Here is a 71,746-nt window from a genome sequence, read left to right as displayed (position 1 = left end):
AGGATATAATAGAGTTGATAGACTACAAAACCAATATATTGTAGTTTGCCATTAGTATAATGGAAGGTGAAGTGTTTTCAAAACCATACTGGGAACGGGGCAAAGTAGTTGGAGATGATGCTCCATCAATAAGAGAAAAGGGTTAAAAGATTAAATATGTTTGATAAAAACATTTAAATGGAACATATAAAGATCTAAAGTTGGGAAAAAAGGTTATTTAAGTGTTATTAAAATATTAAAACCCAACAAGTGATAAGGGATATGGATATAATATGCTAAACTTATAAGAAAATGGTGGTAAGTTGTTATAACAGGTAGAACTGATATTAGACATATGTTTAAAAGGGGAACATACAGGAAAATACCAAGATATTTAAGTTGGAAATGGTTATTGATAAAACAAGTATATGAAATATATCACATGTGTCACCTGATGTGTGTATAATGTTATATATAATGGGTAAGTATAATTGATAACTGGGAGTTCCTTGGACCATAGAACCGTTTGGTTCTGTGTCTCAATGAACCTATTAAAGGGGGGAGGCGTGTGACGGACTGACTTACAAACCAGCCAATCAGAGGCCAGAGACTCTAAGCCAATCAGGTGCTGGCTGAGGAGTTTGAAGCTTCCGATTGGCAGTTGGGTGGAGTCAGTTAGGGTTTGCAATCCTGAGGGATGAAGCGGGAGTTCAGTGGGAGATAGTGATAGAGAGGATGGGAACGGCAGAGTCCAAGAGAGGACTGGGTTCCCATAGTTCCTGAGGGATGGTTACTTAAGGAACTGCTTTGTCCAGAGAGGAACAGGATTAGTTCTGGAGAGTCTAGAGGAGAGAGACTCAGTGGAACCAGACTCAGGAGAGGGCTTTGGCTTACATCATTTCTTGAGTGATAGTATAGCCTGCGTGGCGGAGTTATCATTATTATTATTATTACTATAGAGTTAAAACCAGACCTGTATATAAATAACAAAAGAAGACAGAGTAACAACTCCATCTCAAAGATACCTTTGCCTATTCTGTTTTAAAATAAACTTACATTCTTGTTTAACCAGCCGCTCGGTCTGTGTTTTAAAATCCATCCACACGACTGTCCTTCAAACACCCAAAGAGGTGTCAGGTCAAAATAGAAGAGAGGATTGTGAATCGTTACATCATCTATTAGAGATTTAAATCTGGTTCTAGGTCTTTTCCTGTCCAGATGAACTTTTACAGGTCCTTCTGCCGTTCTAAAAATGGTTTGTCATTAAGAAGGATAGTATAGTCTGAAATGAAAATAGTAATTTAGGCGGTACGTTCATTTTAACTGCCCTGATCCTACTCAAGAGGGATAGGTTGAGTTTAGCCCATCTATTGGGATCTTCGTTGATATCACCCCATATTTTCTTGTAGTTGCTTTTAAAGAGGTCTCGGTTTTTAGAGGTGAACTCAACACCTAGATATTTGACCTTTTTTCTACTTTAAAGCCAGTCACTTCTTGTAGATTTTCCTGATCGTTCTTTTGTTAAATTCATTGGTAAAATTTTTGTCTTATCCCTGTTAATCCGGAAACCCGAATGCTGTCCATATTCCTTTAATTTATGAAGTTGGGGATGAACACTTTCTATTGGGTCAGATAAGTATATCACCACGTCGTCTGCATATAGTTTAAGTTTCAACTCTTCCTGTTTTATTTTCAGGCCTTTGGTCTTCTTATCTTCTTTAATGCTAGGACTCAGAGTATCTAAAGTGGCTATAAATAACAAAGGTGAGAGGGGTATCTCTCTTATTATCCCCATGAATAATAAGTCTCAATGTTTGTTTTCTATAGATTGCATCTATCCAGCTTATAAAGTTATCTCCTAGAACCATGTTTCTTAAGGTTTCCAGCATGAAGTTCCAATTAACTTCATCAAACGCCTTTTCGGCCTCAAGAAAAATCATAGCTGCTTTTTAGTCTGTTTTCTTCTCATAGAAGTCTATAATATCCAGTAAATTCCTCGTGTTGTTTCTAAGGTGCCTTTTTGGGAGGAAGCCCGTTTGGTCTCCGTTTATGATATTTTGTAGGGTTTTTAAAAATCTTTCTAAGACCATTGCACAGATTTTATCATCGTTGTTAAGGAGAGAAATCGGTCTGAAATTTTTGACCGCCAGCACTTCTTTACTTTCTTTAGGAATCAAAGGGGGGTTACATACCGCCATTTGGGACGTCCCCAGGACATCCCAGTTTAAAAAGGGGGCATCTCTTCTAGATGCCCCTACTCCTGTTACGGACTCTGTCTGTAACAAATGGCAGCGGCCGTTCCACACGGCCGCCGCCATCTTGACGTAGCGGACGCTGTGTGTCTGCACGTCACGCAGCGCTTATGACGTTTTTGGACATTTTGGAGCTTCTTTTTTGCTCCGCAAGGGAGTCGCACAGTTTGGCTGCTGCGGCTCCCTCGCGGAGCAAACAACAGCGCCGGCAGACCGCCGCAAAGCGGCGGTCTGTAAAGCACCAAAGTCTCATTTAGTCTTCATATCAGTTCCTTAGGTTTATTCTTCAAAGACAATAAAATTGGATTGTGATCCAATAGGATTTTTGGTAAGGTTTCTACTGCTTCCACCATTGTGCTAATAGTTGGGGAAGTCAAGAACATATCTATTCTCCACCAGGATTGATGGGTGTTTGAAAAGAACGTGAATCCCTTAGACAGACCCTACTTCATTCTCCAGTATCTTCTAACATGAAGGCTTCTTTTAATTCAAAGAAAGATTCCGGCAATTTCCCTTTCTTATATAAGTATATTTTGTTGTCTGCTTTTTTATCTATCTGCGGGCATATCACCCCACCCCAATCTCACATCATTAAGGTCCTATAGCAAATATGGTCTGGCATTTGTTTTTTCCGTTTTCCAAAAAACAGGCCTTTATTTCCTAAGGGTCCATAAACTCCCATCATTAGGATCCTTTGGTCTTGTAAAGTAACTTCTACACCAACCAAGTATCCATTGGGGTCTGAGAATACCTCTTTAGATTCTCATTTATCCTTTACATATATCACTACATCTTTTTTCCTCTTTTTTGAGGCTGCTATGTATTCTTTCCCCAATTTGTCATTTTCCAACAATCTTATATCCTCTTCCTTTATATGGGTTTCCTGAAGGCAAATGACATCAACTCTCTGCTCCCCTCAATAATTAAAAAGTTTACCTTGTTTTTTGGGCTGTTAATTCCTTTAACATTTGATGATAGGATGTCCGTCTTTTCCCGTTTCATCATCATATTCTCCATTTATATTGTCCTCTCTTGTGTTTGGATCTGGTTTCCTAAGCAATTCTCCTTCTTCTGTTTCTTCTTCTAAGCTCTCTTCCTCCTTATCCTCTTCTCCTTTTCTGGGGTTGTTTCTTTCTTCTTTCTGACTGTCCCCTTTATTAAGTTCTTTTTCATTCTCATGTAGAAAATGTCTTTCTTTTTGTACCGAGTTGATTTGGTATCTTTTTTGCTTGAATTTAAAAGATAGGCCCTGAGTTAGTTCCCATTTGTAGTAATAATAATAATAATAATAATAATAATAATAATAATTTATTTATAGCCCGCCCAATCACAAGGAATCCAGGCGGGTTACAACAGTAAAAATAAAGATAATAAAATAAAATACAATAAATAAATAAAATACAATAAAATTACAGAGAGCGAAGTGAGCACAGTTAGGCCTGATGGAAGTTGGGCCTGTCTTTTTCACTCCCTCCCAGGTCTGATGGTGATGTCATGGAGGGAGGGCTCTTCTTCTTGAGGCAAGGATTTTATTTTAATTAATTTTAATTTAATTCTTCTCATTAAATTTAAGAGAAGAATTGGTGGACAGAGTGACATAAGTCACAGTAAATGGGGAGTAGAACTAGGTAGGGAAGGCTTGCTGGAAGAGATCCGTCTTAAGAGCCTTCTTAAAGGCTGTAAGAGTAGAAACGTCATGGATCTCCTTCGGCAGGTCCTTCCATAGCTTCGGAGCTGCGATGGAAAAGGCCCTCTGGGTGACTGAAGTTAGCCTAGATTTTATTGGCTGAAGTAGATTCTTCCCCCAGGACGTTAGAGTGTGGGACGGACAGTATGGAAGTAGGCGGTCTCTTAAGTATTCTGGACCCAAGCCATGTAGGGCTTTGAAGGTAATCACCAACACCTTGTACCTTGCCCGGAAACTAATTGGCAGCCAGTGAAGGGATTTCAAAACCGGTGTTATGTGATCGGTACGACGAGTACCTGTAATTAACCTGGCTGCCATATTTTGTACAAGTTGAAGTTTCTGAACTTGGCACAAGGGTAGCCCCATGTAGAGCGCATTAGAGAAGTCCAATCGAGAGGTGACCAGCGCATGTACAACTGTTTCAAGGTCTCCCTGCTCCAGGAAGGGGCGCAGCTGGCGTATCAGCCGAAGCTGATAACAATTGCTCCTGACTGTCGCATCTACCTGAGCTGTCAGGTGAAGCGACGAGTCAAGGAGCACCCCTAAGCTGCGGACAGAGTCTTTCAGGGGAAGTGTGACCCCATCCAGAACTGGCTGACATAATTCCATACCTGGGCTTGGGTTTCCTATAAGTACCTCTGTCTTACCTGGATTCAGCTTGAGTCAGTTTTCCCTCATCCAGTCCATTACCGCCCCAAGACAGGCATTCAGAGGAGAGATGCCATCCTTAGTCACTGCATCAGTCTGAGACATAGAGAAATATATTTGGGTGTCATCAGCGTACTGATAACATCCTGCCCCATGTCTCCAGATGATTTTTCCCAGTGGCTTCATGTAAATGTTAAACAGCATAGGAGACAATATGGCGCCCTGGGTACACCAAATTTTATCTCTCTTTTAGAAGAGCAACTGTCTCCCAGCGCCACCATCTGGAATCTGCCTGAGAGGTAGGACCAGAACCACTGTAGAACAGTGCCTCCGATACCTAACTCTCTCAGGCGTTCCAGAAGGATACCATGGTCGATGGTATCGAAGGCTGCTGAGAGGTCTAAGAGCACCAGCAGGGTCACACTTCCCCTGTCGATGCCTAGACGGAGATCATCAACTAAGGCGACCAAGGCCGTCTCAACTCCGTATCCTGCCCTGAATCCAGTTTGAAATGGGTCCAGATAATCAGCTTCATCCAAGACTGCCTGTAGTTGATTGGCGACCGCCCTCTCGATCACCTTGCTCAAGAATGGCAACAACGAGACTGGCCTATAGTTATTTCTATCCAGAGGGTCCAGGGAGGGCTTTTTTAAGAGTGGGCTGACCACTGCCTCCTTAAGACAAGAAGGCAGGGTACCCTCCCTGAAGGATGCATTGATTATATTTTTCAGCATCAGCTTGACTATATCACCCCCCTGGACAGCCAGCCTGGATGGACAAGGGTCAAGAGGGCCTCTCTCATTGCTTCTGACTTAAAGTTGGCATCCAAATCAGCTCTTATCCGAGAGATTTTATCTGTGAAATAATCATTAAAAGCATTACAGTAAGCTATGGTTGACTCTAATAGAGGGTTCTGGGTGGGAGGCAGTTGTGTTAAACTCCTTACCACCCTGAACAGCTCAGCTGGACGAGATTTCACAGATGCGATAGATGCAGAGTAGAAAGATTTTTTGGCTGCATCTATCGCCATTTGATAGGACCTAAGAAAAGTCCTATGAAGTATCTTATCAGATATGAGTTGAGATTTCAGCCAAAGCTTCTCTAGTCGTTGTCCAACCCGCTTCATTTGTTTAAGCTCTTCAGTGTACCAAGGGTTACGGTTTTTACTGGGTTGGAAGGGACGCTTGGGAGCGATCATGTCTATAGCTCTGGTGATGTTGTTATTCCATAAATTAACCAGAACTTCAACAGATTGCATAGTAGATTGCATTGCTGCGCAAAATCTTAGTCAGTGGGCCATATTCCTTCCTCTTCCTTAACACTTTCCCAGAGATATCTTTAAACAACAAAATTTCATTTTCTTCAGTGTTGAATCTTGTATGAAAGTGTTGTTGTAGAATTGCTTCTTTCATTTGAGTCCTAACAAAATAAATCACGATATCTCTGGGCAGTCTCTTCTGTTTTGCGACCCAGGAGCTTACTCTAAACATCTTGTCCACCTCAAGGAGAAAAGGTTCATTATCTAGGTCCATAAATTCAGCCAAGGCTGGTATTATCCTTTTATATAGATCTTCATCCTTCTGTTTGGGAAGACCTCTTATTCTAAGACATCCCTCCCTAAATCTTTGCTCTAATTTAATTCTTTCTGCTGTATCTTCAGTATGTTCTTTTGTTAATCTCTCTATCTCTTTTCCCATTTTTTTATATTCTTCCTCCAGGAATGTCACTCTTTCCCTGGTTTGTGTTAATTCTGATGTTATCTTTTCCAGAGAGTATTTATGTTAAGCAACGAGGTGGACATTAAACCAACAGAATCCCAAGACTTTCCCTAGTCTTTAAGCTGAGGCAAATACATTCGATGTGGTCCATCTTATGGATAGGTATCCTGGCCAAAGCAAGATTGTCTTTATGGACCAAAGCGACGTCCCTTTACCTGCTCAAAGACTGAGAACCCGGCTGGTAAGGCCTGAGCCCAGGAGGCTGAGCTATCATCACCCAGCCAGGTCTCCATGAAACAAGGCAGGTCAGCCTCTTCGTCCAGAAGGAGATCATGACTATGTGCATTTTATTTTGGACTGACCTGGCATTACACAAGAGCAGGGAAAGGTTCTGTGGTTGGTTTGGTATGCTCTCCAGCCCTTTTGGGATAGCAGGGAGAATGGAAGGGGAGAGAGATATTTGTCAGGGTCCTAATTGCAGCCCCTCTTGCAACACAAAAGGCAGTACTTTGAAAAAGGAACAGCTTTTATTGAAAAAGAAGATACATGCAATAGAAGTGACTTTTTTGTCAGGAATGAAAGAAAGTATGTATATACATTTCACTTTTATAACCATATCAATTAACCCCATCCTATAACCAATAAAGCTAATTAATTAGATAGCCCTTCATCCGGGATTCTGGCAGTGTTTCTAAAAACAATTAAGCTCTCATGTGCCTTATCTCAACCACTGCACCTGTGGCCTTGTACCACAGAACTCAGCGACACAATAGTTTTAATTAACATTATGGCTTAACAATATATATATGAAACCCCATCAATCCCAATCTAATATGATACCATATGAAAATATAATAAGCATAAACCCATGACAACATATTACAATATAAAAATACCAATAACCCTCTATGTTCCCCCTCCTTTTACAGAGACCAGTCTTTTAAACTCCAGCCTCTGTTAGAAGGGTGATTCCCACACATTCCAATCCTAGCAAACAATCACATTCTTTAGCCATGATCTCTCTACCTCTTTCTAGTATCTTCTATTAAAGCACATATTCAAACATATTATTTCAACCCACCATAAATCCCATTTATCTTAACTCTAATTTAATCCTAAACCCTTATGGCATGAATCCCTAAATTAATAAATGCATGAATAAAGGGATTCGTGACATATAGCAACCTCAGGCTGGTGCTCCTTGCCTGCAGCAATGAGATGGGACCATTGTGAATTTAGGCTAATGCTACTTACCTGAACGTTTGAGACTTGGCCATTGCAACCTGAGGCTGATGCTTCTTGCCTGAAGGATTGAAACTGGCCCATTGTGATCTCAGGCTGATTCTCGTTGCCTGAGAGACTGAGTCTGGCCTATTGTGACTTCAGTCTGATGCTCCTTGGATGAAGGATTGAGACGGTACTATTGTGACTTCAGTCTGAGCAGGTGCCTTCTTCAGAGGAACTAGGGCCAAGCCCAAGACTGGGAAAACCCCTGAAGCTCACAGCACCCAGGCCACCACTGGAGGATTTGGGTTTCCAGCCCCAAACTGGGGAAAGGAAGGCTGTCAGGGGGGTAAAGTGACAGCCTGGGACCTGGCAGTGGGGGAGTCGCTTGATAGCCGCCCCAGCAAAGAAGAACCCCAGGTAGAAGTTTATTGAATGGAGGGATACAGAAAGGAATTAAAGGACCGTATGAAGTGGATGGTGTCCAAGTTAAAGATGTAAGAGAAATGTGTGAGTTCTGACTTAAACCCAGAGCTGAAGAACCAAAGAACCAAGGAATGGTGTTTTAAAACAAGCTAAAGAACTAAACAAGATGGTTCTGCGCAGAGCATTGATGTGAAGGAGGGATTTGGCAACTGAGATGAGTAAAGGCTGAGGAATTTGGAAGCTGAAGCCGGGTGCTGTTCAGGTGTGTTGAACTATGACCGGGTGCCTTTTCTCCTGAGTCACAATAAAGAGGAACTGACAGGACAATGGACTAATTTGAACAGAACGACCTGCCTTTGAACAGCTGTCTCCTCCCAAAAAGAAGAAGTTGAGTAATGGGCGGCAATATTGCAAGACTTCAGCAACCAAAAGCCAGAGAGAAGAAAAGTATAAGGAGCCTTGGCTTTCACCCTAATTTTGTTGGCACCAAATGCGCAGCAATGATGTCATCCCCAGCCTTCGAGGACAACTGATCAATGTCCGGCGGAAGGAAAGTGTGTGAGAGTATTGTATGAATCTGTGAGTGAATGAAAGACCTCTTGATAATCAATGTTTGTATTATGTTTGTGATTTAATAAATGTTACATGTATTATGTTTAAACTCAAATTTTGGTGTCTCACTATCTGTGTTATCCCTTCTCTGAATCAGTCCACAGAAAGAGACATTTTCATTACACGCTCTCAGGTTAAACAGGTTGCCCTTACAAACCTGGGCATAACAAAGATGTCGAGGAGGAAGACGTCAGAGGCAAACTGAGGGCAGCTGATGCTCCTTGCCTGAAGCATTGAGACTGTCCCATTGTGACTTCAGTCTGATGCTCCTTGCCTGAAGCATTGAGACTGTCCCATTGTGACTTCAGTCTGATGCTCCTTGCCTGAAGCATTGAGACTGTCCCATTGTGACTTCAGTCTGATGCTCCTTGCCTGAAGCATTGAGACTGTCCCATTGTGACTTCAGTCTGATGCTCCTTGCCTGAAGCATTGAGACTGTCCCATTGTGACTTCAGTCTGATGCTCCTTGCCTGAAGCATTGAGACTGTCCCATTGTGACTTCAGTCTGATGCTCCTTGCCTGAAGCATTGAGACTGTCCCATTGTGACTTCAGTCTGATGCTCCTTGCCTGAAGCATTGAGACTGTCCCATTGTGACTTCAGTCTGATGCTCCTTGCCTGAAGCATTGAGACTGTCCCATTGTGACTTCAGTCTGATGCTCCTTGCCTGAAGCATTGAGACTGTCCCATTGTGACTTCAGTCTGATGCTCCTTGCCTGAAGCATTGAGACAGTCCCATTGTGACTTCAGTCTGATGCTCCTTGCCTGAAGCATTGAGACTGTCCCATTGTGACCTCAGTCTGATGCTCTTTGCCTGAAGCATTGAGACTGTCCCATTGTGACTTCAGTCTGATGCTCCTTGCCTGAAGCATTGAGACTGTCCCATTGTGACTTCAGTCTGATGCTCCTTGCCTGAAGCATTGAGACTGTCCCATTGTGACCTCAGTCTGATGCTCTTTGCCTGAAGCATTGAGACTGTCCCATTGTGACCTCAGTCTGATGCTCCTTGCCTGAAGCATTGAGACCGTCCCATTGTGACTTCAGTCTGATGCTCCTTGCCTGAAGCATTGAGACCGTCCCATTGTGACTTCTGTCTGATGCTTCTTGCCTGAAGCATTGAGACCGTCCCATTGTGACTTCAGTCTGATGCTCCTTGCCTGAAGCATTGAGACTGTCCCATTGTGACTTCAGTCTGATGCTCCTTGCTTGAAGCATTGAGACCGTCCCATTGTGACTTCAGTCTGATGCTCCTTGCCTGAAGCATTGAGACTGTCCCATTGTGACTTCAGTCTGATGCTCCTTGCCTGAAGCATTGAGACTGTCCCATTGTGACTTCAGTCTGATGCTCCTTGCCTGAAGCTTTGAGACTGTCCCATTGTGGTTTCCAAATCCTTCACCATTTTAGTCGCCCTCCTTTGGAGGTGCTCCAGTTTCTCAACATCCTTTTTGAATTGGGACACCCAAACTGGACACAATATTCCAGGTAAGGCCTGACCAGAGCAGAATAGAGTGTCACTATTACTTCCCTTGATCTAGACACCATACTTCTATTGATACAGCCTTAAATCGCATTGGCCTTTTTAGCTGCTGCATTGCACTGTTGACTCATGTTCAACTTGTGCCTACTTGATTCTTAGATCCCTTTCACACGTAGTTTCATTCAGCCAGGTGTCCCACATCCTATATCTGTGCATTTCATTTTTCTTCCCTTAATGCAGTACCTCACATTTCTCGGTGTTGAATTTCATTTTGTTAGGTTTGGACCAGCTTCTTAGTCTATTCAGGTCATTTTGAATTTTGATCCTGTCCTCTGGGGTATTAGCTACTCCTCTTAATTTGGTGTCATCTGCAAATTTGATAAGCATGTCCCCAATTCTGTCCTCCAAGTCATTGATAAAGATGTTGAATAGCATATAAAACAAAAACATGAAACAAGTTAGACAAGGCAACTGTTACATGGATTTGTAACTGATTGACCGGCCGAACCCAAAGGGTGCTCAAGAATGACTCCTTTTCATCCTGGAGAGAAGTGACCAGTGGGGTTCTGTCCGGGGCCCAGTGCTTGTTTAATGTGGTTAACTGCTATTAGTGAATTGCCAAGAGTGGCCACCAGGTGGCGCTCCAGAATAGAAGTTGGTGAGAAGCCCAAAGAGGCTGCAGTGCCCTGAGTATCCACCAGAGGGCAGCGTTGTATTAGGAATGTTCTTTATTGATTAAAACATTAGTCTATGGGGACTAATGTCATTTTCCATTGGCTCCCCATTCCTGAGGGGGTGTGGCCTCCTTCCCATTACCTGGACTTTCCTCCACTCCCATTGGCTGCCTATTCCCCACGAAAGGTTTCAGCCTTATCCCAGCAACAATGGAGCGAACAACGCACCCCCCTGGTTGCCCTTAAAGTGAAAGGAGCACCGGAAGGAAATGGGGGGAATTGCAGCGCTGCATCATGGGAAATTTGCAACCGGGGGGTTTGCGGTGGTGAAACAGAGCAGAAGCGAAGCTGCATTCCACACCAGACCAATTCGGAGTGGAATCGGAGTGAGCTTGGAAGCGATTTCTGTGCATTCGCTTGTTACCGATTTCAGCAAAATGAGGGGTCACTTTGGAATCACTTCGGAAGCCCCACGGAAGGAGCCCCATAGAAAGGAATCGCGTGTGATAACACAAAACGTTGTCGCCTGAATTCGCATCATTGGACCCGCAGTGGCTTCGGATCTGAGCTGCATAGAGCTGCAAAAACCTCCGTGTGATAAACACAGTCTTTGAGATTTCACAAGGCTCTGTGGTTTTGGGAACAAGACACTAATTATCATAATTGTTGTTGATAATAATAATAATAATAATAATAATAATAATAATAATAATAATAATCTCATTCTCCCTCATAAAGGGACACAACTGGAATTACAAGTTTAAGACAATAAACCCTCTTTTCCTGGAGTTTGCACCCATTGCTCCGTCTCCCGGTCTCCTCCGCTGGGAGGAGGGAGAGCGTGGAATTCTGGGAAAGGCTGGCGGTTGGCTTGGAGCCTGAATAGGGTTCTAGAAGGCTGGTGGCTTTGACCGTTGGCTGCTTAGGAAGAAGAAGAGCTCCTTCTGGGATTCCTTGGCAGGGAAGGAAAGGTGGGAGCCTCGAGAGGGTGATGGGGGACCCCCAAATTTGGGTCTTCTGTGAGAAGGATGGCTAAAGGGAAGAGCCCCCATTTTGGAGCCAAGGATGGGGTCTGGAGGGTCTTCTGTAGGGAGGCAGCCTTTGGGGGCTGGAAGCAAGGAAGCCCCCCTCCTCTTCCCCTCTTCTCCAGCTGCCAGGCCTCCTCTCCTCTCTTGGGAGTCTCTGTGGGGCCCTGAGAATTTGGAGAGGGATCCAAGAGAATCAAAGGGAGGCTGGGACCAAACAACCTCAGAATATGATCAAGACTGCAAGGTCTTTTCTGAAGAAGGAGAGGCAAACTAGGAGAGGCTGCAGCTGTTTGCCTTTGCCTGAGCCGCTGGGAAGGGCCCCTCTTCTCCTTTCTCCTTCACTGTCTTCATGGAGGGCAAACTCCTTTTGCCCTTTGGACTCAGTTTGCAGCAATGGCAGTGAGCTGAAGAGAAGGGGAGAAATGGCAGCAGGAGGAGGAAACTGTGACCTTTGAAGAGCAGCTGAAAAGATGGGAGGGCAGAGGATGAACAAGGGGAGGGTCCCTGCCAAACTGGGAGAGATGGAGGGTATGCAGAAGGAGCTGGGCCTGGAAATGGAGGAGGAGAAGGGGGCTTGCAAAATGACCTCCATGGATGAGGAAGCTGCCCAAGTCCATGGCATACAATGGTCCAGTGAAATGATGTCCATGATATAGGAGCCAGTGTGGCCTAGTGGTTTGAGCATAGTGGAACTACAACTCTGGAGATCAGTGTTTGAATCCCATCTCCAACATAGATACTCTCTGGGTGACTGGGCAAGCCACACTCTCTCAGCCTTAGGGGAAGGCAATGGGAAACATTAAATATAGACATTTAAATATTGCAATTGCTATGGTTGTTGTTATTGCTGTCTATCTATACATTATGATTTTATGTAGATTATTGGAAGAAAAAATTTAAAAATAGACCCATTAAAATCAATCAGACCCATGAGTCCTACCCATTCCTCCTCCTCTTGACATCTTTGGGAGTGATAAAGGCTGGGGCCAACCCTAGGACTCCAATCCTAGCCCCATTTTCTGGAAATTAAGGGGATGTACAGGCCGCCCCTTTTAGCGCCAGATCAGGGCCACGACAAACACGCTACTTTTTGCAGCTCCTTTTTCCACTATGATAAAGCTACGCTGTGGCCCTGATGTGGCCTTTCCGTGGGGCAAAAAGGAGCTCCTTTCTGCGCCAGGGAAAAAGTGCCATATCCGCCAATGGTGTGGCTTTTCTCCACTCCTTTTCTGCATCATCAGGATGTAGTGCCAGAAGAACACCGTGATGTCACCTGTGATATGGTGCAATGTGCAGCATCACACATGCGGGAAGAGTCAGGGAGTGCGCTGTGCAGACTCCATCTTCGCCCTCATGCCAGCCAACGATGCTGGTCTCTACGCCCCGAAAGGCCCAGTGAACTGTCTTAGTCTTTCAGTATTCACAATATTCTCTTTCTGAGGGTTTGGAGGCAAGACTAATAATAGTAATAATAATAATAATAATATCAATAATTAATATCCTGCTTTCCAATGGATTTATTTTGAATTTTAGGGAAGGTTCAGGTTTGATTTGCCCTTAGTGCTGTTGAATTGTATTTTCTGTGGTCCATGAAAGATTGCATAAATGTGTGCACATAAAAACACTTTGTATTTTCTGCAGGTGTGGAAAGAACCAAGATGGCTTCCAAAGGAAGGAAGAGAAGAGAAACAACCCTCAATTCCTCCTTTGTGGAAGAAACTGGAGGAAAGAAGACCTCCGGACAGGTTAGTGCCCAGACCTCCTTTTTTGTGGTGGAGCCATTGGGAATTTGACTGACTAGGATGCAATGGGGGTGTTATTTACAATCCTTTGTCTTTCAGCGAAGGCTGCTTTCTATTGCAGATCACCTTTTGAGATGTGGCAGTGTTCTTCACAGAGGAGGAATGGCCACTCTTGGGTCCAAAGCAGAAATTTCTGTACAACGAGGTGATGATGGAAACCTATGAAAATGTGTCCTCTGTGGGTAAGGACACATCGCCCTTCCTATAGAATGGGGGCAAGTGCTCTAGGAAGTTACATTGCATGCAACACTGGTCCGAATTCAATTTTTATAGCAACATCCTGTGAAATCATGGAATTTGTAGTCTGTAGTTTCTAGAACTGCCCACATTACACCGGATCTTAAATCCCTCCATTGGCTGCCCATTAGTGTCTGGGCAAGATACAAGGTGTTGGTTGTAACCTTTAAAGCCCTACATGGCTTGGGTCCAGACTACTTGCAGGAGTGCCTTCTTCCACACAATCCTCCCTGCACTGGAAAAACTCTCCTAAAGTCTAAGAAGACTAGATTGGCTACAACAACCCAGAGGACCTTTTATTCTGCCACTCCTAGTCTTTGGAATGACCTGCCAGAAGAGATCCATCATATCTCCACCTTAGAAGCCTTTAAAAAGGCTGTTAAGACAGATCTCTTTCAGCAGGCCTTTCCAGATTAGGGCTTTTCACTGTCACTGACACTTTTATTGCTACCAATACCTTGGCTACCTTGCATAGATAGAGGTTCTCCCCTCAGCCTCTCCACCCTCATTTTAGCCCATTTTTCCTTTTTCTTATCTGTATTGTAATTTATCTTACTTAGAGCCGATATAGACAGGCCAAAATAAAGCTGCTTCTGGTCACTTTGGAGGTATGCTATTTAAATGATGCATGTGTCCTAAGAGGCCAGAAGCCATGACAAAGCCACACTACAATCCTAAGGACAGGAGCGCAGCTTTGGTGCAGCTTCTGGCCTCTTAAAATGCATGTGTCATCTGAACAGTAATAATAATAAGAAGAAGAAGAACAAAAATAAGAACAAGTGTGATGTATGTTTGAATTGTAATTTTATTGATTGTATGGTGGAATTTGAAGATTATTTACAGTTTGACCTCAGTATCTGCTGAGGTTTGGTTTCAGGACCCCATGAAGTAACCAAAATCCGTGGATGTTAAGTCCTATTACAAACAATGGGGTTGTAGTATGATGTGCCTTACATAAAATGGCAAAATCAGGGTTGGCTTTTGGGGGATATATTGAGATGCAGAATCTGTGGATCCTGAGAGATGACTGTGAAATGTTAAAAAGCAGTTGAAATCATCCTATTAAGAGAAATGTAACCCATGTCATTGGACTCATGGAGAAGTGGTCAGATGGAACCAAGGAGAATGTGTTTCTTTGGTTGGTTTCCCTGGAAAGAACTGAGAATCTTGTCCAAGGTGGGAGTTGAGTCAGTTGAGGCTGAGAGAAGGAGGAGAGACCTCAGGACAAGAGCATTTCTCTGGGTTAGTTTGCCTGTTTCCTATTTTATGTTAGTGTTTTGAGTACTGTCTTCCTTACAGTGGAACCTACTCCTGCTTTGTGAAGGCATCACAAGTTGGACTGGTTGATCTCACCTGAAAGCATCCTTCTGGAGGTCTTTAAGCAGAGGCTGGATGACCATCTGTCAGGGATGCTTTGATTTGGATTTCCTGCATCGTAGGGGGTTGGACTGGATGGCCCTAGTGGTCTCTTCCAACTCTACGATTCTATGATTCTATGATTCCTATTCATTCATTCCTATTGTACTTTCTTTTAACTGTATGGTTGTGTTATTTATTACATTTCATCCCATCTTTCTCCCATGGGTGGGTCTCAAGGTGGCTTAGAATACAAAATGTAGAATGAACAAAAGCATCTTTGGGTCTCCATTAGTCCAAAATGACTTGGAGACACACCAGCACCACCAGCAGCAGAACCACAACAAGGCAATGTCACACCTTCTTCCCCTCCTTTCTTTCAATGGTCAGATCCCTGATTTTGTCACATCCCTAATTTTGCTTTAGGACTAATCTGCCCAACTTTCTTCTTTCACTGGCCAAAGACAGTGAGGCCAAAGTTGGAGATAAAGGGAACCCACCACAGGGCCCTGTCTACGTTGCAGCTGGGAGTGAGGCCATAGCCATTGCGGAACAGGAGGAAGAAGAGGAGGAAGAGTATATAACCAGGAAACATTTGACATTGTACGTTTTCTGCCACTCATATCATGCTGAAAACATGCAGAAAAGAGTATCTATTGAACTCTTCTCCTGCATCACATTTTAGATTAGCTGATTTTCCTCTTTACTTAGCTGTCCAAAGCAATAGGCAAGTTAAAAAAATTCCTCCCACCTTCCCTCCCACCCTTCACTTTCACATGGCTCCTCTCTGTTTGTTCCCCTCTTCAGTGCGAAGAGAAGATGCAGCCAGTCAGGAAGGCCATACAAGATCTGGACAACCCAGGCAAGGGGCACTTGGTGGAAGAACTGGAGAATCTTATGCTCAGCTGTCTGTTGAGATAGGCGACCACATCGGCAAGTGCTTGAAAGCTTATTCCAACAAGCAGGAAACTATACTTTGGCGAAGGTAAGCCTCAGCTACTTTCCTGCCAGGCCTTTTACCATGGAATCCAATGACCCCGACGGAAAACCCAGGACAGGGCTATAGAAAGGGAGCTTGTTTGGCTCTCGGTGGCTCCCCTTGAGGTCCAATGGACACGGCAGATTGCAGTCTGGAACATAGTTGAATGCAGGAGCAATCATGGGTCTTGGCTTCCATGTCAACCTGTTCTCAGTTTTAATACCCTCTAAGATGCTGAGTTTGAGGGATATGGTTCAGCACCGTCAATAGTTGCCTTAAAATCTGAGACTGCGCATTCGCACATACATCCAAAGGCCCCTTTTGATCATGTGCAGGGATCACCAGGGCCTTACTGCTGCTGCTGTTTACTCCACTGGCAGCCTTTGAGGGAAGGGAAGGAGCGCGCCGGGGGTTCAGCAGCCTCCCCTTCCTTCCTTCCTTCCTTCCTTCCTTCCTTCCTTCCTTCCTTCCTTATTCCTCCCTCCTTTCCTTCTTTTGAGGAGATTTTGAAGAGGCCACAGTGGTGCCCAGGAAAGGCAGGAAAGGAAGACTCTGCTTTGGAAATAGCTTCTCTGTGTATACTGTATGTATATAGATATAGATATATATAGATGTATGTGTGTTTGCCTCTGCTGTTCTTATGGCTGGGAATGTTGCTGAGGACTGAGGGGAGAAGAAAGGGTCAGTTTTGTGCAAATTCACAACTTCTGTGCATCAAAGAGTCCAATGTGTTGAAATAACAAAGACCTTTATTGAAAACACAGCCAGAAATTCAGTGTTTAAGCCAGAACTGCCTCCCCAAGCCAAAGAATATACTGAAACTCCAAAACCTAAAACTCCACCTTCTATCAAACCTAGCCCCCACCTACAATTACCATCATCTATCCCCCACTATTAACCAGCCCCACTTTGCCATCCTTCTCACACGCACAATCTCTCCCTGCCCCAGACATTCGAAGAAACTAGCTCCCTTTCTGTTACTACCGGTCCCCAACTTTCTTCAGCCAACATCCCACAAATTCTGAATGCTATCATTGCTATTCTAGCTAGCTGCAATAAATCCCAGCCCCCCGTCTAACTAACCTAAACCACAGCCCATAATCCCCAGCCAAATTTATAACCCAAAGTGATTATCTATACTAGTAGCAATGAAAACCTAAACTTAACAAAATATAACATAAACAGACATATGGACATAAAAACCGTACAAATAAAATCATGAGGGCCTTTTCTTAGCACTGCTGGAATGAAAAAAGATTTTTGTATTCCTTCTTTACAAAAATAAAGTTCGTTCACTGCTTGGATTTGTGTGGCTTCTCTCCTGTATGGATTCTCTGGTGTGTCAGTAGGTTTGACTGCTGAGAAAAACAGTTCCCACAATGCTGGCATTTGTATGGCTTTTCTCCTGAGTGGATTCTCTGGTATGTCAGTAGGTGGGACTGCCGAGAAAAACAATTCCCACAATGCTGGCATTTGTATGGCTTCTCTCCTGAGTGGATTCTCTGGTGTGTCAGTAGGTGGGACTGCCGAGAAAAACAGTTCCCACAATGCTGGCATTTGTAAGGCTTCTCTCCTGTGTGGATTCTCTGGTGTGTCAGTAGGTGAGACTGCTGAGAAAAACAGTTCCCACAATGCTGGCATTTGTATGGCTTTTCTCCTGAGTGGATTCTCTGGTATGTCAGTAGGTGGGACTGCTGAGAAAAACAGTTCCCACAATGCTGGCATTTGTAAGGCTTCTCTCCTGAGTGGATTCTCTGGTGTGTCAGTAGGTGGGACTGCCGAGAAAAACAGTTCCCACAATGCTGGCATTTGTAAGGCTTCTCTCCTGTGTGGATTCTCTGGTGTGTCAGTAGGTGAGACTGCTGAGAAAAACAGTTCCCACAATGCTGGCATTTGTATGGCTTTTCTCCTGAGTGGATTCTCTGGTATGTCAGTAGGTGGGACTGCTGAGAAAAACAGTTCCCACAATGCTGGCATTTGTAAGGCTTCTCTCCTGAGTGGATTCTCTGGTGTGTCAGTAGGTGGGACTGCCGAGAAAAACAGTTCCCACAATGCTGGCATTTGTAAGGCTTCTCTCCTGTGTGGATTCTCTGGTGTGTCAGTAGGTGAGACTGCTGAGAAAAACAGTTCCCACAATGCTGGCATTTGTAAGGCTTCTCTCCTGAGTGGATTCTCTGGTGTGTCAGTAGGTGGGACTGCCGAGAAAAACAGTTCCCACAATGCTGGCATTTGTAAGGCTTCTCTCCTGAGTGGATTCTCTGGTGTGTCAGTAGGGTTGACTGCTGAGGAAAACAATTCCCACAATGCTGGCATTTGTATGGCTTCTCTCCAGTATGGACTCTTTGATGCATGACAAGGATAGACTTGTACGTAAAATGTTTCCCACAATTCTGGCAGTTGTATGGCTTCTCTGATGTGTGGACTCTCTCATGACTGACAAGTTCTTCTGTAAAGAAGAATAATGACAGATAATACTGAAATTCAGAGTTAAGAGAGGAAAGTGTTAGCCCAACATTTAGCCCTACGTTCACGCCTCCCTATTTGAGATTAAATTAATAGAGTTGGAGTGGGTGACCTGAGCATGATTCTGGTGCAGGTGCCCCAAATCCATGAAATGATTATATCCTTACTCAGAGGAGCTGGCAAAGAGGAGATTGTGGGGAACTACCTTGAGGTAATCAGTAGAAGCAGATAGTCATACAGACTGTTGAATAAATATTCATTTAAACATGTGTAAAAATATCTTGATTGAAAAGTGGCATCATATCCTGTGAGATGGCCAGAGAGTGCTGAGTCAGAGCACATGGCATGATGCAAGCTAACTGCAGAGGACGCTTCATAGTGTAGCATCAGGAAATGAATCACAACCAATACAGTATACAGGTCACATGTGGATTGCTGTGGATAGGATTGAATTGTAGTTGTTTATACAAGAGACAGTGAACATGATGGAAGTCAGAGAGGAGAGCTTGCAAATATTTTTTATTTTGCAACTCAAGATAAAAAACTTCCAAAGATTCAGATGAAATCAACTGTGTCTGTGACTTATTTTTAAGTGTGAAAAGTGGTCAGTGCATTACCAACACCTGTATCTGGAAATTTCTGCTATGTTATTGATCAGCTGCATCTGGGTGCATCGTGCTCACATTGTGTTGTACATTAGCTTGTGAACGGGACTGGAATTCAGAGCCAAGAAGGACCTGAGAACTGGGGTGCTAATCCCTTATGTCTTAGGTATTTGTACCAAGCACCCATTTTATTCCATTTGATTTTGGACCATATTTTCCCCAACCAGGAAACTTTCTGAAACGATTTAAACCTTATAGAAACTCAAGTTCTGCCCACTAGCAACAATTTCAGTACAAATATACCAACTGGCTGTTGGTATATTTATTAGCATCAGTCCAGTTGCAGACAGACACTCTGTTGGTTTACATTGCTAAACACCTCAGTACACTTGCCAGCTACACTTGCCATGGGAGTTACTGATTTCTCTCACCATTCTGGACTGTCAGCACTTGGAATCAAGTTCTGTCTAGGTTATGTATTACCATTAGCAAAGCCTAACATCACCAGTCCCACCTTTGTTACCTAGTTCTTGTTTTTGTGCGTGAACACCTATATATGTGTGCCTGAGTGTAGAGTGCACCTGCGTCATACGCGGGCATGCCTTACACGGATTTCAGCATACACTAAAAGTCACATTGGGAAAAGGGCCGGCATGCCTCATAAGGGTTAATGGCGCCTCATTCATTTAAATAGGGCTTGGGAATATACGGAATTCGTCTAATGCCGGGGGGGGGGGGGGGTCCGGAACTACTGAGGTCCCTGTTGCCCCAATCTCTCCTTTGAACTAAGTATGAAATTCCCCTAAAAGCATAGCACTTGGGGGTGTCCTCCCCAGACTCCAGCAATCAGGTAATAAAGGTCCTCTGGAATCAACCATGGAACTAAGCAAGCTCAGATTGGAAAAGAAACATTAGAGAAAAAGGGATTTTTGTGTTGCCCTTTCATCTCTTCATGGGCCAATAGTGTGATGCGGCAGCTACAAAGGCCCAAGTGATTCTAGGCTGCATCAATGCAAGAATAGTTTCTAGATCAAGGGAAGTAATAGTGCCACTCTATTCTGCTTTGGTCAGCCCTCACTTGGAATAATCCTGTGTCCAGTTCTGGGCCCCATAATTCAAAAAGGATGTTGACAAATTGGAGCATGCCCAAAGAAGGGCAACCAAAGTGGTGTAGAGTCTGGGAACTATCAAGTTCTGTGAGGAACACTTTTAAGAGCTGGTTATGTTTAGCCTGGAGAAAAGAAGATAAAGAGTGGATATTATATCCAAGTTTAAATATTTGAAAGGTTGTCATGTTGCACATGGAGCAAGCTTGCTTTTTGTTGCTACAGAGAAAAGGCGACACCACAATAGATGCAAGACACAGGGAAAGAGGTTCCACCTAAACATTAGGAGGAACTTTGTGACAGTAAGAGCTCTGACAGTGGAATATACTCCTTTAGAGTCTGGTGGAGTTCTCTCATTTGGATGTCTTTAAAGAGAGGCTGGATGGCCATCTCTTGGGGGTGATTTGAATGTGTATTCCTACATGGCAGAAGGGGGTTGAACAGGATGGCCCTTGTGGTCTATTCCAACTCTATGATTCTATTATTCTAGTGGAACCATAGAAACATAATAATATAGGATAAAAGGACCCTCAGTCTTTATAGAAAGAGCAATGGATTCAGCTTCCTTACCTACAGAAGCCACATTCTCATAATTGTCCATCATTACATAACTGTACAAATGTTTCTGTTTCTTTGTCAACAGATTCCATTCATCCTCGGAGAAATATACTGCCACATCTGCAAAGGTCACCTGAAATAGAAAATAGCCCTCATCCAGAGAGTGACTAAGCAAAAGGGGAGGAAAGCACATGGTGCATCCGAAATATTAGTATTTCATCACTTCAGAAATCAGTCCAGGAAATAAACATTAAATTTTGGCTGGGATATTGAGGATGGATTAGGATACTCACTATCCCAGCACATATAGTACATTTAGCCACCAAAGAATTGTGGTGCATTTAGATATTTCTTGCCAAATTTCAGAGGCAAACGTCATCTTAAATAAGGGCCACTGGGCCCAATCCCAATTTAGATCCAGAGACATTCTCCCATATCCCCCAACATTTCGCAGATTGGAAAAGCAAGACATATATGGACAAGCAATCCAGAAGGGGGTGAAGATGGCCAAAGTTGTTTATGAGGAAGATCACACAAGCTAGGAAGGGCACATCAGTTTGCTTTTGCTTCAGCCTCTTGGGAAGGGCATATCCTGCCTCCTTCTTTCCTCTCCTCTCCGCAATTTTGAGTTGATGGGCTGCAAACTGAATGGCACTCAGGAACTGAAGTGAGCTGAGAAGGGGGAAAGTGGGATGGGGTATTTTTAAAAGTCCCTGAAAAAGTGGGGTGAGAGAGGCTTAACCAGGACTGTCTCTGCTAAATTGGGAGAGTATATTCTCCACTTGCTTTCATGAACTGGCCCAGCACTGACACAGATGAAACTAATAGTCAAGAACCCAGACTCACCAAAGAGTTCTTGTACCTCTGCATCCTCTTTCTCTTGGAGCCCAACTCCCTCCGCTTGGCCTCTGTGTCAGCCATCAGGTGGGCAGGGGTCCTGGTGGTCTTGCACTTGGGTCACTTCCAGAAAGAGAGGCCCAAAGCCGTGTACGAAGAGGCCGAGATGAAGTTCCTGACAAAAGGGACCAGGGTTAGGGTAGGCTTGGTAAGAAACCCGGCAGCGCTCAAAGACACAGAGAACGGCATCCTACTGATGACATGCGCAGGTTATATATGCCTCCTTTGGGCCGATGCAGAGGTGGGTATCCCCTTCCTCCCTCTGCACCAAACAAAGCCCCCTGGACCTAGCATAGATTCACTGCAGTTCCCTTACACAACAGCTATTCCATGCCTTGTGAGAGTGGTGGGGAATCAGGGGATGGGGAATTGGAAAGGGCCTTGTCTATGTCCCTGTAGCTAGATGTGAAATGAGTGCATCATTTCCAGAAGTACCCAGTGGTCCTCAGAGGAAGATGTCTTCATTTTGCTTCTGGCTACAGAAACACAGCTGGATGCTTCTCTAATACCTCGCACCTGACACTCTCAGCAGGCATGGAATGGCCATGTGGGATGGCATCCACAACTCTATGGTAGGACCTGGGTCAGTGAATGGCCAGTTGTAGCCTCATTCCACCCAGAACAACACTGCAGCGTGGAGGGTTTTGCTGAGTCAGGCTGTGTGGTCTAGTGGGCCCCTCATTCTCCCAAACCAGTTGCCCTCCATCCCCCAGAGAGGCCCCTGGTCAGGCAGGGCAGGAAAGGAGCTCTCTCTTCTCTTCTTGCTCCCCTTGCATTGTATCATGCCCTCCTCCCAAGGTTGGGGGGCATCAGAGGATTGACCTGATGGGAAGAGAGCACCTGATTTCCGCATGCAGGACTAAATCCTAACCTGGAACCTATACTATGCTTTGTCCTGATCAGAGGAGAATCACTGAATCAGTTGGATTTACCTATAGGTTGACTCGCCAGTCACTTATGGGTTCAGTGGGTCTAATCTCTAGGGTTAACCGACAGGATTCATGCCACCTCAGGTTTTTTAAAATGATGAAATGCTGTTTCAAAGTCATGGATGAGAATTAGACTACTCTTTCATGTAGAGGAGGAGGAGGAGGACCTGTTTTATGTCCCACGAAGAGAAGATCTAGCTCCTGGACTGGATAAGATATGCACTACTTTACGGATCTGATCCACAGCCTCCCCTCATCATGCCCCCATCCCCATTTTGACACTGGTGAAAATAATCATTTCATTATTACAAATGAGAGTGTTTATCTAAGTTTAACTGCTGTGTTTCTGTCTGTCAGTCATAGCTAGGGCATGAGGTGTGCACCTCCTCTCTCTGCTTGCTGAGGCCATCCAGAAATCCTTATCTGTATCTTTGTGTGCAGTGTTTCTGAACAGACCCATTGTCAAAATCACATTCATTTTCTCTTCTTTTAGTATATTTTTAAAAGGTATGCACACCACTTGATACAATAAAATTCTATAAATGTATAGGTTTAAGATTAAAGACTGCATCCTGGATTATGCTTATTTTTGGGAAGAGAGGACATATGTAAATTCATTTTATAAACTCAGTAAAACAAATACCTCACAAAGCTCTAGTAAACAACAAACATATATTCCCCACACAAAGGACCATGTGTCTGGGGTCTGGAAATCTCACTTCCACCTTCTGGAAAGACAATGCTGCCAGAAACTGAATTTGGGGCTTTATGCCTGCAAAGCATGGGCTCAGTCTCTCAGCTGAAGCCCTTCCACACAATCCTGGACTGAAGTATTTAAACAAAGGTCCTCTTCCAGCTCCAGGAATAAAGGCCTACCTTCAGTACAAGGACACTGACTTCTGCAGCTTCAGAAAGGGCTCTTCTGTAATCCTTTATGGCTGATTCCTGCAGCCCCAGAAAGGCCGCTCCTGCAGTTCTTTACAGCTGGAGCTTCCCTGGGTCAGAGTCCGTCTCCTCAGCCGTAGAGAAGGGTTGCTCTGAGTGCGAAGGAGGAGGAGGTCCAAGGGCTGAGGGAGGGAAGGCAATGGGGAAAAGGTCAGTGCCAATGGCCATGGAGGGCAGAAGGTGACAATGCCTAGGAAACTCCTCTGAGTCCCAGCCATTCTAGGAATGAGTGGCAGGAGTGAGTCCAGGGGGCTGAGGGGATCTCCTTTCCCAAAGGGGGAGGCAAGGACGGAAGGACCCTCCCCAGCTAGGGCCCAAAGGGAGTGTCTCTTGCTCTACCTCTTTCTCCCAGCCCCCAAAGCCCAGCCTCCCCACTGGCCCAGTCTCTCCTTCCTTCCTTCCTTCCTTCCTTCCTTCCTTCCTTCCTTCCTTCCTTCTTCTCCCCAAAATGGAGAGTCAGAGGCACAAAGGGACACATTTCCTTCCTTTTGGCCCAAGAAGCCTGGCCTCCTTGACTCTGGAGCCTCAGGAGAGAAAGAGATACCTCTGTTCAACTGAGGCCTCAGAGAAAGCTCTGGAACAAGCAGCACAAAATGGCTGCCAGAATACAAAATGGCCAGGGATGGAGGGAGGGACTGGGATCCCAGCCAATCAGGGCCAGGGATGGTGGGAGGGAAGGGGATTCCAGCCAATCAGGGCCAGGGATGGTGGGAGGGAAGGGGATTCCAGCCAATCAGGGCCAGGGATGGTGGGAGGGACAGGGATTCCAGCCAATGGCAGCCCTCAGAGTGTCCTCAGGAGGAAATCACGTGTAAAATACATATCATAAAAACATCACAAAGTATAAAAATTCCAATTACAATAATCACAGGGCAGTTATGCTGTTATGAGCGGAAGTAAACGTATATGCAATTATAATTATATATACATGCTGATGTTCAACAGAACATGGCCGATGTATACATGTTCAGGTGCATACATGTGCATGCATATGTACCCCCATATTTCTCCATTCGTTTGCTTATGTTTAACTTGTACTCAAGTAGAAGAGTATATATAAATGTGTTTGTATATATGTGTGTGTGTGTGACCCAACATATATGTGTACCTGTGCTTGCATCTCTCTCTCTCTCTCTCTCTCTATATATATATATATATATATATACACACACACATGTGCGTACACATGCACACGTTCAGATAGATATCTATGGGTATGTATAGATGTATCTATGGGTGTTGTATGCAAGATCTATAGAACTGAAACATTCCATATATATATATATATATATATATGTAGGCACATAAAGGTATGAGTCTGATGTAAAGTACCTTTAAGACAAAGCCCTTAGTGATATCAACTGCAGTATATATATAGTATTAAGAGGGTTGGAGAGGGAATGATGGTTCTCTCTTCTTCATCTCACTCTCCTGGAACTGGCGGTGCTCAGTAGCTCATGGATGAATAAACTTACTGCTCTTATTTGAAGACTGGACGCTGTGTGGATTCTTATAAGATTGGCTTCCAACAGTAGACAGCACAGTGAGTGCACTTAGATAGAGATGCCTCCACATATATACATATATGTATACGCACAAACACACACGCACACATACATCTGTTGTTGGCCATCGAAGGCTGCTGAGCGATCCAAAAGCACCAGCAGGGTCACACTTCCCCTATCGATACTCAAGCTGAGATCATCTACAAAGGTGACCATAGCAGTCTCGACTCTGTATACCATCCTGAAGCCAGTTTGAAATAGGTCCAGATAATCTGTCTCATCCAAGCCCACTGGGAGATGAAGAGCAACTGTCTTCTCAATCACGTTGTTTAGAAATGGGAGATGGGAGAACAGTCTGTAATTGTTCATCTCCAAGGGATCTAGGGAGGACTTTTTCGGAAGAGGCCGTAACACCGCTTCTTTTAAGCAAGATGGATAATAGCCCTCCCTAAGAGATGCATTTATGATATATCTCAGGTGATATAAAAAGGGCAAGGGCCGAGAGGACAACTTCTCCTCTTCAGACTTCCAAGGAGCTTGTCCACATCCTCAGTACTCAGATTCAAATTGATCCAGTATGATCTTATTCATGGACACCTCACTTATAGCCTCCGCAATAATGCTGACGTCCAATTTGGCTCTTATCTGAGAGATATTATCTGTGAAATAGTCATTTAAAGCATCATAGTGAGCTGTGGAAGGCTCTAATAATGGGTTCGGGGGGGGGGGGGGAAGGTGCCTGAGTCAAGTCCCAGATCCCCCCTCAGCAGTCCCTTTATGCTTCTCTTCCCTTGGTACTTTCACTCCTTTATTCCTTCCTTCTCCTCTTTTAACGGACATCCCTTCAAGGGGGAACAAGGTCCTTTCAGCATGTTCCCAGAAACGGGAGGCATTCTTTCTGGGGCCGTGGGTCTATCTGCTGGTCCTCCTCTTTAGAGTTGTTGAGAAGGAAAAGATATGTATATGGGGAGGGGGTGCCTAATCCGGATCCTGTGGGCCTTTAAGCTTATTTCCCAGATTGCCAGGGGGGTGTGAGTCTCCCCAGAAGGGGCTTTGGAGTCCCTCCATCTCCCTCCTGTTGACTCTGTCCTAAATTTGGGCTCTTCTCTACCCCCCAGACAGAGCTCCCTCCCCCCATGACCTCAGAGAAAACTCCCCCCGCCGAATAATGTTGCTTCCAATGCTATAGAAGCCTATGTTGTGTAATGTTCTTTATGTGGCACAAAACTCTTCCGCAAATGAGGCATCAGAAGGGAGGATCTCTCCTCTGCCCCACTACGCTTCCAGGAGGGAGGGGGCTCCTCAAAGCCCTTTTTACCTTTGGATCCCCCTCCCCTCCATGGCCATGCCTCTCTCCAAGGGTCCCCCCTGCCCTCTTTTCTCATAATAATCCCCCAAACACCTGGGCCCCAAGGAATCCCCCGAAGAGGGGGCGGGGAAGGAAAGAGGGACAGGACATCTGGGTTTCCTTCCTTCTTACAACAACCCCCCCCAAGAAGACCCCCCCAAACATTCCCCCAAATGAACAAGGGTTCTCCCCACTTCCCTCCATCAGAGCAGGCTGTGAGGGCAGCAGCTTCAGGGGCTGAGTGTGCATGCGCAGATGCTCCAAAGTCCCTTCCTGAGCATGTGCAGGGATCGCAAGGCTCTTGCTGCTGCTGCTGCTTATTCCACTGTCGGCCTTTGGAAGAAGGGAAGGACTACGGCCTTTTTTCCTTCATTCCGGAATGGAGCCCAAGCTGCGGAGCTGGACTCAGGAGGGAAAGACTGGGAAGGCTCTGCTTTGTACATATAGCTCTGTCTCTCTGAGTGTGTATGTGTGTGTGTGTGTTTGCCTCTGTTTTTATGGCTGGGAATGGAGCTGAGGACTGAGGAGAGAAGAAAGGGTCAGTTTGGGTAAATTCAGATTCAGAACTTCTGTGCATCAAAGAGTCCAGTTTGTTGAAACAGCAAAGAACTTTATTGAGAACACATATAAATTCAGCGTTTAAGCCAGAACTGCCCACTCCAATCCAAACAATACATTAAAACCCCAAAACCTAAAATATCACCCTCTTCCATACCTACCCCCACCTCCAATTCCCACAGTCTGTGCCCCACTAACAAGGCCTCCTTTGCCCTTCCCAGAAACTAACGCTTTCTGTTAATACCTGACCCCAACTTTCTTCAGCCAACATCTCACACATTGCAAAAGCTATCATTCCCAAAACTGTTCTAACCAGCTGCAACCAATCCCACCCCTCCATCTTGCTAATCTATTCCACCACCCATAATCCCCATTCAGATTTATAAACTAAAGTAATAATCTATACTAATAGCAATTAGAAAGCATCACACAGGATAGGCTTCAATAGCATAGGAAACAGCATTTTTTTTTGGGGGGGAGGTTTTCTCTGAAGTCCTGGGGGGAGGGGACTCTGTTTGAAAGGGGAGAAGAGCCAAAATCTAGGCCAAAGCCAAGAGGAGGGAGACGGAGGGACCTCAAAACTCTGGCAATCCCCTGGCAACCTGGGAGCTAGATTTAGAGGTCCTCCCTTCATTCCAAATGCCACTTCCCTGGTCTTGAAGCTGAATAAGGAAATCAGATTACATCGTACTGTTTACAGACTAGAGTCTGTCATTTTAACATCCTATACACGTTGTTAACCGCCCTTAAACTGGTCCCAAGGCCCCCGACTCATGCTGACCCTGTGGATGAGACATCTCCAAGACCCCTGTCCTCCATTTCTCTGCTTAGGTCCTGCAGATTCAGGTCCGATTATTGACTCTACCCATTGGGCATGCGGTTTCCTCTACCTTCTATTTTTCCTAGCATCATTGTCCTTCCTAATGAGTCATGCCTTTTTGTGATGTGTCCAAAGTACGACAGGCTCAATTTAGTCATCTTGGCTTCCAGAGAGAGTTCTGTCTTGATCTGCTTTAGAACCCCTTTGTTTGGCTTTTGGGCTGTCCATGGGATCCTTAGCACTTTTCCCCACCATCGCATCTCGAATGAGTTGATTTTCTTCCTCTTGGCTGCCTTAACTGCCCAGTTCTCACATGTGTATAAAGTGATGAGGAATCCCATGACTTGGACGGTTCTAGTTTTAGTGCTCAGTTGTTTATCTTTAGGATCTCCTCTAGTTCTTTCATTGCTGCCCTCCCCATTACTAGTCTTCCTCTGATTTCTTGACTGCAGTCTCCATTCTGATCAATGCTTGATCCAAGGTACAAGAACTCTTTAACTATTGTGATTTCCTCACAGTCTAAGTTGAATTTATGCAGTTTCTCCATAGTCGCTATTTTTGTTTTCTTTATGTTCAGCAGTAATCCTGCCTTTACACTTTCACATCAGCCCTTTTCACATCATATACAAACAATTACTCGAACATCTAAGCAAAGGCCTGACTTTCAGTGTCACACCACTGATCACAACACACATAGTGTTTCATGGGCACATACATGTCATCACACACCTCATCCCTTTGCTGTTTTGCTTCTTTGTGTGTGAGGATCTGTTTCTCTCACAATTTTTCTTCCTCGCTGATTTTTCTGTTTCTATCCCCACGGCTTTTCTCTCTATTAATCTCCCACTTCACTTTCTCTCTTTCTCTCTCTCCTCTCCCTCCATATTTTCCTTTTGTATGAGAGAAAAAGAAACTACGGCCTGTTACAGACTGCCAAAATAAAGCTGCTTCGGGTCTCTTTGGAGGAATGCTGTTTAAATGATGCATGCATCCTAAGAATCCGGAAGCTGCACCAAAGCTGCACTCCAGTGCTTAGGAATGGAGTGTGGCTTTGGCGCGACCTCCAGACTCTTAGGACCCATGCATCATTTAAATAGCAAACCTCCAAAGAGACCCGAAGCAGCTTTATTTTGGCAGTCTGTAACAGGCCTACGTTTCTGACACTCTAAGACTTATCCCTCCCTCACAGACACAAAAGGCATTAAGTGCATGTCTGCAGCCATTTGAAAAATGGTCAATATGCCCACTGCCCCCTCCAAACATGGGAGATTTCAGGCATATGTAATGAGAAGTAACATCCTTGATAAGGACATCACACATGATAACTTTTGTAGATCAGAGAGTGAGCTGGTTTACACAGAATTCAACCCCATTACATGAGCCACATTTTCTTTCTTTAATGTTTGTTGCACTTACATTCCTGCTTTTCTCCCAAAATGGGAAACAAGGTGGCTTACAATCATTTTTAAAATATTCAACTAAAACATTAATTTACAAAAGTTATAAAGAAATTAAGAGTCAGCATTGAAAACATGATTAAAACACTGAAAACAAAAACGTATTTAAAACAGTTTTTATATATACAGTATATGTCTACAGAGAGAGCGCATACCACGTCACGCACTGCAACTCCATAGTTAAAACCCCAAAGCCTGCCCAAATAGAAATGCCTCCATCTGCCACAGAAAGACAGGAGGGAAGGAGCCAACCGGACTTTCTGTGGAGCCAAGTCCTAGCTATTGGGATCAGCCATGGATAAGGCTCTCTCCCAGATCCTTACTAACCATGGCTGTGAGGATGGTGGGACTGTGAGAAAGTCCTCCCTTTAGATTTCAATACACACCTTGGTTTATATCAAGAGATACCACCTTTCCAATATTAAAAACAAAAGCTTTATGCTCACACATGCAGTTTCCCATCTCCACTCCTGTGTTTTCATACCTTGGAAGAAGAGATGGGCCATTCCTTCTATGGACTTCAACAGATCTCTGTGACATCCAAACATAAACAATGTGATTTCCCTAAACGCAACTTGACAAAAACCAACCAAACAGGAACAAAGGTATCAGATCTTGGTTTGTTTTAACCAGAGTTTACCCATAAAAAACAACACTGTGGCTTCTCAAAAGGATTCTTTAAACTTGAGTAGCTGGAGCTAATTAGTTTGCATCTTAATACTATCGTGAGGAGGAGGGAAGCCTCAGATCTGACCTAAATGCATTGCTGATCACTTCTATCCTGACTGTCTTCAATAAAGTTATTTTGTTTATTCAATTAAAATAAATTGGAAGCAAATGCTTTCAAGCCCCTTCTCCAGCGAGCAAAAAGAGGAGGGCAGAGTATGAGAGCTCAAGGCTCATATACTATTCATGCCACAAGAAACCAGGGTTTCCCATTACAATAATACCAGGGCAGCATGTACATTAGATGGGGCTTTCAGTACCAAATGCTGAAAAACACACTCAGTAGCACACAGAAGATATAAGGAAAACTGTCGCATGGAGTAGGTCAGTGTCACCAAGTGTGGAAGAAGAAGGAAAAGTGTTTTATATACTGCCTCATATGGAGATCTCTGGTCAGCTCTATCAGTAACAGACTTCCCTCGGGTGATATTCTCCTGGCATTTTTGGACTACAAATCCCTATCAGTTCCTAAAGTGGAATGATATACACAAGTTACTGGTCAAAATATCTAGAAGATTGGGGAAAGCTCTGAGTGACTTTTCAGGGACAGGGATAGATCTTTCTTAGCTTCCTTACTACATAAGATCCTACACAAAAACTGAACACAGAACCTCCTACATGCAAAGCATGAACTCTGTCAGTGCATTATAGCACCTTTCTTGCAATATGGTAAAAACACATACCAGGACCTATAATCTGTAGAACAGGAGAGCCATGATTTGGAGGTGAAGAAGGGACACCCCTTTTTCAGCATGAGATTAACCCACATGGACAGTAAGGAAATGCTTAAGCAAAGAGGTTACAGTTGTTTTTTTTTAAATAGGGTACTGAAGATGTCACAAGCTTTAGAGGGAAATCCTTTGTGACCACTGATGACATGGGCAATGTCCAGCAGATGACTGCCACATGAACAGCCACATCCCACCAAATGCTTTAAAAGGAAGCACCAGGGGATGGGGGTGGAAAATCACTCTCCGTCTACCATTTATTACTCTTCTGAGAATACAGTCATTCATTCGCTGTCACCCACTGACCACAGTTCTCTGCATGGAATAGAAGTGGCTGGAAATACAAAACGCAGAACAACAGTGATTCAACAAAACAGTGATGAAAAACAGCAAAGAGAAAACCAGCAGCAGGGAATAAACCTATGGCCAACTTCTGGCAGAGTTGTGCAAGAGATTCCTAGAGAGAACATATCAATCGGAACCTCAAATAATCAAAGCCGCAAAAGTCAAAGCTGCAAAGGTAGAAGGCCAACTCTACTCCATAAAGCTAAAAAGCAGCTTCATATTTTTTGTGCTAGAAAAGGGAAGAGTGTAGAAGGATTATGTATCTTGCAGGTATTAATTTGGCATAGAATTTGGGGGAGAAGGCTAATTTCACTGAATTACAGCCAAATAGGTGTGTCTGTGAGCGTGTGTGTGCACCGTCTTCAAGTCGCCTGTCAATGTATGCTGACCCCATGAATTTCATGTGTCTTCTAAGGCAAGGAAAGACTCAGCCATGGTTTTGCTAATCCCTTCCTCTGAAATATAGCCTGCAGCACCTGACCTTTGTTGGCAGTCTCCCATCCATTACTACCCAGGGCTGACTCTGCTTAGCTTCTAAGATCAAGTGGGCATTGGTGCCTTCAAAGTTTTTAGGCCAAATACACCTACACTACAAGCGAATTCCCACAACTCTTGTGCAGCTGCTGGGTCTTCCCAGATACAGACACATCTTGGAAATCCTTGAGAGAAAGGGCAATGGATGGCATTAAGGAGAGCATCACTTTCATCAGACCCAACATGGACCCCTAAGCCTCTTCCTCATGTACTGGAAAATGGCCATAATATAGCCATAGTTCAGCCTGTTTCCATTTCATTCACTTCAAAAGGAATCATTAATGATGCATTTGGGGCCTATAATTCTATGTGTACTAATCTTGGAGAAGGAAAATAAACCATAGGATTGGACCACAGATGTGTGCCAAAGGAATCAATAGGATCCTTAACTGGATCATACAAAATAAATTTCTCTTACAATGTCACCATTTTCATTTCCTAGCAGCCACTCAGGCATCTTACAAATTCAACATGTTTAATTTAAAAACAGCATCAGAGAAGAAGAGAGGGGGCAAACCTGACTTCGAAAGACCCATTTAGGATTAGGACAATTAAGGGAGCTCTTATATATCACATATAATAGTATTATAATAGCTATTGCCTCCATTGTTTGTTCATTCTGATCTCAATCCACAATCATTTAATTGTGTGTGCGTTTGTATGTATATGTCTATACGCATGTGTGTGTGTGTGTGTGTGCATATGATCTTACAATACTGTACTCCAAGCATCTGAGAAAGGCTGTATCTGCACTGCAGAAATAATCCAGTTTGGCACCACTTCGACTACCATGGCTCAATGCTATGGAATCCTGGGAACTGTAGTTTGTTGTGGCACCAGGGCTCTCTGACAGAGAAGGCTAACACAAAACTCACAAAACTATAATTCCCAGAATCCCATAGCATTGAGCCAGGGCAGTTAAAGTGGTGTCAGATGAGATGATTTCTGCAGTGCAGATGCAGCCGAAATGAATCACAACCCACAGAAGCTGATGCTGAAATAAAACCCTTAAGTCTTTACTTGCTTTGTTGTTATTAGCTGCCTTCAACTCACAGCAACGCTGTGGATGAACCACCTCCAAACCCCTCTATCCTCCATTGCTCTGCTCAGGTTCCCTTGATTCAGCCCCGTAACCTCCCGAATTATGTCTAGCCATTTGGCATGCGGCCTTCCTCTCTTTCTTCTCCCTTCTACCTTTCCTAGCATTACTCTCCTTCTTAATTATTCATGCCTCCTCATGATGTGGCCAAAATACAACAGACTCAGTTTAGTCATTTTGGCTTCCGGGGACATTTCAGGCTTGTCTGTTCTCGGACCCATTTGTGTTTTTGACTCAGCCTTCTTCTCCAGCACCACATCTCAAATGAATTCATGTTCTTCTCATCCACTTTCATTACTGCCCAGCTCTCACAGCTGTACATGGCAACAGGGAATACAATGGACTGGACATTAGTGCTCAGTTGTATATCTTTAGACTTTAGGACCTTGCCCAGTCCCTTCATGGCTACCCTTCCCATTCATAGTCTTGTTTCGATTTCTTGACTGCAGTTTCCCATTCTGATCAATGTTTGCTCCAAGATACAATAAACCTTTTAACTTCCTCATTATCTAGGTTGGATTTATGTACATCTTCCCTAGTCATTATTTTTGTTTTCTTTATGTTCAGTAACAAGCCTGCCTTTGCCATTTCTTCCTTGACCTTCCTTAGTAATTGTTCCAAGTCTGTGGTGTTTTCCAATAATAGTATTGTATCGTCCATGTATCTTAAGATTGTTGATGTTCTTCCTTTTATCTTCCCTCCTCTTCAAACCAGCTCTTCGTTTATTTTCTGCATGTAAACTGAACAGTTGGGGTGATAAGATGCAGCCTTTTGCCAATTGAGAACTATTCTGTTTCTCCATGTTCTGTTCTGACAGTAGCCTCTTGTCCTGAGAACAGATTCCTCATCACGACTATCAGAGGTCTTGGCACTCCCATGGCTTTAAGGGCTTTCCATAGCCTTTCATGATCTATGCATTCAAAGGCTTTGCTATAGTGACCAGTGTTTCACAAACTCTGGTCTTCCAAGTGGTTTGGACTTTACTGGTCAGTAAACAGGGGATCTGTAATCCTGGGAACAAGTTTAGGAAACACTGCTATAGTATATTAAGCACACGGTGATTCTTCCCCCTGGAGTGCCTTTGTACAGTCACACAACTACAAATCCCAGAATCCCACATCACTGAGAGCCATGGCAGTTAAAGGTGGACTATTTCTGCAGTGTAGATGCAACCAAAATGAATTACAACTCATAGAGTTGGAAGAGACCCCAAGGGCCATCCAGTCCAACACCATTTTGCCATGCAGGAACTCCCAATCAAGGCATCCCTGACAGATGGCCATCCAGCCTCTGCTTCAAGACCTCCAAGGAAGGAGACTCCACCAAATTCTCTGAGGGAGTTTGTTCCACCGTCAAAGAGCCCTTTCTGTCAGGAGGTTCCTCCTAATGTTGAGGTGGAATCTCTTTTCCTGCACTTTGCATCCATAGTCCCTGGAGCAGCAGAAAACAATCTTGCTCCATCCTCAATATGACATCAAATATTTAAACAGGGCTGTCATATCACCCCTTAACCTTCTCTTCTCCATGCTAAACATCCCTAGTTCCCTAAGTCCTTCCTCATAGGGCTTAATGGGTTCCAAATCCTATGAAACATTTCTGCTTCAGACTGAAGCATGGCCTTTCCTCTTCTGTGAAGAAAACACTGTGGCATCTGAAAAAGTGATCTGCAATAGAAAATAGCCCTCATCCAGAGAGCGATTAAGGAGGGAAGCACAGGGTGAATCCCAAATATGATTGGATCCCTTCAGGATATCAATATTGGAATATCCTCCCTTCTCTTTTCCTTGCTCCCTGGATCTTCAAGAAAGGGGTGAGAGGGAAAAGACAAGGCTGCAATCTGTGTTCATGGTCATCTAGATTTCTTGTGTGATGGGAGACTTTTTTAAGCACATGAAAGGTTTTCCATGAAGGTCCTGACAATCTGCTTCACTGAACTGATATAAGTCTATGGCAGCCTCTCCCAATCATCCAAGTTTTATTATTTATGTATTTGATTTCAAGTCTGTTTGGTCAAGTTCTTCTGCCACAAAAGGCAGAGAACACTCCAGGGCCGACTTCCCTTCCCTGACAATAGAAATAGGAAGACCACATATTCAGCCATTAGGAATGACTTCCTTCCATGATCGCTCCAAACCAGGAGCCTCACTGCATCAAAATGGAGGACCAGCCCTGTCTCAAAGCCATGGGTTCAATGGTCTTTTAGGAACAAAATAAATCCTCCCGAGGACACTCTGAGGGCTGCCATTGGCTGGAGTCCCAGTCCCTCCCACATCCCACACTGAATGACATCACTGCTACGGAAGGCTCTCTTGACCAATCAGAGAGCAAGATGAAGGTTCTTCTGGAAGCTTCCGTGAGAAGGAGATATAAGGCCTGAGAGACCAAGAGACAGTTGGGGGAATTGTGTCGGTTGGAGATCGAGAGAGAGAGTTAAAGAGCGGATCTTGGAAGTTAGTCTCAGAAATGGACACTTAGGTCTATTTATTATTTTAATAGCTTGTATGAATTGAATATTATATACTTACAAATATTGTACCTGCAAGACTCTTAATATCTTGTATGACTTACATTTCAGTTATATTTTGTTATTTATAATAAATATCTCCTTGGAGTATCTACTACTCGACGCTCCTTTTACACGTGTTTTGGCTCAGTTGATGCTTGGAAAATCAGTAAAGAAGGAGAAATAAGGTTCCTTAAATGGTCCCAGTGTAGGTTAAGGGAAGCCCTTTTATAATTCACTGGATGGAGGCAGAGAGAGTTAAGGAAGTTAAGGGTCTGCTGGGCTAAGAGCCTTAATGTCTAAATATCTAATTAACAATTTGAAAGCCACTCTGATAGCTTTTTGGCTGAAGAGAGGGGTATAAAAACATTATTATTATTATTATTATTATTATTATTATTATTATTATTACAGGGCCGCAGTTTGGCTGCTTGGACCACCGGAGATCATCACAGTGAGTCAGTTGGAAAAGCCCATCTCACTCCAGAAAATAAAGGTACTTGAGGAGTTTGCACTCTGCGTCTTTCTGTAATAATAGCTACAAAACTGATAATAGCATTTGGGACATTTAGTCGTTTAAAAGCATATAATGCAGATTTAAATGCTGCTTTAAAACCTCTTTCCATCTGCCAGCTTTGCTCAGGTTTTGGGGGGAATTGAGAAAGTGTTGGGAGGGAGGGACTGACAACAGAATTAGGAGATGCATTGCAGGCTATGGACAGTTTGCGGCCAAGAAAGGTCCAAAACACACTGCAGCAATAGTCCATTTTGAGAGCGCTTTAACTGGCCTGGCCCAGTGCTAGGGAATCCTGGGAACTGGAGTTTATTGTGGCACCAGAGCTCTCTGACAGAGAAGGCTCAATGTCTCACAAAATTACATTTCCCAGAATTCCCTAGCACTAAAGCGGTCTCAGATTGGATTATTGCTGCAATGTGTTTTGGACCCTTGGCAAGTCACACTCTCTCAGCCTCAGAGGATGGCAATGGTAACCCCTCTCTGAAGAAACTTGCCAAGGAAACCCCATGATAAGGTTGCCTTAGGGTTGCCATAAGTTGGAAACGACTTGAAGACACACATGAAGAGCAGAAAAAAGTCTGCACTTATTTCACAGGTTGTACATGGGAATGGGAGGCAGTGTGGTGTAGTGGTTTAAGTGTTGGGTTACAACTCTGGAGGCCAGGGTCCAGTGCCCCACTCCTCCATGAAACCAGCTGGGTCCCTTGGGCAAGAAGTCACACTCTCTCTGCCTCAGGGAAGGCAATGGCAAACCTCCTCTGAACAACTCTTGCCAAGAAAACCCCAGGAGAGGTTCCCCAAAAGTCGGCAATGACTTGGAGCCACACCACAAAAAACCACAAAACCTCAAGAAAGAGCCAGCGTGGTTTAGTGGCTGGAGCATTGGATTATGACCCTGGAGACCAAGGTTCGAATGCCCTCTTGGCCACGGAAACCCACTGAGTGACCTTAGGCAAGAAGTCACACTCTCTCAGCCTCAGAGGGAGGCACTTGCAAGACCACTTCTGGACAAATCTTGGCAAGAAAACCCTGCGAAGGGCGTCCCTTAGGGTTGCCATAAGTCAGAAACAACTTGGAGGCACACAATGACAACAAGAGGAGTAACACCACTAACACAAGGCAGCTAGGGAGAAAGAAAGAAAGAAAGAAAGAAAGAAAGAAAGAAAGAAAGAAAGAAAGACAGACAGACAGACAGACAGACAGAAAGAAGACGTGGGAGGTGTAGTCCTAGTTTGGAGGGGATTGGAGGGGCCTTACTGCAGGGCAGGGCCCCTCCTCTTTCTGGCCATGTGGATGCTGGGAGATCGAGTCCCGGAAATACACTTTAAATCTCATTGGAAAGAGAAAAGGCTACTTCTGCCTTTCAGATCCAGTTTGCCCCAAATCCTTTATGAGGCCAGAAACCCCTTTGTTAGGAAGCGAACACTGAATATCTCAGGAAGGCCCTATATCTCCCAAGGCCCCCTCCCTCCAGGACCTCCTTCCTCTCTTCCCTCAGTCTCTCTCTCTCCCGGAAGGCCTCAAACTGACAACTGCCAAGCGCTCAGGCAGAGGCAGCCATTTTGTGTCCCAGTGGCCATTTTGTATTCTGGCAGCCATTTTGTGCTGCTTGTGACTGTGAGGAATGTTGTTCCAGAACCTTCTCTGAGGCCTCAGTTGAACAGAGGCTTCTCTTTCTCTCCTGGGGCTCCAGAGTCAGAAGGAGGCCAGGCTCCTTGGGCCAAAAGGAAGGAAGTGTGTCTCTTTGTGTGTCTTTTGTGTCTCTTTTCTAAGAGGGTTTTCTTATTACACAGCTCTGCTCCTTCTGGAGAACATGGGTTTTCAAAGGGATCAGAAATGGGGAGGATAGTTGTAATACAAGCCTTATTCTTCTTCTTCACAAACATTGGGCTTTGGCTTCTAAGAGGAGGCTAGTCCCCCAAACAATGCCAAAAGTGGCTCCTTTGGGAGGTTTTAAAAGTCTCCCCAGTTTCCTTATTAATAGATTTTCAGGAAAGAGGGAAGGAGACAGACCAGAATAACTCATATTACCAAGAATGAAACAAACAAACATACAAACAAACAAGAAGAAGAAGAAGAAGAAGAATAAGGATTAGACATAAAAGCAAACTGCATATATTTTAAAAAAGGAAAACCATTTTAACAGGATAAGATTTGACTTGGATGCTTTTACAACTGACTCAGGCTGTATCTGCACTACATAAATAATCCAGTTCAAAACTTCTTTAACTCTCCTGTTTCCATCCTATGGAATCCTGGGATTTGTAGTTTGTTGTGGCATGAGAGCTCTCTGGCAGAGAAGCTAAGTGTTCAAAGGTAAAATTCCAGGATTCCATAACACTGAGGGGTTAAAGCGGTGCCAAAGTGCCTTATTTCTATAGTGTGGATGCAGCCTTCTTGGAAAAGGGGCTGATGCTGGGGAAAAGAGGAGGAATGCAGACGGATGGACTGAGGGCCACCTGCAGCTGGACTGGCCTCCCTGAGCGGTCAAGACCTGAGCTGGGTTGTGGATGATGGGCACTCTTAATATTAATATTAATAGCTTTCATTATTGATTGTAATTAAGGAGGGGATCAGGTTCCTCCTTTCAATAGCATCAGGAAAATGTTTAGGTGTTCTTAAATTTGGAAATCCTGTTTGGGGTCCCTTTCGACTTTGGGGCCCTTTCATCCTCTGTTTTGTGTTCCTGAAGGCCTCAAACTGCCAACTGCCAAGCACTGAGGCAGAAGGAGCCATTTTGTGTCCTGGTGGCCTTTTTTGCTTTTGTCAGCCATTTTGTGTTCCAGAGGCCATTTTGTGCTGCTTGTGACTGTGGGGAATAATGTTCCGGAACATTCTCTGAAGCCTCAGTTGATCATGTCAGGAAATGACATGGATGTGGCCACTAGGTGGAGCTGTTGTGCAAGTTATATACAGCTCTAGTGGCAGTTATATGTGTCAGCATTCGAACAGTGCATGATTTGAATGTTGATGCAACTGTCAACTGTCCTTCCTAACTGTCACTGAGAGACAGAGTGAGACAGTTGGTGTGTGAGAGCAACTGCCTCTCTGTGGTTGGTGTTACTGTGGCTGCGTCACAGGTTGTGTTATTATTGTTGGTTGTGTAAATAGTGTGTATTAGAGACGGTTGTCCAATACACTGTGTATATATATATATTGTAAATATTGCAAACGAAGGTTAAAGTGAAGAGTGAAGGCTTGTTCTGTAGTTATTTCTCAAGCCTGGAGCTGAAGGCCGTTTGCAGTGGTGAAGGAATATGTCCTTCTTGACCAGAATACCTTTGCAGACACTCCACAGATTCCTTCTCCCTGGCGTCCTGTCAACGTGGTTCAACTCTGCAGGTGGTTGTGGTGGACAAAGCACGTCTTTCCACACGCCCCAACAGAACAGAGGTTCCTCTTTCTCTCTCTGAGGCTCCAGAGCGAGAAGGAGGCCAGGTTCCTTGGGCCAAAAAGAGGGTTGTGTGTCCCTTTGTGCCTCTGACCCTCCATTTTGGGGGGAAGGAAGGAAGGAAGGAAGGAAGGAAGGAAGGAAGGAAGGAAGGAAGGGGCCTGTGGGGGTCTGAGGAAGGGAGGCAGGACCAGTGGAGAGGCTGGGCTTTGGGGGCTGAGAGAGAGAGAGGTGGGGAAAGAGACCCTCCCTTTGGGCCCTAGCTGGGGAGGGTCCACCGGTCCTTGCCTCCCCCTTTGGGAAAGGAGACCCCCTCAGCCCCTGGACTCACTCCTGACACTCATTCCTAGAATGGCTGGGACTCAGAGGAGTTTCCTAGGCATTGTCACCTTCTGCCCTCCATGGCCATTGGCACTGACCTTTTCCCATTGCCTTCCCTCCCTCAGCCCTGTGGACCTCTTCCTCCTTCGCACTCACAGCAACCCTTTTCTACGGCTGAGGAGACGGCCTCTGACCCAGGGAAGCTCCGGCCATAAAGGACTGCAGAAGAGGCCTTTCTGGGGCTGAAGAAGTCAGTGTCTTTGTACTGAAGGTAGGCTTTTATTCCTGGAGCTGAAAGATGACCTTTGTTTAAATGTTTCAGTCCAGAATTGTATGGAAATGTTGCAGCTGAGAGAGTGAGCCCATGCTTTGCAGGCATAAAGCCCCAAATTCGCTCTCTAACAGCATTGTCTTCCCAGAAGGTGGAAGGGAGATTTCCAGACCTCAGACACACAGTGCGCAAGTGAGTCCTTTTTATGGGAACTGTGTGTGTATGTGTTGTTTACTAGAACTTTGTGAGATATTAGTTTCACTGGGTTTATAAAATGAATTTATATACGTCTTCACTTACCCCAAATGAGCATAATCCAGGGTGCAATATTCAAGTCATAAACCTATACATTTATAGATATTTGTTATATCAAGTCCAACGTATTCAGCAGTTTGCTTCTTTTTAAAAAATATTCAAGGAAAAATGAAGAAATTGTGATTTTAATAGATCCATTCAGAAACAATGCACACAAATGTACACTGGTACCTCGGGTTACGAAATTAATTCGTTCCGCTATTCCTTTCGCAACCCGAAAATTTCGTAACCCGAAACACATTTTCCATTGAAAATAACTAATGCGTTCTATGACCTCAGACTGAACCTGCAAGTGAAAACAAAGGTACAATAGAGGCCTATTAAGCTAAGTACCCTACAATACAATGTAATACAAAGTTGCCTGAGGCACTAAAGAGCTTAAGAATGACATGCAGGTCCATTCTAAAGTTTCTAAAGGATAAAGAAAAAAAGGTTTTGACTTATCTTTGCTGGTCCTGGCATCTCAGAGTGAGGCAGGAGGAGGAGGAGAGGGGCAGCCAAAAAACCAAATTTAAACCAATTTAACCAATTCAATTAATTTAACCAATTTAACCAATTCAACCAATTTGACCAATTTAACCAATTTGACCAATTTGACCAATTTAGCCAATTCAACCAATTTAACAAAGTTAACCATTTTAACAAAGTTAACTATTTTAACAACTTTTTTTAAAAAATTTTGGTGTTTTTTTTAAGGGTCCTGAGCACCTTTTCCCTTCTTGGATGACGGTTCTCCCTCTTTTGTGAAGAACTGGTCCAAGGATGTCTGCTTTTGCCGGGCCTTAAGCAGATTCCTAAAATGGCTAAGGCAGACATTATCAAAATGGGCAATGGCATGGCTGGTGAGCACCTTCTCAGGATGATGCTTCTCAACATAAGAAGACACATTGTGGAATTGCCGCAAAATGTTTTTAATTTCTGCCGTTGGCAAAAATGCCCCCGCAGCCTCCTCCTCCTGGCCCCTGTCAAAATGGAGCACGTCCTCATCCACGGCCGAGTGTTGCATGGCTGCCAAGGCCTTCAGATCCTCTGTTGTCAGGTCCTCGCTGTGCTCCTCGATGAGTTCCTCCACGTCCTCGTTGTCCACGTCAAGTCCCAGGGACCTTGCGATGGAGACAATCTCAGTCACCTCTTCTTCTTCACCTGGCTCAGCACCCTCGGTCTCTGAAGAAGCATCAGGCCACAGCTTCCTCCACGCAGCAATCAGGTTGCGCCTGGTGATCTCCTGCCATGCCAAGTCCACCATCTTCAAGCACACGACGATATCAAAGTGCTGCTTCCAGAACTCTCGCAGGGTCAGCTGTGTGCTCTCCGTTACATCAAAACACCGCTTGAACAGGTGCTTGGTGTAGATCTTCTTGAAGTTGGCAATGACCTGCTGGTCCATGGGTTGCAAGAGGGAGGTTGTGTTGGACGGCAGAAACTGGACCTTGATGAAGGAGAACTCGGCAAGGATGTCCTTTTCCAGGCCATGCGGGTGCGCAGGAGCATTGTCCAAGAGGAGGAGGCACTTCAAGGGCAAATCCTCTTCCTCCAGGTACCGCTTCACAGTCGGGGCGAAGACACTGTTGATCCACTCCACGAAAAGGAGGCGTGTGACCCATGCGCGGCCATTGGAACGCCACATCACTGGCAACCTGTCCTTCTGAATGTTGTGTGTCTTGAAGGCCCGTGGATTTTCCGAGTGGTACACCAACAGGGGCTTGATCTTACAGTCCCCGCTGGCATTCGCACACAACGCAAGTGTGAAGCGGTCCTTCATAGGCTTGTGGCCTGGCAATCTCCTCTCCTCCTGGGTGATGTAGGTGCGGCGAGGCATCTTCTTCCAGAAGAGGCCCGTCTCGTCGCAATTGAACACTTGCTGCGGGACGTAGCCTTCCTCCTCCACCATGGCCTTGAACTCGATGACAAATGCTTCGGCGGCCTGGTGGTCTGCGCTGGACGCCTCGCCGTGACGGACGACAGAGTGGATCCCGGTCCTCCTTTTGAACCTTTCAAACCAGCCACGTGATGCTTTGAATTCCGGGGTGGCTGGCTCCTCCTGGGAAGAAGTTCCTTCACCTGCCTCCTTGCTGGCCAGGTCTTTGAAAATGGTGGTGGCCTTCTCACAGATGACCGAGGTGGTCACAGTGTCCCCGACTCGCTCCTTTTCCTTAATCCAGAGGAGCAGCAGGCGCTTCATCTCCTCGTGCTTTGGTGTCCTCTGCTTGGCAATCGTAGTCACGCCTTTCGCAGGAGCCACAACGGCTCTGATGGCCTCCTTCTGCTTGAGGACAGTGCCAATTGTCGAAGGGTTTCGTCCATACTCCTTGGCAATGTCCACCAAGCGCACGCCCCTCTCATGCTTGGCGATGATTTCCTTCTTGTCCTCCAAGGACAAGGGAGCCCTCTTCTTTTTGTCACCGCCGCTTTTATCTGTGGCTTTCTTGGGAGCCATAGCTCAAGCCTAAAAAGGACAAAAGGCACAGGCACTGAGCAAAAGCCACAATTGGAAACCACCCCCACCCCCATGGTCACACTCTCTGGCCCAAACTTGCAAAACTCACATCCCACACTTTCAAATCATCACAGCCATGACCAAAGCACCACAGGACCCAAACTCAAAGGCCAGAAACCCCAAATCTGAAAATGCAACCCCTAGGTCACACTCTCTGGCCCACATCAAATCATGGCCAAACTTTTAAAACTCACATCCCACACTCTCAAATCATCACAGCCATGACCAAAGCACCCCAGGACCCAAACTCAAAGGCCAGAACCCCAAAATCTGAAAATGCAACCCCTAGGTCACACTCTCTGGCCCACATCAAATCATGGCCAAACTTGCAAAACTCACATCCCACACTTTGAAAACATCACAGCCATGACCAAAGCACCCAAGAACACTAACCCAAAGGCCAGAACCCCAAAATCTGAAAATGCAACCCCTAGGTCACACTCTCTGGCCCACATCAAATCATGGCCAAACTTGCAAAACTCACACTCCACACTCTCAAATCATCACAGCCATGACCAAAGCACCCCAGGACCCAAACTCAAAGGCCAGAACCCCAAAATCTGAAAATGCAACCCCAAAGTCACACTCTCTGGCCCACATCAAATCATGGCCAAACTTGCAAAACTCACACTCCACACTCTCAAATCATCACAGCCATGACCAAAGCACCCCAGGACCCAAACTCAAAGGCCAGAACCCCAAAATCTGAAAATGCAACCCCAAAGTCACACTGTCTGGCCCACATCAAATCATGGCCAAACTTGCAAAACTCACATCCCACACTTTGAAAACATCACAGCCATGACCAAAGCACCCAAGAACACTAACCCAAAGGCCAGAACCCCAAAATCTGAAATGCAACCCCAAGGTCACACTGTCTGGCCCACATCAAATCATGGCCAAACTTGCAAAACTCACACCCCACACTTTGAAAACATCACAGCCATGACCAAAGCACCCAAGAACACTAACCCAAAGGCCAGAACCCCAAAATCTGAAAATGCAACCCTATGGTGAGACTCTGAGGCCCACATGGGACCAAGGCCAAACTTTTAAAACTCACACCCCACACTTTGAAAACATCACAGCCATGACCAAAGCACCCAAGAACCCAAACTCAAAGGCCAGAACCCCAAAATCTGAAAATGCAACCCTATGGTGAGACTCTGAGGCCCACATGGGACCAAGGCCAAACTTTTAAAACTCACACCCCACACATTGAAAACATCACAGCCATGACCAAAGCACCCAAGAACCCAAACTCAAAGGCCAGAAACCCAAAATTTGAAAATGCAACCCCTAGGTCACACTGTCTGGCCCACATCAAATCATGGCCAAACTTTTAAAACTCACACCCCACACTTTGAAAACATCACAGCCATGAGCAAACCAAACCACCACCCCACAGAAAAAGCATGGTCACACTGTCTCACCCCACAAGAAGAAGGTAAAAATCCATCCACCTACCTGTAGAGAAATTCCTGATGGCAGGTCTTGATCCGAAGTGTACAGTACAGTCCAACAGCAGAAATCCAGAACAAGTCCAAAGGCAGAAAGCCAGAAAAAGTCCAAACCTCTACTGGAACCAAGAGTTAGAGTTCAGAACAAACTCTTCCTCACCAGTCCACAAGGCCAGACAAAGGAGCAGATCAATGGAGGCCGGCTTTTGTTTCTGAAGCCAGGCCACCCCCCCAATTTCGTTAGCCAATCCAGATGATCAGCTTGATTTCTCAAGCCAATCACTGCTGCTAACAAAATTCAAAATTCGCGCCAAAGCTAACCCCTAACCCAGCCCCCTTAGCTTTCCGTTAGCCCTGGAAAGCCTATAGCTGCACTTTGCAACATTTGAATTTCGCGCCGAAATGAATTTCGTAACCCGAAAAATATTTCGTAACCCGAAACAGTTTTTTCCAATCCAAGTTTTTCGTAACCCGGAAATTTCGTAACCCGATCATTTCGTATCCCGAGGCACCAGTGTATATGCCTCAATTTCTATGTGGCTTTAGCAAGAAGAGGGAGGAGGTTCATACTTCATGCTCCTGCTATGACTGACATAGGAAACACAGCAGTTAAGCTTAGAAAAATAGTCTCATCTGCAAAAATAAAGTAATTATTTTGACCAGTGTCTAAATGGGAAGGAGGCCATGATGATGGGAGGACATGGATTAGATCTGTAAGATCATGCCCAAGAGCTAGAGCTTCTCCACCTGGGACATAGAGCAGGTCCTCCCCCTCCTCCTCTGTGTGAAAGAGAAGTCAAATTCTCATCAGTGATGATGACACAGCATGACAAATTTGTATTCCTGAATTTAAAAATCTGAGGAGTCCGGAATCCTGTTGGTTAACCCTAGCGAGCAGACCCACTGAACCCATAAGTGACTGGTGAGTCAACTTATAGATAAATCCCACTGATTCAGTGATTCTACTCTGATCAGGTTAGGCACAAGATAGAGGCTAGGATTTAGGTCTGCATGTGGCTGGGACAGGATATTCCCAAGACAAGATGGACAGGCAACAATGTGGAAAATGGGCACTCTCCACATGGGCAAAGACACTATCAGAATTGTGACTTCTCTGCATGCAGAAGGCTGCCATGGGAATTGGGTGCTCCCTTTCCATCAGCTCAATCCTCTGGTGCCCCCTGATCCTGGGAGAAGGGCTGGATCCCATGGAAGGGGAGCAACCTGAGAAGAGAGAGCTCCTTTCCTGCCCTTCTTGACTGAGGGCCTCCCTGGGGAAGGGCCATTTTTAGACGCATTCCACCCAGAGTAACACTGGAGCATAGAGAGTTCTGCTGGTTTGGCCACTGGGAGAATGAGGAACCACCAGGCCAGACAGCCTGACCCAGCACAACCCTCTATGCTCCAGTGTTGCTCCGAGTGGAATCAGACTACAACTGGCCATTCAGTGACCCAGGTCCTACCATACAGTTGTGGAAGGCATCCCACATGGCCATTCCATGCCTGGTGAGAGTGTTGGTGTGAGGTATTAGAGAAGCATCCAGCTGTGTTTCTGTAGTCAGAAGCAAAATGAAGAAATCTTCCTCTGAGGGCATTGTGGATCTCTGCAGGTTTCAGCAGATACTGCACTCATTTCACATCCAGCTATGAGGACATAGTCAGGACCCTTTCCAATTCCCCATCCCCTGATCCCCAGCTACTCTCACAAGGCATGGAGTAACTGTTGTGTAGGGGAGCTGCAGTGAGTCTGTGCTAGGTCCAGGGGGTTTTGTTTGGTGCAGAGGGAGGAAGGGGATGCTCGCCTCTACATCGGCCCAAAGGAGGCATATGTTACCTGCATATGTCATCAGCAGGATGCTCTTCTCTGTGTCTTTGACTGCTGCAGGGTTTCTTGCTAAACCAAGCCTTACTCTGGTCTCTTTTCTCAGGAACTTCATCACGATCCCCTTGTACACAGCGTTGGGACATTGTTTGCTGGAAGTGACCAAAGTGCAGGGCCACCAGGATCCCCCTGCCCACCTGATGGCCAACACAAAGGCCAAGCAGACGGAGCTGGGCTCCAACAGAAAGAGGCTGCCGAGGGTTAACAGCTCTTTGGTAAGTTGCCATCCTGACTGTTATTTTCATCTGTGTCTGTGCTGGATCATGAAAGCAAGCGGAGAAGATACTGTCCCAGTTTGGCAGAGAGAGTCCTGGTTAATCCTCTGTCTCCTCATTTTTTCAGGGGCTTAGGGAATGTCCTATTTCACTCTCCTCCTCCCATTTCCTCCTTTCTCCTCAGGTCAGTACAGTTGCTGCAAAGTGCATTCCAGGTTCAAAAGAGTCTACAGCCCATCAATGCAAAAGAGGGGAGAGGGGAGGAGAGAAGGGGGCATGGTCTTGCCCTTGCCAGGAGTCTGAGCCAAAAGCAAAATGCTGTACCCTTTCTCGCTTGTGTGATCTTTATCATTAACAACTTTGGCCATCTTGACCCACTTCTGGTGTTGCTTGTCCACATGTGTGTTGCTTTCCCCATCTGTGAAATGCTGGATGATATGGAAGAATATCTCTGGGCTTAAATTGATGGTGGGCCCAGTGGCCCTCAAGCCCAGAGTACTCCCCAGAACTGTTTATTAAAAATGAAATTTGCCTCTGAAATTAGGTGAAATATGGCTATATGAAAACTAATATACATGTTGGAATAGCCAGTATGTTAATCAATCAATAATATTCCAGAAATGGCCGAAATTCTATTGTTTATCATATTGTATATTATATTGAAAGGATTCGAGACAAACTGGATCTCAAAGGCTGTAGCTTTTTGCTTTCTTGCAGAATTTAAAGTTTATTTCCTGGACTGAATTCTAAAGTGTTGAAATAATATTTGCGATGCACAATGTGCTTTCCTCCCCTTTTGTTTAGTCACTCTCTGGATCAGGGCTATTTTCTATTGCAGGTGACCTTTGCGGATGTGGCTGTATATTTCACTGAGGAGGAATGGAAACTGTTAACGAAGAAACAGAGACTGATGTACAGTTATGTGATGATGGAGAATTATGGAAATGTAGCCTCTGTGGGTAAGGAACCTGAATCCATTTCACTTCCTTTGAAGACTGAGGGCCCTTTCATAATTCACTGTCAGAGTGCTATGATTCCACTTTAGGATTATAAAATCAAAGAGTTGAAATAGACCACAAGGACCATCCGGTTCAATCTTCTGCCATGCAGGAATAGACATTCAAAGCACCCCCAAGGGATGGCCATCCAGCCTCTGTTTAAAGACCTCCAAAGAAAGAGACTCCACCAAACTCTGAGGGAGTATATTCCACTTTTGAAGATCTCTTACTATCAGGAAGTTCCTCCTAAGGTTTAAGTGGAATCTCTTGTCCCTGTGGCTTGCATCCATTGTTCCATGTCCATTAATTTGAAATTAATAATAATAATAATAATAATAATAATAATAATAACCATAATGCGATGCCACCATGCTCTGATGGAGTATATTCCACTGTTGAATAGCTCTTATTGTCAGGAAGTTCCTCCTAATATTTTGGTGGAACCTTTTTTCCTGTGGCTTGTGTGATCGAGTTTGGATTCATATAAATTTTGGGTACCAAGCGATCAAAAATCATGACCCCTGACTGACCCCATCACAGCCGCCATTATCCCAAAAGCGAGCTGACCACGTAGCCAGACAAGCCTAGCAGGCCATGGCTAAAGCAGAAAGGTAGATTTAAACCTTTAAAACCAGTTCTGGGAGTTGCCGTTGTCACAGGCAACCCGAATGAGGACAAAGGAAGTTTGCCTCACCTATTGATGGTATTAAGTACCCAGCCATCTACATAGTAGTCTTCTCCCAAAGAAGTGGCAGACCCTTTTGTGTATCCATTGTTTAACTTTAGTCTTAGTCAATAGATAGCCATGAAGACCTTTGTTCTGCAGGTAGCTATAGCCTGAGGATACGTTTCGCAGTATAAATAAGACCCAGATTCCAGCCCTCCTTTGGGCTTTGTGAGCTACAGTTCCAAACCTCAACTCTGTTGAGCAATCGCTCCGGAGCTCTCTTGGGCACTGTGCCCTGCTGAAATCACTTGGGCAAGTCAAAGCCCACTGTCTCTTTCGGGCCTCTTGTTAGCTTAGCCCGCTGGAACTTAGCTCCTAGCCATCGCGGTTGCCGCTTGCTTTCTGTTCCCCGCTGCCGTGTTCACTTACCAACATCCCTCACATCTGTCGCTTGGAGAAGACTCCTTAGGTAAATATTTCAACGGTGCCTCTATCCTTTCTCCTTTACCCCCAACTCTTCCCCTCCCTTGCTTTAGCATTGAATGTGTGTGTGCGTGTGTGATCCCTTTTTGGTTGTGTGGCTTTAATAAATGTTTATATTTTATTTGCAACTCATTGACATTGCAGTCTCTGTTTCTTGGGGTTGGACTATATGACCTCTAGTATACACATAGGGACCCAATCCGCTGCGTGCATTGTTAGGACACGCCTCTTGTAAATTTGAGCTAATTAAATTCCTCTGATTCGATCCTTCCTAACACTTGCGTCCATTGTTCTGTGTCCTTTGCTTTAGAGCAGCAGAAAGCAAGCTTGCTGCATACTCAGTATCTCTTCAAATACTTGAACAGGGCTGTCATATCCACTCTTAACCTTCTCTTCTCCAAGCTAAACATACCCAGCTCCCTAAGTCATTCCTCAGAGAGCATGGTTTCCAGACCGTTCACCATTTTGGTTTCCTTCCTCTGGACATGCTCCAGCTTCTGAACATCTGTTTGAATTGTGGTGCCCAGAACTGGACACAGAGTTATTACAAGTGAGCCCTGACCAAAACAGAATAGAGTGGAACTATTACTTCCCTTGATCTTGACACTATATTCCTATTGATACAGCCTAGGATCACATTGGCCTTTTTAGCTGCTGCATCACACTGTTGACACACATTGACATACTACCATTACTAGTTCCCTTTCACATGTAAGTTAATTGTCATAACAACTTCCTGTGGAATCTTGGAATTTCTAGTTTTAGTAAGGCACTATTGTTCTCCACTTTGTAAGGATTCTCAATATCCAATCCTAAACTGCCAATTCTGGAATTTTGTGGTAAGGAGCCATGGAGATTAATGCTTTTTGCCCCTAAATGGTCCTCAGCCCTTTCCTGAGCAAGTTTCCTGGCTTTTGTGGCCCCTCTTCCAGCCTTTTGGGGCTCTGGAGAGGCTTCATGGGAAAAAGGCCTCCCTTGGCCCTGCAATGGATCAGAGAGGGCCCAACAGTGGCAAAATGGCCTCCACTTCCACAAAGGGATGCTGTGGGATATTGAGGGGCAAAACATTAAACCATATTTTTAGGCAACACAATTTGGGGTTTCCCCTGAGATCCCCTGGGGTCCAATGTGCCCACCCCACTTCCCAACAGTAGTCCATCTCTGTCTTAGAGATGCCTTAAGGTTGTTTTAAGGCTCATCCCTCACACTTGACCCTCACTAACATCAGAAACCAGGTCCCAGACTCCTTCTTCTGCCTTTCCTAATGCATTAGTTGTATATTGATTGTCTTGCCTTTCTCAAGAAATGAGCCTCAAAGTGTCCCTTTTGTGCATCACACTCTGTGGATGTGTGTCTGTGATAGAGAGATGGAGGCAATGTGAAAAACAGAAAGGCAGGGAAGAGATGCTGAAGGTCAAATGGTAAAGCAGTGCAGATGGGCAAGAGGCAGGGTTGGAGAGCGGAGGGAGAAAAGGAAGGGGATCAGGCCTCTGGGATCCAGGAGGGGAAGGCAGGAGCAAAGCCAGGATCGCCTAGCTTGAAAAACACACAAAGCATCACAAGAAGTAATTCGTATTGTAGCAATAAGGGTAAACATCAATCCATAAAATGAAATCCTAAACCTGGCAGGTAAACATTGTCCCAAATAACTTTGAGAAATATAGACTTAAAACAGTGGCTTTGGCACGGTTGCTTAGAAAGTTGTATCCTAATCGAGTATCTCCCAAGCTGAGTTATATAACATTTCAAGCAGAATACAAGCTGCACATGGCGTGTTTATAGTGTTTATAGTGGCAACCCACTCATTAACTTCAAACTTCTAAAATGATTCATATAAAACAGAACAGTCAAATGGATATAGTGCAGAAAACACCGTATACAATCCTATTAATTCCAAAATGGAAGTTGTATAAAAATGTAATAGCCTGACTCTGGGTCATAATTATTTCAAGATATTACATGGGTGTTTCTACATCTGTTCCAAAAAAAATCTGCTACAAATAATCACAGATGCACAATATATGGCAACTTTAACAGTTACCTGCTCCTAATAATACAATTATTTGCAAGCTCTCCTCTCCGACTTCCATCAACTTCACCATCCCTTGTACACACAACTCTAATCCACACCAATCCACATGTGAGCTGTATACTGTATTGGTTGTGAGTCATCTCCTGGTGCCACACAGCATGAAGGGACCTCAGCTTCCATCATGTCTTGGTCTCTGACTCAGGACTTTATGGCAGTCTCACTGGATATAATGCCACTTGCCAATCAAACTATTTCTCCATATGTTTAATAGAATATTTTTGCAACATTCCTTTTTCTGACTATCTGCTTCCAGTGATTCCCTTAAGTCCCCCTCCAATCTCTTCTTTGTTAACTCCTATAAATAAGGATACAATTGTTCCATGGATTTAGGGGCATAAGTAGTACGGTCATCCTTGGGTTACTAACAGAAACTCTCTTAATTTAATCTCTAATAAGGAGGGGTTAATGAGGGCTAAATCATGGGTAACACCCTCCTCTCTTAACGCTGATTTTCAGTCTTATCTGTCACTGTGCTTCTTTACAGAAAAATATTTGAGTCATGAGAGAATCCACACAGGAAAGAAGTCACATAAATGCCAGCATTGTGGGAGACATTTTGCTTACAAGTCAATCCTTGTCATGCATCGAAGGGTCCATACAGGAGAGAAGCCATACAAATGCCAGCATTGTGGGAAATGTCTTTCTCAGAAGTCAGACCTAGTGACACATCAGAGAGTTCACACAGGAGATAAGCCATACAAATGCCAGCATTGTGGTAAATGTTTTCCTCGGAGGTCACACCTAGTGACACATCAGAGATTCCACACAGGAGAGAAGCCATACAAATGCCAACGTTGTGGTAAATGTTTTCCTCGGAGGTCACACCTAGTGACACATCAGAGAGTCCACACAGGAGAGAAGCCATACAAATGCCAGCATTGTGGGAAATGTTTTTCTCAGAAGTCAGACCTAGTGAGACATCAGAGAGTCCACACAGGAGAGAAGCCATACAAATGCCAGCATTGTGGGAAATGTTTTTCTCAGAAGTCAGACCTAGTGACACATCAGAGAGTTCACACAGGAGATAAGCCATACAAATGCCAGCATTGTGGGAAATGTTTTTCTATGAAGTCACACCTAGTGATACATCAGAGAGGTCACACAGGAGAGAAGCCATACAAATGCCAGCATTGTGGGAAATGTTTTTCTATGAAGTCACACCTAGTGATACATCAGAGAGGTCACACAGGAGAGAAGCCATACAAATGCCAGCATTGTGGGAAATGTTTTTCTCAGAAGTCAGTCCTAGTGACACATCAGAGAGTTCACACAGGAGAGAAGCCATACAAATGCCAGCATTGTGGGAAATGTTTTTCTGAGAAGTCACACCTAGTGAGACATCAGAGAGTCCACACAGGAGAGAAGCCATACAAATGCCAGCATTGTGAGAAATGTTTTACTTCGAAGTCAAACCTAGTGACACATCAGAGAGTCCACACAGGAGAGAAGCCATACAAATGCCAGCACTGTGGGAAATGTTTTTCTCAGAGGTCAAGCCTAGTGACACATCAGAGAGTCCACACAGGAGCGAAGCCACACAAATCTCAGCAGTAAACTAACATTATTTTTGTCAGTAAGGAATATAAAATATTTTCAATCCAACGGTGCTAAGAAAAGGCCCTTGTGATTTTGTTTGTAAGGTTTCTCTGTCCATATGTCTGTTTGTTTTAAAGTTGTATTTTGTTAAGTTTAGGTTTTATTTGCTAATAGTATAGATAGTTGCTATGGGTTGTCTATTTGGCTGGGGATTCTGGGTCATGGTATAGGTTATCTAGATGAGGGGCTGGGATTTGTTGCAGCTGTCTAGAATATTTATGGGAATGATAGCTTTTGCATTGTGTGGGATGTTGGCTGAAGAAAGTCGGAGGCTGGTATTAACAGAAAGGGCTAGTTTCTAGGGATGGCAAAGGGGGGCTTGTTACCTGTGGGGCATAGACTGTAGGAATTGGAGGGGGGAGCTAGGCTTGGAAGAGGGAGCAGTTTTAGGTGTTTGGGGTTTTAATGTATTGTTTGCTTGGAATGGGCAGTTCTGGCTTAACCACTGAATTTTTGACTCTGTGTTCTCAATAAAGTTCTTTACTATTTCAACACACTGGACTCTTAAATGCACAGAAGTTGTGAATTTGTGCTAAACTGACCCTTTATTCCCTCCTCAGTTTTCTGTTCCATTCCCAGCCATAAGAACAGCAGAGGCAAACACACACAAACACAAACATAGAAGATACACAGAGAGAGCTTTATTTCCAAAGCAGAGCCTTCCTTTTCTTGCCTTTTCCTCCTGAGTCCAGCTCTGCACCTTGGGCTCGCCTGGAGTCTCCTCAGAGGAAGAAAGACGGGAAGAAAGGGGAGACTGCTGAATCCCCAGCGCATACCTTCCTTTCCCGCAAAGGCCACCAGTGGAATAAGCAGCAGCAGCAGAGAGGCCCTTGCAAATCCTGCGCATGTTGAGGAGGGGCCTCGAGGGGGATGTTGAGGTCGCCCAGGACCAAAAGCCTAGGTGACTCCAGCAGCATCTCAGAGACCAGTTGTGTCAGCTCCGCTAGGGAGTCTGTTAAGGAACGGGGTGGACATTAAACCAACAGAATCCCTAGACTTCACCTAGTCTTTAAGCTGAGGCAAATACATTTGATGTGGTCGATCATATGGATAGGTATCCTGCTCAAGGCAAGATTGTCTTTATGGACCAAAATGATGTCCCCTTACCTGCTCACTGACGGAGAACCCGGCTGGTAAGGCCTGATCCCAGGTGGCTGAGCTATCATCACGCAGCCAGGTCTCCATGAAACAAGCCAGGTCAGCCTCTTCGTCCAGTAGGAGATCCTAGACTATCTGCGTTGTATTTTTGACTGACCTGGCATTACACATGGTTGGTTTGGTATGCTCTCCAGCCCTTTTGGGATAGAAGGGTGAATGGAAGGGGAGAGAGATATCTGTCAGGGTCCTAATTGCAGCCCATCTTGCAACACAAAAGGCAGTACTTTGAAAAAGGAATAGCTTTTATTGAAGAAGAAGTAATGGAAGTGACTTTTTTGTCAGGAATTAAAGAAGGTATAAACCTATCCCTTTTATAACCATATGCATCCACCTCACTCCATTTACCAATGAAGCTAATTAATCGGGTAGCCCTTTCCCGCACAGCGTTCTCCCACCCTTTTAGGTGCAGTGTCCTCCCATCTGGGATTCTGGCAGCTTTCCTAAAAGCAATGAAGCTCTCATGTGCCTTTTCTCAACCACTGCACCTCTGGCCTTGGACCACAGAACTCAGCCACACAACGGTTTTAATTTACATTATGGCTTAGCAATATATATAGCTATCTATAATATAAAACCCTATCAATCTCCACATAATATGATACCACATGAAAATATAATATGCCTAAACCCATAGCAACATAATATAATATAAAAATATCCATAACTCTCTATGTTTCCCCTCCTTTTCCAGAGACCAGTCTTTTAAACTCAAGCCTCTGTTAGAAGAGTGATTCCCACACATTTCAATCCTAGCAAAGAACCACATTCTTTAGCCATGATCTCCCTACCTCTTTCTAGTATCTTCTATTAAAGCACATATTAAAACATATTATTTTAACCCACCATAAATCCCATCTATCTTAACTCTAACCTAAACCTAAACCTATAACCCTTATGACATGAATCCCTAAATGAATAGATGCATAAATAAAGGTATTAATGACATATTGTGACTTCAGGCTGGTGCTCCTTACCTGAATGAGACTGGCCCATTGCGACCTCAGGCTGATGCTCCTTGCCTGCAGCGATGAGATGGGACCATTGTGAATTTAGGCTAATACTGCTTATCTGAAGGTTTGAGATGTGACCATTGGAACCTGAGGCTGATGCTGCTTGCCTGAAACACTGAGACTGGCCCATTGTGATCTCAGCCTGAGTTTCCTTGGCTGAAGCATTGAGAGAGTACTATTGTGACTTCAGGGTGGTGCTCTTTACCTGAAAGATTTAGACTGACCCATTGCAACCTCAGGCTTATGCTCCTTGCCTGAACGATTGAGATGGGAGAATTGTCACTTCAAACTGGTGGTGTGTCCCTGAAGGATTGAGACTGGCCCATTGTGTGTCAGAGTTCTGTCATAAAGGGTAAAAATATTAGGGTTTGGTTATTAAAGTAGGAGTTATAGTTGCAGTCCATAGTAGGCAGTGTAGAGTGATGGATTATAGAAAGCCCGTAATGGAAAATGATAGAAGGACAGATGGAGTGGCTTTTAGATGAAGGAGGCGTTTAGAGAGGGGCTGGGGTTGCAGCTGTAGATGGTTATCAAGGAGGAGTGAAGCTGGCTTGGGAAGACCGCTCTTCAGGGTGAGGCTGTCTGGGAGAAGGGAAGGGGAAGTATACACAACCTTGGTATCTATGCAACCTCCGCTTGTGTTGCTTTAGCTTGGGAATTGGGGGCTGGCTTAGGGAGGGATTGAGCAAGTCCCTTTGGACTTCAGACTTTGCAAAAAGGTGTTAATGGGTGTTTCTGCCTGGATTCATCAATAAAGCTTCTTTTGTTTCAAATGAGTTTTATTTTCTGAGCACAGGACTGACTCCAGATCTCACTGTTTGCAAAGTCTCACAGTTTTACCTCCAATGGAGACCCAGGAACAAGAAGAGTTCTTGGGGAACCCGGTGGTTCTGGAGATCCCGGTGGTGGAGGAGCAGGTGCCTTCTTCAGAGGAACTAGGGCCAAGCCCAAGACTGGGAAACCTTATGAAGCTCACACCATCCAGGCCACCACTGGAGGATTTAGGTTTCTAGCCCCAGAATGGGGAAAGGAAGGCCGTCGGGGGGCAGAGAGACAGCCTGGGACCTGGCAGTGGGGGAGTCGCTTGATAGCTGCCCCAGGACAGAAGAACCCCAGGTAGACGTTTATTGAATGGAGGAAGACATAAAGGAATTAAAGGACCTTATGAAGTGGATGGTGTCGAAATTAAAGATATGGAGGAGGAAGATGTCAGAGGCGAACCGAGGGCAGCTGATGCTCATTGCCTGAAGCACTGAGGCTGTCCCATTGTGATTTCCAAATCCTTCACCTTTTTAGTTGCCCTCCTTTGGGTGTCCTCCAGTTTCTCAACATCCTTTTGAACTGTGGGGCCCAGAACTGGACACAGTATTCCATGTGGGGCCTGACCAGAGCAGAATAGATTAGCACTATTACTTCCCTTGATCTAGGCACTATACTTCTATTGATGCAGCCTAAAATCACATTGGCCTTCTTAGCTGCCACATCGCACTGTTGACTCATGTTCAACTTGTGGTCTACTTGGACTCCTAGATCCCTTTCACACATAGTTTCATTCATCAAGGTGTCCCCCATAATCCTATATCTGTGCATTTCATTTTTCTGCCCTTAATGCAGTACCTTACATTTCTCCATGTTAATTTTCATTTTGTTAGCTTTGACCCAGCTTCCTAGTCTATTCAGGTCCTTTTGGGGTATTAGCTACTCCTCCTAATTTGGTGTCATCTGCAAATTTGATAAGTATGCCCCCAATTCTGTCATCCAAATAATTGATAAAGATGTTGAACAGCACTGGGCCCAGGAAAGGACCCCACTGGACACAGCACTGGTCACTTCTATCCAGGATGAAAAGGAGTCATTGTTGAGCACCCTTTCGGTTCGGCTGGTCAACCAATGACAATTCCATGTAACAGTTAGCTTGTCTAGCTTGTTTCATGTTTTTGTTTTATATACCGTTTAATTTGGTTAATTGCTATTAGTGAATTTCCCAGAGTGACCACCAGATGGCGCTCCAGGATAGAAGTTGGTGAGAAGCCCAAGGAGGCTGCAGTGCCCTGAGTATCCACAAGAGGGCGGCGTTGTATTAGGAATGTTCTTTATTGATAAAACCAAAGTCTATGGGGACTAATGTGATTTTCCCATTGGCTCCCCATTCCTGAGTGGGCGTGGCCTCCTTCCCTTTACCTGGACCTTCCTCCGCTCCCATTGGCTGCCTATTCCTACCCCTTGGTTGCCCTGAAAGCGAAAGGACCACCAGAAGGAAATGGGGGGATTTGCAGCACTGCATCATGGGAAATTTGCAACCGGGGGTTTTGCAGTGGTGAAACAGAGCAGAAGCAAAACTGCATTCCACACCAGACCAATTCGGAGTGGAATCAGAGTGAGCTTGGAAGCGATTTCTGAGCATTCGCTTGTTACCTATTTCACCAAAATGAGGGGTCACTTTGGAACCACTGCGGAAGCCCCACGGAAGGAGCCCCCATAGAAAGGAATCCTGTGTGATGACACTCACATTTTCGCGTGGATTCGCATCGTTTGACCTGCAGTGGCTTTGGATCTGAGCTGCAAAGAGCTGCAACAACCTCCGTGTGATAAACACAGTCTTTCAGATTTCAGAAAACTCTGTGGTTTGGGGAATAAGAAGCTAATTATCATAATTGTTGTTGAAATTCAATGCCCCAATAATATGGAAGTCACAGTCTGTCAAAGTTTCCATGAACTGTGTGAAATGTGGTTTTTGTTTTGCTGTTGTCTGTCCTGAATTTCCCATCTCCACTAAATGACCCCAAGATCAAGGAAGAAGAGAGAAGGAGAAAACTGTGTCTCCTTCCACTTTCTCAACCTCTTTTAGAAATGTATGAACCTCTTTCATGGCAATGCTTAGACACAGATTTGCTCCTTAAGAAACACAAGGCTTGTAATCTTTCACAGAAGACATATTATTTGGGAGGCAGATCAAGAAAAATCCTGCCAGGAAGGTGCCCTCAGTTTCTTTTCCTGAACATATAGGCTGTTGGGCTTTTTCATCCACAGTTTTATGGTGGAGGTGGCCTATGACAAACCTCCTTTGAACACAGACAAATGAAGAACTGCCTTCATTTTGACCACTAGTGAACCTGTTAAAGGTTTACATGATGAAGAGAGTTCTGCCTGATAGATCCTATGATACTTCTTCTGAGTTTCACTTAATTTGCTGAGGTAAAATTGTATTTATTTGTTAGACTGTTCTTATACTTAAAAAAAATCTTCTCCAGACAAAGGACTTGGAAAGAAGAAAGATCCCTCCACAAAATTGTCTGGCCTTAAGATGAATGACAAAGGCATCATGCGAAATGAAGAAGAGACGGCGATCCTGAACCAGACAATTCTTTCTGACCCAGAGGAAGGGAGCCAAGTGAGTCTGGGACACTTTTATGCAAGAGGTTCTTGGCCTTAGGAGAAAAGACGCAATATGGAAAAGGGGCACCAGCTCATCTTTCTACTCTTTGTTCAAATGGACAGGTTTTCTCTGACCTACGGAGTCAAAGCAGACCATTTGGATGTTGAATGCGAATTGGAGGATGACTCACATTTGCCGCTGGGATCTTACTGGCATGGCTACAGGAACATGGATCTCATAGAATCAGATGACCTGGAACTAACTGACAAGGTACAGAAGAAGCCTATGCACTTTCCATGTGTTTTAGAGTAGGGCAGCGTGTTCACATCTGGCTGTATTGGAAAGAGAGTTAGTTATTCCTCCCCACTGAGAATTTATCCTTAAAGTAAGGGAGGTCAGGGCAGGGGAACATTAAATCCACCCCAAACTTTTTACTGAACTCTCTTCCCCCCAATAAATTCAATGCCTTGGACAGTCAAATTAAAACCAACATGGATTCACTGTCCCATTAAGGTGGAAGCCACTAAGGGGCTTAGACATAAAGGGAGACAGACCGTTGTCTTTAGTGAGAGCCGTTCAATGAATCTTATGAGGCAAGTCAGGTTTATTTACATACCACCTTTCTACTCTAACAGTGAAGAGTGACTAAATTATCAATGGGGAATTTAATTAGCTCAGGGTCACAAGAGGAGACCTGTTGCTACACCTCAGGGATTGGCCCTTCGATCTGGATACCAGGAACTAGAAATCCAGAAACGAGGCAGAGGCTCTAAGTACAATGAATGTCTCTTTTATTGGAAACAGGGGTCCAAACACACAGAGGCACATACGCACATGCATTCATACAAGGCTCAGGAAATAGGCTTTTCTCATGGTAATAGTCACCTGATGTAGAGGTTCTATCTTGGGAAGTCCAATTTGTGTGAGGGTTTGTAATTCTGCTTAATATTTAAGGCTTAGCAGACCCGGTCAGAGCGACTCTGACTTCAAACTGACATAGATGTTGGCTGCAAAATGACCAGAGACAGGCGGTGACTGACCTGGGTGAGGGAGGCAGCTGAGAGTGGATGGCAGCAGCACATCCCTAAATTTAGGAGACCTTTTAAGGGTTTAACAGGGTCTCTAGACAAAGGGCAATCAGTTTGAAACTGTTTGAAGTGTATTTCACATCTTGGGTCCATGTTTTGATCTTACCAAATGTTTCTACTAGAGTAGGGACCCAAAATGGCTATGCCAATGCCATTCCTTTGATTCAAATGGCTCCCCCTCAATCGCAAGAGAGAAACACTTCCTTAAGACATCTGCCTGATAGCAGCTAAGCAGCTCCTGGCATGATCTCACCCATCTTCAGAGCTGGGAAAGGAAATTTGTTTACATATCAAAACCCATGGCTTCCCCTTGTTTCAGTGGGAACCTGTTATTTGGATCCCATGCTAGGGCCATACAGCTACTCAGGTCAAGATGCACTTTTGATATCAAGGTGCAGGTCAGAGCCTATCATTTAGATATATTAAAAGGTACAGATCAATGCCTATCGCTACTGGGGGAAAAAGTATATAAAGTTAATTCCTTACCAAAATAAACACACAACTAATAATAATAATAATAATAATAATAGTTTACTTATACCCCGCTCTTCAACCAAGGCTATCAGAGTGGCTTACAAATTGTTAATCAGACATTTCCCAGATACAAGAGAATATTTGATTATACAACATTTTTGTTGGAGGTTTGGGATATCTGCATTGCATATATAAACAAAAATAGGCACATCTCCCTTTAAACCTTCTGCATCTATTTGTAGAAAGGTACACAGGTCCAAATGATTTGTCTTGCTGGGTTTTCCTGTCTGACATGATTTGGAAATCGTTGTCGAAACTCATTTGTTTCTTTATTGCATCATTACCTTTACGTGTCTGTTATTTCTCAGTGTTATGTTTATTAATACAGAAGGAGAAGGAGAAAAACTGCAATCAAAGAGCATGCATTGTTGTTTTCAAATTACAAAACAACAACCAGTAATACCATGATGACCATGTGAACCAGATGTGCCACCTACAACCTGCCCCCAGAAAACAATGTTCACATCAGGTTCAGACTCTCACCTTCCAACTCTTGGTTCTCCTGCTCCGGCAGGGAATTTTTATTAAAGAATAGGTGAGATTTTCTTTTCTTTTTGTTCTTTATTTTCCCATCCAAAAGTCATGTTAGTTGAGAGATACAAAAGGCCACAGGAGAAGCAGCTCCAAGCCCAAGTTGACTACCTGCTGAATTTAGTCCAGAAATGGAGAAGAGAAAGGACTGTGTGAAAGAGAAAAGTGAGGCCAGTTGTTCCAAAAACCCAGTGGAGAAGCCAAGAGGAGCTGGACCAGGTCTTTTGCCTTTGAAATAAGTTTTAGCATCAGCTTTTGTAGACTTGATCTCCTTCGGCAGACGCAAGGAGTGAGAGGGTGCTCAGGAAGGATCTAAGGTCTTTCCTGGGCACCTGTTGACTCCATGGATCTGAGGACAGAGAACAAGTCTACAAAAGTTTATGCTTCAGCTTCTTTTGCTCAGTTAGTCTCACAGGTGCCACAAGATGGCAATGCAACTTAAGACAACAGTGATTTAAGTGGGCTTAATTTGTATTTAAAAATATGGCAAATTAAAAGAGAAGAGCCAACAGCCTTTTAAAACAATTTGAAGCGAAAGACATGCAGAAATTTGAATCAAATCCAATGGTCCCTGGAAGTACAGCTCAGGACTGGCAAAGCCTCGCGGAGGGCAGCAGAGGCGCAGGCCCATTGCTCCTCCCCACCATGGGCCCCTACTCTCCCCCAGCTGAGAGACAGCTGGAGGCCAGGGGAAGGGCAGGAGGAGCAGGAGCAACACCATGTGCCCATCACCGCCTAATTTCCCCTGGCTTCTAGCTGTCTTTTCCTGCCCTGGAAGCCCCGCCTCCAATGGTGGAAGCCCCGCCCATGGATGGCAGAAGTCTCACCCACAGAAGGCAGAAGCCCCGCCCCCGGCACGCGGACCTAGAAATGTTTGCCATCACCGCAAAGGAGGCCAAGGCAATGCAAAATGCAGGATGTTATGGTGACCCCAAGTTGAGCCTATCATGGGGTTTTCTTGTAAGATTTGTTCAGAGGAGGTTTGCCATGGCTTTCCCTTGAGGCTGAGAGCATATGACTTGCCCAAGATCACCCAGTGGGTTTACATGGCCGAGCCGGGATTTGAACCCTGGTCTCCAGATCCATCGTCCACAACTGGAGGCCAGAGGAAGGGCAGGAGGAGTCCACTACTCCACCCTTACTCCCGTGGTCTACCTTGCCAAGCTTTATTGTCTTTTTCTAGTGATTCAGGTCTTCTCGTGGCATGTCCAAAGTATGACAGGCTCAACTTGGGATGGGTGACACCTTGCTTGAAAGGAGCACTTGTGAAATGGATCTTGGGGTCTTAGTAGACGCAAAGCTAAACATGTCAACAGTGTGGAGAAGCAGCCAGAAAAGCTAGAATGATTCCAGGCTGAATCAGCAGGACTCTAGATCATAGGAAGTAATAGTGCCACTGTATTCTACTCTGGTCAAGCTTCCCCTGGAATCCCGTGTCCAGTTCTGGGCAGCACAATTCAAGAGGATGTGGACAAGCTGGAATAATGTCTCCAGGGAAGGATGACTGAAGATGATTAAAGATTTGGAAACCAAGACTTGTCCACAATACAAAATATATACCTTTATTGGCCACCCAAAATGGGAAAAAAGTTGCATCGTGCAAACTTTCAAAGCTTCACTGGCTTCTTCGTCCGGCAGAGATGCTAAGATATTGAATTATGTGACATTGGTAGCCAGAATCTTAATAGCATCGAATTGGAAAGAGAGTTCAATCCTTTTGGTGCAAGATTGGTCATTAAAACTATTGGAAATGGCTGAAAGAGACAAATGCATATGTCTCATGCATTTGTTTATTTATTTATACACCGCCTTTCTCCCAAGGCGGCTCTCAAGATAAAACACCTTTAAAACAATTTTAAAAAACCAATTTAAAATAAGACCATTAAAACAGTATAAAATTAAGTTTAAAAACATACAAAAGTGAAAACGCATTATCTAATACATCTACCCCATATAAAAGCCATGAAACCCGAAACCCTGGGGAAACTTGTCAGTATTTGGGAAATGGTAATAAAATATTTAAGTAACATGTTGGGAGAAATGTCAATTCTTGGTTTTCAGGATTAAGTAAGAGAAGCTGTTGTATAGTTATTCAGAATTTGGGATGATCCATATATTTAAGATAGATCCAAAAATCACTTGTATATAAGTAACAGCATTGATTCTACATTGTAGGTGCAGCCTTTATTATTGTCTATTATCATGTGTATATAAGGAAGGAACGTTACAAAATATATGTATAAACACCAAGCATAGATATCTCAGGAAGGAGAGAAAGAATGAAAGGAATTCTTATTATATATTTTATGTCATTTTGTATGTCATGTCATGTTTATGTTATGTTTTAGGTTACAATAAACAAATAAATAACAGTTGTTGTGTGCCTTCAAGTCATTTCTGACTTATGGCAACCCTATCAGGAGGTTTCTTGTCACATTTCTTCAGAGGGGCTTTACCTTGATCATCCTCTGAGGCTGAGAGAGTGTAGCCTGACTACGGTCACTCAGTGGCTTTCATGGTTGGGCTACAATTCGAACCCTGGTCCCCAGTCATAAACCAGCGCTCAAACCACTCTGTGATGGAGCCACAGGCCTACATGCTGCCTCTGATGCTACTCAGGCCCTGTACACACCGGTCATTAAGGCCGGCATGGGGGCGGTATCAGGGCATAGTGTCCTCACGATGCATGCCCAACTCTGCTTCCCAGGACGCTCTGATGCCATGTGCTGCTCCACATGACGCAGCCCCAAAGAAGTGCTGCATAGCTGTGGCAATGTGGCTATGGTGCCCTTTTGAGGGCGCAAAAAGGAGCTGCTTTTTGCGGCTCCTTTTCGCACCCTTGACAGGCCAGATCAGGGCCACAGGGTGAGCCTGCCGCAGCCCTGATCCATCGCAAAAAGGGGCGACTGCAGGCCATCCCTTAGGGGTGGTCTGTAGAGCTTCTCAGTTAAGATGATAGTGAAGGATCTCAATGCAGGCAGAGGCCATTCCCCTTCTTGCTCTTATGGACAAAGGGCAATAAAAGACAGATAATAAAGCGGCACCTACACTGTAGGATTAATGCAGATTGATGGCTCCATGCTTTGGAATTCTGGGGGCTATAATGTATGTACTCATAGAATCATAGAATCATAGAGTTGGAAGAGACCCCAAGGGCCATCCAGTCCAACCCTATTATGCCATGCAGGAAATCTCAATCAAAGCATCCCCGACAGATGGCCATCCAGCCTCTGTTTAAAGACCTCTGAGGATGGAGACTCGACTGCACTCTGAGGAAGGAGTGCGTTCCAGTGTCAAACAGCTCTTACTGTCAGTTCCTTCTTCCTAATGTTGAGGTGAAATCTCTTTTCCTGGAGCTTGCATCCATTGTTCCGGGTCCACGTCTCTGGAGCATTAGAAAACAAGCTTCCTCCCTTCTCAAGATTACATCCCTTCAAGAAACAGGGCTATCATATCACCTCTTAACCGTCTCTTCTCTAGGCTGAACACCCCCAGTTCGCTAAGGTGTTCTTCATAGGTCATGGTTTCCAGACCCTTCACCATTTTAGTCACACTCCTTTGGACATGCTCCACTTTCTCCACATCCTTTTTAAATTATGGTGCCCAGAACTGGACCCATTATTCCAGGGTCTTTCCTCTGCTACACTTTCCAGGAGGGAGGGTGCTCCTCAAAGACCTTTGTATATTTGGATCATGATCCCCTCCATGGCCATGTCTCTCTCTAAGGGACCTCCGCCCTCTTTTCTCATAATAACCCCCTAAGTATCTGGGCACCAAGGAGTCCTCCTCCGAGGAGGCAGGGATGGAAAGAGAGCGAGGAGGCCTGGCTTCCTTCCTTCTTGTTATCCCCAACCCCCCCCCCCAGAAGATCCTCAAGCCATTGTTCTAAAGGAACGAGGGTTGTCCCCCATTTCCATCCCTCAGAACAGACTGTGAGGGCAGCAATGGCTTCAGGTCTGAGACTGCGCATGCGCACATACATCCAAAGGCCCCTTCTGATCACGTGCAGGGATCACCAGGGCCTTACTGCTGCTGCTGTTATTCCACTGGCGGCCTTTGAGGGAAGGGAAGGTGTGGCAACCCCATGGGTAAAACCGTGGGGTCGTGACCCTCTCTCAGGATAGCAATGCTCATCAAGATTGAGACGTGGCAGTTCTACTGGCAAACCATAGGACTTCGACCCTCTCTCAAGATGACAATGCTTTATCCATAATTAGATAGATAAGCCCATGTTGATTCGGCTGGCTTAGCTGGTCTCCATATCCTGCTTCCTTGCCTCAAGAGCACGCACCAAGCATGCACTGATCACGCACCTGTCATGCCAGTCAGATGACCTAGGAGCAAGGCTATCATCAATGATTGTAAGGAAGACAATGGACGGAAGTAAGCAAGATGACAATAAAAGGCCCAGCCAGAAGCCTGGCTGAGAGGCAAGCTTGTGAGGAGTCTTGTGCACCCCCATTCCTGTCTCTGCGTCTCCTTGCCGCGACAGCTGGTGACCCCGACGTGATCCAGAAAAGGCCCGACGTGATTCGGAGAAGGCGGCTACGACCCAGCTCACTCGACTGGAACAGTCTGCGCGCACATCCTCTACAGGATCCCGTGAGTATGGGAGGAACGTTGTCCACCAAACAAAGGTCTCACGCTAGGGAGCTATATGAGATAGTTAAGCGGCTGTCAGGGGATAGGCAAATCACCCAAAGAGACATAGAAAATCTGATAGCAAGAGATTTCATGCCAGTGTCCCTGGTACCCAGAGAAGGGAAGACTCTCTGCAGAGGAATGGGAGAAGATAGGCAATCATTTAAAGGCTGAACCTCGTGCTGCGGCACCCCACCTGATTGCCTGGCAGGTAGTAAACACGGCCGTGAGACGGTTAAGCCAATCCAAGATCCCCAAATCCTGCCTTCAACCCTCCGCTCCTTTAGCCTCGTTAGTTCATCCTCCAGGAGATCCACCAGGTTATTCAATGCCAGTGATTGCACCACCCTTGCCGCCTGTAAAGCCCCGGCTGGGAGCGGTAGAAGCAGGAATAGCTGAGGCAAAAGCAGTATTAGATACAGAACCCCCTTCCTCATATGTGGCTCCTGTAATTCATCCTCCCAAGGAGCTGGAGATAGATAAAGATCCCTCAGCTCCATTGCCTAACAACAACCTATAAAGCCCTTCAGGGGCAGCTATGTCTCCATTTCAAAAAATGGTTCAGCAGTGTAGAAGCTCTGACCCAACTGATTTAGATGATCTAGAATTGTCGACTGCATATCCCATCTCTCAGACAAAAGATCACAACAGTGGAGCAGCTTATGAAAAGACTCCACTGCCATATGCAGTAACGAAAGAACTACAGCAAGCTATCAAGGATACAGGAGTAGAAAGTAATGATGTTAAGGGTATGTTAGAAGGTAACAATAGTGAAGGACAATACACTGCAGAACAACTGGCAGGAGTAAATAACTTTGACACAATTCAGCAACAGACAGTGCTACCTCGAGAGGTCCTAGCAATATCTTCTGATTGTGCATCCTTGGCCTTTCAGAAAATATCACCCTCTGGTCAGCCTAAAAAAGGTTTTGCTACCTTAAGACAAGGGCCTGTTGAACCGAACTGTGACTTTGTTAATCAGTTGCAAGCAGCCTTAGCACAGCAGGCTGATAATCCTGACATGGCCAAAGATTTGTTGATCAAGTTGGCAAAAGATAACAAAGATTGTCAGAAAGCTTTACAACCATTGATGGCATCTAGAAATCTTGCATTGGCAGATATGCTTAGAGTTTGCCAGGACATAGGCACTCAATCACATAAAATGAATCTCTCGGCAGCTGCCATGTCATTGGGTAATGAAAAGGAAGTGAAATGTTTTAATTCTGGACTAATAGGACTGGTTTCACCCAGATCATCTCTTTCAAAAGGAGGAATTTTTGTTATACCTAGTGCTATAGGTAGTGATTATGCAGGAACAATTCAAATGCAGGTTTGGGTTAATCTGCCACAATTTTTGTTCTTAGATATGCCAGCGGCACACTTAGTTTTGTTACCATCTGCAGCCCCAAACCCAGCAGATATGGAACCTGGTGGTGTCGATGTACAGTGGATAAAACAGCCAGTTGCTAATCAGCGGCTCAGCCGTACGCTTGTGATTGCAGGTTTAAGTTTCACAGGACTTTTACACACAGGAGTGGACGTGACTGTGATGCGAACACAGAAGTGGCCAATAAATTGGGAGGCTGACTCTGTGCCTCAAGTCTGTGCCATTGCTGGCCCACAAACATCTCAACAAAGCTGTAAGTGGCTCAAGGGGTACTAAGACCAGCAGTTTGTGACAAATAGATGTTACTCAATATCCTCCATTCCATCTATCTTCCTCTTTCCATATTTTGGGAATCTCTATGGATACACAGGTCTTGCAGACAACATAAAATTTTGTAGAATAAAACAGTAGAGTGTGCTTGGAAAAACTAGACTTCCCAGTCAACAAGAGTTCTATGTCTCATTCTTTTAGTGGTCAGTTCAGTCTGCCCTTTTTCTCCTTGATGTGTTTGATTTGCCCAGGCTCGCCTGGAGAATTGCAACAGATAAAGGCCAGCATGGTTGTTATAGATCCTATCAATTGTTGCTTGTATTTGTTAATTTCCTTGTTTGTTTGGCTGATTGTGAATTGCAAATCTAAAGACAGCTCCCTCCCTTTAGTCCAAAGGTCTTTGCTGCATTGGTTTTTCGATAGGGATTAATTCCTGTTCTCAAGTGTCTTTTTCCTTTCTGTTAAGCCTCACTTTGGTCAGCATAGTCTATCTGTAAAAACTGTCTTGGCTAAAGTAGGGAAAAGGTTTTGTCTAGGTTGCTTTGTGTTCTCATAGCTAAAGCACTACATATCCCATCTACCTAAATCGTGGTACATGTTTAGAAACAGATTCTAGAAATTGTTCATTTGTCTGTCTGTTAATGTGTTTGGATTTGTGCTACACTTTTGCAACTCATAAGTCTGAATTTCTTGTACTCTTCCTTCATTTGTGTTGTTTTGCTTCCTTCTTTTATACATCCTTTCCTAGAGAGAGAACTTCTTTTACCAGCACAGTCTCTCTGTCTCTCTTGCTCTTCATCTGGGTTAGCTATAGTGGGATTACTGGGGGGGGGGGGGGACCCCTCCTTCTCCTCTGCCTCGTCCTTTTTGTTTTGGAGTTTAATCCTGTACTCCATAGGTCTGCTTGCAGAAAAGGATTTGCTAAAATAGATTTCCTCATTTTTGCTAAAATTGGTATCCTACCTTCTTTACTAAAGTCTGCTATTGCCATTCTTCTGTGTTCTTCCCTATGGACACCCCTCTCTGTTTAAAGTTCAAAAAGGGGGGAGAGATTCTTTTTCTCTCTCCTACCCACTATTTTCCTATGTTCCTAACAATTTTTCTTTGTTCTCTTCTGTGAGAAAGTAAGGCTATACAGCCTCATTATTGCCCTTGGTCTCGTCTAAGTGTTGCTTCCTCTGCTTCTGTCTTTTCATACTCTTCACATGCTCAGAGAACAATGCAAGTTCAGTTTTTTCGCAATGCCATCTGTCTTTTCTGAGCTCTCCAGTCCTCAAAGTAAAAGGCACACGCCTTACATTTTCCTTTCAATCTCAGAGGTGATACACCTTCTCAATTAAAATGGTGCAGATATCCCAAATTTCTTTCTTAAATTTTGCCTATGCCCAGAGGTTAAAGGGACATAAAATCCCCTCTTTCTCCTTTTTAATGACCCCAATAGCCTTCTTCTATAAAAACAAAAAAGGGGGAATGCACCTCTCACTCAACACAAAAAGGTTGTGAACCGGGCCATATCTGTTGTATTTGATTTGCCTGGAATAATTTAATTGCATTGTCTGATTATTTATTTCCAACACAGAAACGTTTTCCTTCATTGTACCTGCTGCTGTGGCCCTTGGTGTGATATTGACAGTTGCCAGAGACAGCGGAAACGACCAGCAACCCCCGTCATTTGGGGAAGAGGTTGTGCAGCAGTGTCAACCCCAATAGGCACAGTATGGACATCAGCCAAGTATCTTAAACCTACACACGGCATTGAGGCCTTCAGAACCTAATATTTCAATCCAATCAACAATTTCACATGATGCTAAACGATGAACAACATGAACTTAGAAATGCCACTCTGGACAATGGAGCAGCCATAGACTATTTACTTTTGCTATGTGAAGAAATCAAAAATATGTGCTGTATTAACCCATAATCCTATGTTAACTGTTGTACTTGGTTTATTATGTTTGACCAGTGGAGCCCCTTCAGACCAGTGGTATCAAATGGGAGATCAAAATGTTTGGGAAAAGAGATTTCATTTATATATATCCATGTTTTGTTGCCACCTGGGTAGTCTTTTAACTGTAACTGTCAAACCTATAATTCTATACCTGCCAATGTGTCTGATGGCACACAGTGCTGTCTGAGTAGGCTTGTTCCTGTTCTCCAACACCCTTCTATCTTGGAGGTTTCCAGGGTTCAAAGAGCAGTAACACTCACCTCTGACTATGACACTACAATACACCTCTATAGCCCAACTGAATACTTTTGCTGTGTGAAGACGTCAAAATATGTGTTGCCTTAAATTGTCAGATAACTCTTGTTCCATTAATAATTTGATTGAAGAACCACATGATTTACCTGACTCAGGTCCACCAGAACATTGGATATTCTGGACTATGAAGCTGATTGATTTACTGTTTGCCAGACTTTCATTGGCCGAAACAACTTCTTGTATATGGCATTGTCACTTTTGTATTATGATCCTATTTTGCCATCTCATCCAATGTATCCCTGCCTTATGCGCTATGTTTTCGTAAAGGTAAAAGCAGAAAAGCAGCGGTTCGCAGGATATGTATACCAGCTCATAAAAAACAAAAAAGAGGGAGATGTGGCAACCCCATGGGTAAAACCGTGGGGTCGTGACCCTCTCTCAGGATAGCAATGCTCATCAAGATTGAGACGTGGCAGTTCTACTGGCAAACCATAGGACTTCGACCCTCTCTCAAGATGACAATGCTTTATCCATAATTAGATAGATAAGCCCATGTTGATTCGGCTGGCTTAGCTGGTCTCCATATCCTGCTTCCTTGCCTCAAGAGCACGCACCAAGCATGCACTGATCACGCACCTGTCATGCCAGTCAGATGACCTAGGAGCAAGGCTATCATCAATGATTGTAAGGAAGACAATGGACGGAAGTAAGCAAGATGACAATAAAAGGCCCAGCCAGAAGCCTGGCTGAGAGGCAAGCTTGTGAGGAGTTTTGTGCACCCCCATTCCTGTCTCTGCGTCTCCTTGCCGCGACAGGAAGGAGTGTACTGGGGTCTAGCAGCCTCCCCTCCCTCCCTCCCTCCCTCCCTCCCTTCTTTTGAGGAGATTTTGAAGAGGCTGCAATGGAGCCCAGGAAAGGCAGGAAAGGAAGGCTTTGCTTTGGAAATAGTCTCTCTGTGTATACTGTATATACACACATAGATAGATAGATAGATGTGTGTTTCTCTCTGCTGTTCTTACAGCTGGGAATGGAGCTGAGGATTGAGGAGAGAAGAAAGTGTCAGTTTTGTGCATATTCACAAATTCTGTGCATCAAAGAATCCAGTGTGTTGCAACAGCAAAGACCTTTATTGAAAACACATATCAGAAATATGTTTAAGCCAGAACTGCCAGAATATATTGAAACCTCAAAACCTAAAACCATATAACACCGGTCTTAAAGGACCTCCATTGGCTGCCCATCCGTTTCCGAGCTCAATATAAGGCGTTGGTAATTACCTATAAAGCCCTAAATGGCTTGGGCCCAGGATACCTAAAGGACCGCCTCTCCCCGTATATTCCGCCTCGCACCCTCAGATCAACTGGGCAGCAGCTACTGAAGGTGCCTGGGGCTAGGTTAGCCTCCACTTCGCGGAGGACGTTTTCCACAGCTGCCCCAGCCCTTTGGAATGAGCTGCCCATAGAGCTCCGCTCGTCTACCACCCTGGCCCAATTCAGGAAGGACTTAAAAACCTTCCTGTTTCAACAGGCATTCCCCGAATAGTTATCCTGCGGGCCTCCCTCCTCTTTTCGTGGCCATGAGGTTGGGTCATGGGGTTTTCTTTTGACTTTTTTTTCTATTGTTGGATTTAAGCTGTTTATGGTGTACTGGATGTTTTTATTGTATTTTTATGGTATTTTTTATTGATCTGTATTTTAAAATTGTCTGTTTTACTGTTGTGAGCCGCCCTGATCGAAGGAAGGGCGGCATACAAATAAAATTTATTATTATTATTATTATTAAAACTCCACCTTCTACCAAACCAAGCCCCCACCTACAATTCCCATCATCTATCCCCAACTATGAGCCCCACTTTGCCATCCTTCTCACACACACAATCTCTCCCTGCCCCAGACATTTGAAGAAACTAGCTCCCTTTCTGTTACTACCGGTCCCCAACTTTCTTTGGCTAAAATCCCACAAATTCCAAATGCTATCATTGCTATTCTAGATAGCTGCAACAAATCCCAGCCCCCTTCTAACTCACTTAAACCAGTACTAGTAGCAATTAAAACCTAAACTTAACAAACCATAACTTTAAAACTTTATTTGAAATTTTGTCAATCTTCTTGATTTCTGTACTTTTTATTGTAAAATTTAATAAAGATTATTAAAAAACAAAAATAATGTTCCTTCACTGCTTGGATGTGTGTGGCTCCTCTCCTGTGTAGCCTCTCTGGTGATTGAATAGGCCTGACCTCCAAGAAAAACATTTCCCACAATGCTGGCATTTGTATGGCTTCTCTCCTGTGTGGATTCTCTGGTGTGTCATTAGGCTTGACTGCTGAGAAAAACATTTCCCACAATGCTGGCATTTGTATGGCTTCTCTCCTGTATGGATTCTCTGGTGTTTCAATAGGTTTGACTTGAAAGAAAAACATTTCGCACAATGCTGGCATTTATATGGCTTCTCTCCTGTGTGGATTCTCTGGTGTGTCATTAGGCTTAACTTCCAAGAAAAACATTTCCCACAATGCTGGCATTTGTATGGCTTCTCTCCTGTGTGGATTCTCTGATGTTTCATGAGGTCGGACTTCAAAGAAAAACATTTCTGACAATGCTGGCATTTGTATGGCTTCTCTCCTGTGTGGACTCTCTGGTGTGTCACTAGGTTTGACTGCCGAGAAAAACATTTCCCACAATGCTGGCATTTGTATGGCTTCTCTCCTGTGTGGATTTTCTGGTGTGTCATTAGGCTTAACTTCCAAGAAAAACATTTCTCACAATGCTGGCATTTGTATGGCTTCTCTCCTGTGTGGACTCTCTGGTGTGTCACTAGGTTTGACTGCCGAGAAAAACATTTCCCACAATGCTGGCATTTATATGGCTTCTCTCCTGCGTGGATTCTCTGGTGTGTCATTAGGCTTGACTGCCGAGAAAAACATTTCCCACAATGCTGGCATTTGTATGGCTTCTCTCCTGTGTGGATTCTCTGGTGTGTCATTAGGCTTAACTTCCAAGAAAAACCTTTCCCACAATGCTGGCATTTGTATGGCTTCTCTCCTGTGTGGATTCTCTGATGTTTCAATAGGTCTGACTTCCAAGAAAAACCTTTCCCACAATGCTGGCATTTGTATGGCTTCTCTCCTGTATGGACTCTCTCATGACTGACAAGTTCTTCTGTAAAGAAGGATAATGACAGATAGTACTAAATATCAAAGAGAGAAAAGTGTTAGCCCAAGATTTAGCCCTATGTTTATTCCCCCCTATTTGATATTAAATTAAGTTGGAGTCAGATCCCAATAACTCATTGCCAAAGGCAGAATAATGGGGCTGGGACCTGGACTCCAATTTTGATGAGGTTCAAGTGCCAGGGAGCAACCTTAAAACATCTATAAGACAGGCATGGAGTACTGATGGGGTTTGGAGGAGATCTCAGGGGCAACCCCCCATTGTATTGCCTGGAAGGGGGGGGGAGAAATGAAATAATATTTTGCCCCCAACATCCAACAGCATCCCTTTGGGGAAGTGGAGGCCATTTTGCCACTGCTGGGCCCTCTCTGTGCCATTGCAGGGCCAAGGGAGGTCTTTCCCCCTTAAAAGGATTGAAGAGGGGCCAAAAAAGGTAGGAAACCTGCT

At 44.6% G+C, this 71,746-nt stretch overlaps 3 protein-coding genes across 3 annotated transcripts in view; 1 reads left to right on the top strand and 2 right to left on the bottom strand.

Moving 5' to 3' along the window:
- Positions 1-17,355: 17,355 nt before the first annotated feature.
- On the bottom strand, positions 17,356-22,275 carry LOC149287701 (uncharacterized). Its single transcript, XM_089492561.1, has 2 exons — positions 22,245-22,275; positions 17,356-18,545 (listed from the first exon to the last, which is right to left on the bottom strand). The coding sequence occupies exons 1-2, from the start codon at positions 22,273-22,275 to the stop codon at positions 17,392-17,394; spliced, it is 1,185 nt and encodes a 394-aa protein (XP_089348687.1). The 3' UTR covers positions 17,356-17,391.
- A 7,343-nt stretch (positions 22,276-29,618) lies between these two features.
- LOC149287700 (uncharacterized) lies at positions 29,619-52,422 on the top strand. Its single transcript, XM_089492560.1, has 4 exons — positions 29,619-29,641; positions 45,926-46,094; positions 46,933-47,053; positions 50,819-52,422. The coding sequence occupies exons 1-4, from the start codon at positions 29,619-29,621 to the stop codon at positions 51,886-51,888; spliced, it is 1,383 nt and encodes a 460-aa protein (XP_089348686.1). The 3' UTR covers positions 51,889-52,422.
- A 17,739-nt stretch (positions 52,423-70,161) lies between these two features.
- LOC149287699 (uncharacterized) overlaps positions 70,162-71,746 on the bottom strand; it is a 4,668-nt gene continuing 3,083 nt past the window's right edge. The window contains exon 2 of the mRNA XM_089492558.1: positions 70,162-71,315. Within this exon, the coding sequence (XP_089348684.1) occupies positions 70,302-71,315 (1,014 nt within the window). The 3' untranslated portion in view covers positions 70,162-70,301. The remainder of the gene's footprint in view (positions 71,316-71,746) is intronic.

Source organism: Sceloporus occidentalis, unplaced genomic scaffold, assembly GCF_023333645.1.
Source record: "Sceloporus occidentalis isolate IW3139 unplaced genomic scaffold, rSceOcc1.0.p SCAF_57, whole genome shotgun sequence".
NCBI lineage: Eukaryota > Metazoa > Chordata > Lepidosauria > Squamata > Phrynosomatidae > Sceloporus > Sceloporus occidentalis.
Note: the sequence above shows the minus strand (reverse complement) of the source record. Positions and strands in the feature narration are given on the sequence as shown.

Coding starts and splice junctions, on each gene's coding strand:
- LOC149287701 (XM_089492561.1), bottom strand. CDS start 22,275: ATGGCCATTCCATGCCTGCTGAGAGTGTCAG. Junction 18,546..22,244: donor ATGCCTGCTGAGAGTGTCAG/GTGCGAGGTATT, acceptor TCTTCTTTACAG/AAGAACTTGTCAGTCATGAG.
- LOC149287700 (XM_089492560.1), top strand. CDS start 29,619: ATGGCTGTGAGGATGGTGGGACT. Junction 29,642..45,925: donor GCTGTGAGGATGGTGGGACT/GTGAGAAAGTCC, acceptor CTCTTTTCTCAG/GAACTTCATCACGATCCCCT. Junction 47,054..50,818: donor TGGAAATGTAGCCTCTGTGG/GTAAGGAACCTG, acceptor GCTTCTTTACAG/AAAAATATTTGAGTCATGAG.